The sequence below is a fragment of the Ictalurus furcatus genome, chromosome 25 (genome assembly GCF_023375685.1).
Source record: "Ictalurus furcatus strain D&B chromosome 25, Billie_1.0, whole genome shotgun sequence".
NCBI classification, from domain to species: Eukaryota; Metazoa; Chordata; class Actinopteri; order Siluriformes; family Ictaluridae; genus Ictalurus; species Ictalurus furcatus.
The window spans coordinates 13955657-14022805 of NC_071279.1; the positions used below are offsets into that span (position 1 = coordinate 13955657).

The 67149-nt window shown below is 37.6% G+C and overlaps 2 protein-coding genes across 2 annotated transcripts; one reads left to right on the forward strand and one right to left on the reverse strand.

Annotated features, from left to right (window-relative positions):
- Positions 1–22643: 22643 nt before the first annotated feature.
- On the reverse strand, positions 22644–53623 carry cd109 (CD109 molecule). Its single transcript, XM_053614906.1, has 33 exons — positions 53602–53623; positions 53222–53470; positions 53059–53087; positions 51707–51943; positions 51483–51608; positions 50824–50863; positions 50645–50726; positions 50110–50203; positions 49284–49413; positions 48615–48724; positions 47369–47653; positions 46826–46924; positions 45113–45175; positions 44776–44952; positions 44052–44204; positions 43216–43299; positions 43059–43128; positions 42238–42340; positions 41149–41263; positions 40029–40142; positions 38470–38688; positions 37702–37843; positions 35725–35901; positions 34253–34334; positions 32751–32979; positions 32079–32250; positions 31470–31660; positions 29506–29658; positions 29352–29417; positions 25921–26054; positions 23804–23960; positions 22947–23049; positions 22644–22840 (listed from the first exon to the last, which is right to left on the reverse strand). The coding sequence occupies exons 1-33, from the start codon at positions 53621–53623 to the stop codon at positions 22644–22646; spliced, it is 4404 nt and encodes a 1467-aa protein (XP_053470881.1).
- A 1455-nt stretch (positions 53624–55078) lies between these two features.
- Positions 55079–60697, forward strand: naa20 (N-alpha-acetyltransferase 20, NatB catalytic subunit). Its single transcript, XM_053614647.1, has 6 exons — positions 55079–55201; positions 55960–55984; positions 56087–56177; positions 58623–58758; positions 59140–59285; positions 59418–60697. The coding sequence occupies exons 1-6, from the start codon at positions 55149–55151 to the stop codon at positions 59501–59503; spliced, it is 537 nt and encodes a 178-aa protein (XP_053470622.1). The 5' UTR covers positions 55079–55148; the 3' UTR covers positions 59504–60697.
- The last annotated feature ends 6452 nt before the right edge of the window (positions 60698–67149 follow it).

A 67149-nucleotide genomic window follows, 5' to 3' on the forward strand; every position in this document is an offset into this window, starting at 1 on the left:
AAATCAATAGAAGTTTTCATATTTGGCATCCACATCATCTTCTTCACATCACATAATGGCATTTGGGTCTGTTTGAATCTTTTGGAGGTTTGTAGTGTAGTACAAATCCCATTTTTATTTTTCTCCCTCCACAACAAACATGAGTAACAGGTGGTTGGAGGTGTCTTTAGTTTGATCTTTCCATGAAGCACAAGAAACCAAAGACTAGATGTCGAGCAAAGAAACACGAGAAACAATAGAGTATATATATATATATATATAGACAAACATGACTGAGAGTAATTACAATGAACAGGTATGGGGAAAAATACACACAGGTGCAGAAAATGATTAGGGTGCATGGGAAACTAGGGCAGGATCTGGAGTAAACAGGAAGATTCTCAGCTCATTGACTGGCTCAATAATTTGCTGGTGACTCATAAGCTGTTTTTTGTAGGAAGCACAGAATGGTGTCCGGATAAACAGACAGCTGATGGTGAACATTAAAAGCAGTTTCAGCCACGTTCATCCACAGCATGTCTAAAATTGGTGTGCTCTGCTGTGCAAAGGAAACAATACAACCACAATGAGTCAACTCTGTTTGGTCTGCTCAATCTGTAGGCTCACGCCGCATCTGGGAAAACATGAAGAAACCTCCAGGTCTTGGGCATAACATTAGGCAAGTTCCAGCAGTACCTTACTAAACCATTTACATCACTCACTTGCGCTCTTCTCCCTGTAGGTATAAACCACTTAAACACAATTAAGCCATGGCACGACATGCTTCCACAGACAGGAGGTATGAGAACTGATTTTCACTTAAGGTCCAGAAGTTCACTGAAATAATTAACATACAGAGCTCTTACTTTAATTCCTCCCTCTTTGTGACCCAGAGTTGAAGCGAGTTCATCTCCCATCACTGTCTCCATCCTCATCTCCACTGATCTAGCACTACTTGTGTTGCCAGCAGTATTTGTTGCTAAGTAATTAAAAGATGATGATAGTCTGGCTACACACAGCTGGCCAGCAACCTAGTGAAAGAAAATAGGAGGAGCACAAATCTCATCAGTCACTTCTATCTGCCTAAATTCTCTACAGTGCCTCAGTGAAAGCAAGCCTGGACCTCCTGGTTAGAATCTGATAAAGCAACACAGTTTACATTCTTGCTCTGAGTGTCTTAAAGTGTATGACTCATAAAACACTTTGGGGTTCCAGACATCCATTAATAAATCTATGCAACAACATGCGATATGTAAACAATGACAAAGTCAAAGCACTCTGAGTCTTGCTTGAAAGACACATTAATACGGCATCTATCATTTTTCAACACATCTGCATTAAAAGTCTGATAGCTGTGACTCAGTTGCGAGATCCTCATGTGGAGCTCAGATGTTCACTCTAGAGGCCATCAAAAGGAATTCCCCTAGAACACACAGTCCTGCTGAATCTGGCAACCTCTCCTTTGTGGCATTTCGCAGAAGGGAAGCAGGCAAAAATTTGTTGACAGGAACATGGGGACGAGTGGGTGTCTGATGTTCAGCCTGAAAAGGACATAATGATATTCCAATATTGTTTTGTTCCTGCCAGAGGCAGCTAGATAAAAGTTCATGGTATGTTTATTTAGTTAATGGGTTTTTTTTATGTTTGATGTTAAATTAATACATTTGTATGAATGAAGAAAAGTTTCACTTTTCACAGACAAATTTTTCTCACAATCCAGTTTCAGTTACTTTCTTGGTTAGTTAATTTATTGGGACATCACTGATTCAGCTGCTCAGACCATATAACAAATAAGAGTCTTGTGCTTTTTAACAAAGCCTTCTTTAGAGGTCAATAACTAGTGAACCTTCTTGTTCCCAGAATAGCTTGAGAATACTACAGTGGATATAGCAAGTCTACACACCCTGGATAAAAGTGCAAATTTTTGTGGTGTTTTTTTTTTTTTTTTTTTTTTTACACAACCCTTCCTATTTTCCAGGCTCGGGACTATGTCATGTGCACCCCTCCAGTGGCTGGGGTTGATTGCCTGACCAGGAATCAAACCCAGGCTGCATCGATGAGAGCACCACATGCTAGACACTAGTCCTGTAGGGAACCAGGAGGATTTCGTGATGTAAAAAAATAGGATATAGCAACCAAATAAATGTAAGTAAAAACGAATAGAAAGGTTTTTGGGGATAAAAAAAGGCCTTATAATAACCTTGTTGCACAAGTGTACACGTCTTTTTTATAATGGAGCATGCTCAGAATAAACCAATCACATTCAACCTCATGGTCACGTGTTATCCGACTGCTGAAGCTGTGGTCCACAAAGAGCTTACAAAGCATGGACAGGGTTCCTGGGCTGGTGCATGGTAGTGGCAGAGGATGACGATGAAGACAATTTGCACGATCCAAATTAACAAAGGAATGGTTTCAGAAGCAGAAGATCAACATTTTGGAATAATCCAGTCAGAGCCCACATCTAAATCCTCTCAAAAACCTGTGCAATGACTTGAAGAGGGCTGTGGACAGGAGATGTCCTTGCAATTTGATAGATCTGGAGCATTTCTGAAAAGAAGCGTGGAATAAAATTGCCAAACCAAGATGTGCTAAGTTGGTAGACTCTTATTATAGAATCTTTATTGGAAAATCACATTTTACATATTATAACACCCCATCCAACACCCCCACCATACCTGGTCCCAACAAAATAATCACAGCCAAAACCAAAAGAAAGGGGGAAACAAAAAACAACAACAAACAAACAAAAGTTGGTAGACTCTAACCCAAAAATTTCTGCGTGCTGTGTTCCAAGCAAAAGCTGCATTAACAAAATATTAGTTAAATATTAGTTAGCTTGTGCGACCAGGTTATAGCAGTGTTTTTTTCTTTTTTATTAATCTAAAAACTTTCTATTGGATTTTCACTTGAATTTTGTTGTTTGCTAGATCACATTAAAGGAGAAAAATGATCTGATATGATTTATCTTAGTTTAACTTTTTTTTTTATCACAAACAAATGCATTTTTAACAGGGGTGTGTAGACTTTTTATATCCACTGTATGGAATTGGTACTTGCAGGCATAGTCATAGCAGATAGTATAAAGATGGTGGTGGCCCAAATAGGATTAGATTGTGCCCTAAAATCCACAACACGGAATGCACTCTTTTGCCCAATGCACATCACAACAGAAATGATTATGACCCAGTGCCAATATATTATTTATACTGTAGACTTTAAGGGGAACAGATCTCAGCCCACTCATGTGGAGCGCATTCTGGCTAATTTCATGTATCACAAGAAGGTCAGGTGTGGCCATCTGCCTGCTGTTGATGCATGTTTCTTGTCACTGTTGATATATGCAATTCTATTGCTGGCCCAAAACATTTTCATGGCTCACCTCACTTATATCAGACCTAAACAAACTACTTGCGGGGCCACCAATGAAACTGAAAACCTCTCACTCCATGTGGGCCACATGGGTAACCCGTACACTACTGCTGAGATGGATCCTGTTTAAAAAAAAATGATGTGCCTTAGAGACATATATATACTTTTCAGTACATTTCTCCTCACACTTTCACTCCTTGTTTTTTTCTTTTGCTTTAGACTTAAAACAAATATTCCAGACATACACATGAGATCACACAAATGCACAATTCCTGTCAATTTGCATGTTATCAGGAGGACCTGTCAAGCTCATAAAACCTAATAGAGCAAACACTGCAAGCCAAAACCCTAAACTTTAACTGGACCTATAAATCTCCTGAAGATTTAGTGTTTGCTGCATAAATGGCTGTTCAGTACTTACATGGAACCTTGGACTCCCTACCTTAGCCCATGACCATTTTACCCTTGCAGCATTACATCAATTATACACTGGCTACCTGCATTGACCATTAATTATGTAGTTTAAGTGAACAGAAACAAAACAGTTGAAAACTTGAACAGTTCATCATAGTCAAGAATGTTAGCATGATGTTTCAACACTATGATGAACTGTTCAAGTATATTGACTTAAAGCATCATGGCTTTTACATGCACATAAATCTACTTTGGTCCCCTCAGGACTCTCAATCATTCTGTTCTGTATAGAATATATAGGTTTAAAGCAAATATTCCAGACATTCGGTATATTAGTCTGCCAGCAAAATAACTCAAAACAGCAGATCATTAACTCCCCAGAGAGTAATTAAAGCCATGACTATTTCAAGGTTCCTAAAATAATGATGCAAGGCTGCATAGCTGCCTGCTAAAAAATGTGGTAAATTCAGATTAAATGGTATTTTATTCAGCATAAAAATGATACACTGACATCAGAGAACTGCTGAAAAGGAGGAGAAACTATCTTTATCTTACAAGGAACAGTAGACTACTTTAGTGTTTAGTTTATCATTACATCAACATGCGGCTTCAGTAACAACTTCAGTGGACCTGTGGACAGTATTAGCATAGTATTTTACATCTGGCTAATATTTGTTGTTAATTGTTTATTCACTTTTTATAAGTAAATTTGTCTTAGTGAGTTTTATTCTACTGACAATTTTTCAAAATGAGTGTAGCTCACTCTCAAAAACGCTCCCTCATGAATTCCTTGGATGGTTAACAGTTCTAGCTTTGTAAAGGTTCTAGCTTTATAAACCTTGTCTAAAAGGTAAACCCTCCATTGTCGGGTGTATGGGTTCCCTCAGAGAGACAAACCCAAAGAACCCTTTAGGGTGCTGCACTCTTTAAGAAAAAACGTTTCAATCTGGAAGACTTAAGGTTTTTTCATTTGTCCTTCTTGGGGAAAGATTCTGTGTGAAAAGTGTTTCTATGTCAGAAAAGGTTTCCAAGTAAATCCTTAAGTAAACCCACCTTTAACAAAACTCAACTTAACTAAGATCCCTTGAGGAATCCTTTTGTTTAGAGTGTAGATGGTACTGTCATATCACAGCAAACCAGTGACTACATTTCCCAGGATGCATCACGAACTACAAGCATGGCCGAAGAGGACTACACTTCCCACACACGCACACGTTCACCTTCTCCGGAGTTCTAATCACACACACCTGTTACCAATCTCACACACACACTCACTCCATAGTATATAGAGACTGTTTCAACACAATGACTTTGCGAAGTATTACGCTCAGTTGCCATAGTCTCTGTTGTGTACCAAGCCTTTGTTCCTAGCTTTATCTTTCATGGTTTTAATCGTTAATTGAGTCTTGCCTTAGTTTAGTTTATCCTGTTTGCTGATCGCCTGACCATTTGCCTGTTTTGACCATGCTATTGTTTATGATTTGGATTTGTCTGCCTATATCTCCTATAATAAAACTCTTATCTGCATTTGCATCCATCCTCAACCTCCTTACATGACCTGTACCTTGCAGCTAGATTTTGTATAAAATTATAAACCCACTAATTCGCTCAAGAAACCTTTATTCTGTTTTATACACTTTTCTGCCTGATTTATTTAGCAAAACCTGTTTTGCTTGTATTTATTTAGTCCAGCTCTTAAGATAATTCTTGCAGAACTAATCATTATTACAGGACCACCCAGGCTACTGTAGGAGTCAAGATCACAGAACATGTCAGGGACAAGGAAATGATTAATACATCTAAAATCCAAAGCCTACCTCAGATGAAGCATATCATGGGAAATTATTTCTCATATTTCTCAAGGTCACCTACATACTTGTTGGGCTAGGATTACTGTATATGCTGTCATAATTAAGCACAGATCTGTTAGCATTTAGATGAGCAACTTTGATCTTTATGTGTGGGGGGGGGGGGATCTGGTATATCTTAGAGCAAGGCACAATAAAGTGTATTGAAACCTTCTGTGAATGGCATTACATTGAAGCAGAGCCTGATTATAGTAACCTCATGTGACTCCATGCCTTTTAATGTATGTTTACAGATTTACCTTGTACGTTATGTCTCAAAAATGTTCTGGAAAAATTTGAATGCCTTGTTATACTTACAACAGCAATTGGCTGTTCTATCCCTGTGTCTACTCTCACTCTTGTGAGATCTTTCTCATGAAGAGATTTTTAGTTACTTTTTGAATGAAGTAAAGGTCGTTTTAGAAAAGCAAAGCATAAGATCAACATACTGGATTTCACGGGTGGGCAGCTGTTAATTCCTATGTGTTTATCGTGTTTTGAAGTCTAGTCAATAGTTTTCTGTCTAATAATTAGATGATAGCTAGGGTGGAGGTCAAAGCTTTCTGAAACTTGACTCCTTGTTGTCTCTTTGATCTTTGAGTGGAGTGGAGACAGTGTCTGGACATGTAAAGAATGATAAAATTTTACTTTGTTTTCACCTCTGAGGCAGAACTCATTATCTTCATGATGTAATGAGTATGACATTTAATCTGTCTTTAAGGTCTTACAAAGCAGAAACAGTTGTTGTAGGGTTTTTTTACAAAACAGGCATTTTTTCTGTTATTGGTACAAGAGTATAATGCTGAGGTGTGTGCTGGTTGGAAACTATTATTAGAGCAGATGTGTCACCTGACCTTTATAATCACTTTGGATGATGTCTATCTAGCAAGGGAATATTTTTAAAGCTACATTTTAGTAGAATAACATAATATTTCCTGTATATTCCCTCAACCTTTGAACAGATCACAGATAGAGTGATTGTGCTTATGTAAATAAAATCCCTGTGCGGTATGATGGCCCCAATGTTTTCATGACTTTCCATGATGACTGGGGTAGTCATGCTAGAAACATAAACACCATTACAGGCAGGAGCAAGGACATGTCTGATTCTTTGTTTGAGTTAAACGAGAATTATCCTACAGGCTATGCGAATGAATAGCATTTTGACCTGCTGCCAAATAAGGGGGGAACTGAATGTGCAAATAGTGATATTAAAGGTCATTAAGTAATATTTCATTAATCTCCAAGTGGAAAACACTCATAATCTCACAATCCATGAGAAACTGGGTTGAAGTAAGAGTTACAGCTGTTCTCCACTCCATTGTTCAGCCAAAAGGTAATTAAAATGGAAATACCCAAACAAGCATTATACACCATGAAAAACTGAGCATTTGTTCTGCTCCATTTACATGGATAATAATTCTCATCAATAATGATTTGTTTGTTCTGTATGCTTTCCTTATACAGTGAAATCACTGTCATTTTGAATTGCACAGCAACTTAAATATACTGCAATGGAATCATCAGCAGCATCAAGAAGGACAACAATAAAATGGCAATCTGTAATTAATTGTTTTAAATAAACCTCAGTTTACTGCTTTGGTACGATATTCACTCTGATCCAAATGAATGTCAAATCCTTCAGACCTGAAGAGAAAGAATGAGATTTTTGGTTCAGGAAATAAATCACATCCAGATACAACCAAGTTTTTATTAGTTCATTTGCAACAAATGTTACATGGCTTTTTAAAGTGTTGTATAATCATGTCGGAAATTCTCAATTATTGAGAAAATGTTTTAAAGTAGAATTCATGTGTTCATATTTGAATAATCCTGAAAGAGTTTTAGCAGGTTAGTTAGAAGGGCATCTGTTATGCCATCTTACAACAATACCCCTCTGTTTACTAATGTTCCTCAAACCCCTAATGAGTCATTCCTGTTACTGAAGAAAATTTACATCCATACTGACTAGGACTGAACATGTAGATCTGATGGAGTTTGCATTTTCTCCCTGTGCTTTGGGGATTTTCCTCCCCCAGTCCAAAGACATGCTTTGTAGGCTGATTGGCATTTCCAAATTGTCCGCAGTGTGTGATTGTGCCAGATAGGTTTGCACCCCGTCCAGGATGTCCTCCACCTTGTATCCTGAGTTCCCTGGAATAGGTTCCAGGTTCCTCATGACACTGTATAGGATAAGCAGTATAGAAAATCTATGGGTGGATGGATATCTAAAACATTCTATTAAATGCTGAACAGTTCCCTCCCTACACATGCCCCTGTGACTACAAAGCATGCCTAATCTTCCATCTGCTAAAAGGAAAATTGCCATGTTTTGCCAACTAGCCTCTCTCAATTTAACCTATACTCATCAAAAAAGAAACGTCCCTTTTTCAGGAGACTGTATTTTAAAGATAATTTTGTAAAATCCAAATAAGCTTTACAGATCTTTATTGGAAAGGGTTTAAACGATGTTTTTCCATGTTCATTCAATAAATCATAAACAATTATTGCACCTGCACCTGTGGAACAGTCCTTAAGACATGAAAAGTTTACAGGCGGAAGGCAATTAAGGACACAGTTACAATAACTTAGGACACTAAAGAGACCTTTCTACTGATTCTGAAAAACACCAGAAGAAAGATGCCTAGGTTTCCTGCTGACCTGCGCGAACATGCCATAGACCTGCTGTAGGGAGGAATGAGGAGTGCAGATGTGACCAGAGCAATTCAATTCAGTTTTATTTGTATAGCGCTTTTCACAATGGATATTGTCACAAAGCAGCTTTACAGAAATTTACATATTTCAGATCTAAATTTTAAATTGATAAATTTGTCCCTAATGTGCAAGCCAGAGGTGACAGTGGCAAGGAAAAACTCCCTGAGAGAGCAATAAACTGCAATGTCTGTAATGGAAGATGCCTGAGACAGTGCTACAGGGAGACAGGAAGGACAGCTGATCGTCCTTGCAGTGGCAAACCGCGTGTAACCGCGTGTCTCCCCAGACGTGATCGAGAACTTGCAGATGCCTTGGTGGAAGAGTGGAGTAACAGCTAACAGCAAGAACTGACCAATCTGGTGCAGTCCATGAGGATGAGATGTATTGTAGTACTTAAAGCAGCTGGAGGCCACCAGATGCTGACAGTTCCCCTTTGTTCAGTGACTCATTATTCCATTTCTCTTCGTCAAATTTCTGTGAAATGTGTTCACTTTATGTCTCAGTTGTTGACTCTTTTTATGTTAATACAAATATTTACACGTTAAGAAATTTGCTGGAAATAAAAGCTGTTGAATATGAGCAGATGTTTCTTTTTGACTTCTGCAGAAAAGCAGTCAACGTTTCTGGATAACCCATTTGGCTTTGCCTACCTGAACCTTTTTATGGCTGGTCCTTGGGACATTGGGACATCTTGTACTTGAATGGTGATTTGGACTATGTTGGCATGAAACATAATGATTTCACTAAGAAGATGAAGCCTTTATTTGTCACATACCCATTATAACACAGTGAAATTCTTTTCTTTGCATATCCCAGCTTGTTGGGGAGTTTGGGTTAGAGCGCAGGGACAGTCATGAAGGTTAAGGGCATTGCTCAAGGGCCCCTCAGTGACAGCTTGGCAGTCTGGAGTCTGGCCTTCTGATCAGTAACCCAGAGTCTTAACCATTGAGTCACCACTGCCCTGCCGCTTCACAATAAACTTCTTCGCATGGATCCCTTTAAACTCACTAACTCAGTCATTTTGTATCATCTTAATATAATATAGTGAACATAGTTAATGAATATAAATCTGCTCATAATATTCTAATGAATACTATTCTATTGTTAACTTTAATGAACATACAGTATATAATAGAGGGTAATAATAGAAGGTCCTTAGAGGACCCAAATCCTCTAAGGCATGGGAGCATTTAATATTAAATGTCATGAAGAAATATGTAACTTTTGTTTGTTGATTGTGTAGTACAGAAGCATGATAGTGATGCACGAGCACAAACTTATGTTTGTATCCAAAATGCTCCACTGTGTGCAAGAAGATGGGGAAATTGGTGAGAGTTGCTTAAAAGGTTTAGTTTATTCCAGGTTTATTGTAATTATATGCTGTATTTGCGAGCTTGCAGTGTAAATTCTGTCGTCTATTATAACAGGAGTGATTTATTTGTAACGAGGCCGTGTTGCTCCTCACTCGCAATGTACACTCAGTGATAAACTGTTGTAGAGCAAGTAATAGCTGTAATGTCCAGTTAAAACAGTACGATCAAAGTAAACATAAGTAAAGTAATATGCCTGAAGGCAGTGAGTAACAGAAACTGTAAGGTGCAGTCAAAATGAGTTTTTATTATAAATCTAGGACTGTAGTTTAATTATCAATGCTTTTTTGTGCATCCACATTAAAAAAAAAAAAATCCATTTAATCAGATAATCGAAGAAAAAAAATAATAATCAGCCGATTAATCGATTATGAAAATAATTGTTAGTTCCTAGTACGATTTCATTTTTGCTGTTACCAAATGACCTAAAGTGGATTATTTTGGACTTTTATGTAATCACCAATGATCTTGGGGGGAAAATACACAGAATCTAGGCTGGGGCTATCAGCTATCAGTTGTCATCAGCATTGATGCTGATGCTTAGAAGGTACATACAAGAAACACTCACATGTGTAATGAACGTGAGGTGAATTATTTCACTGACCATTCATTAGATAAAAGTAAATGAAAACTAGTTTGACTAATAATATATAGACTAAGTATACATCCTTTCATATGCTCACTCAAAGTAAAAATTCATTAGTGGGTGCTTTTTGTAAAAACAAAAGGGTTACAGTTTTTCATTTGAACATGTCTGGTATTCAGAGGAAACATGACATGAACCCAGTGGGTCATTACATATTTGAAACACACAAATTATGGCCACAGCTGCTTATCTGCTTTTGTATCATTCTTATTATGACATCAATGAGACCTAGTGATATAACGCATTGCTCAATCCTAATCATTTCAATGCCTATTGATAGATATTAGATTTTAGGCCTCCGATCTTTTATCACAACCAGCTGTCACTGCACACAATACAACGGATCCTAAAAGCTGAAAAACAGATGCCTTTGGATTTAGTTTTAAGAAAGACGTAATGTTCTCTATGGCTTCTGTAACACTGATCATCATTAAAGACATTATGATGTGGAAAATATTTCAGTAGGCTTGGCCTTGATAAATCACCACTCTTTCTTAAATGTAGAAATGCTGCAGCATCTTTTGTGCAGCTTCAAGAAAAAAAAATCATTAGCCATGCATTGCAATTTGAAATGTAACATGAGTGTAGTCTGAACGCTGCTGTTCCTTTAGTTCCAGTAATTACAGTGTCAGTTAAATGAGTGTGAGGGAGAAAGAACGGAAGAGTGAGAAAAAAGCAAGAAAAATAGTTTCCATCATAACAGCTCTTCTGTGGCAACTCAATCACAAATGTGGGATAATGTGGTAATGCTACTGCATCATTTTATCTCAGCTGGTGAACAACTCTCCAAGACAAGATTTTCATGACTCTGATGAGTGGGTTAGTTGTGATAGAAACACAAAACACTACAACGGACCAGGACAAGGTCATCGTTGGTTTTGTGCCCAAGTCAAATGAGAACTTTCCTACAGGCTGTACCGACAAATGACATCATCTTGACTTGTTGCCAAAGAAGGGAGAGCTGACTACTCACTGTTTGAGCAAATATTAAAGATCATAAAAACAATAACTCAATAGTACACAGCTTAAAAAAATTTTTTTATCGCAGTTCATAAGAAGCTGACATGCAGAAAGTTGCAAATGCTATCCCCTGCTTAGCCAAAACAAGTCTTATAAGCCATGAAATATGGGACGCATTTGGTCCGCTTCATTTACGTGCAAAATGATTCTCATCAATAATACGTTGTTCATCCTGAACCTTTGCACACACTTCTTTTGCAGTAAAATGCTGTTATCCTCTGATTGCACAAGAAATTAAACACAGTGGTACAATAGAAACAGCATAAGCATTAAACACTAAATTGAGTGTGGTTGATTATTTTTAATGGAGTACAACCTGCTTTTTTAACAGCATATTCAATTTAATTTAATTTAATTGGTTTGGGAAAAAATATAATTAATAGGATAGAGGATATCATATCATGTGTGCTTTGATTGGTTCATTACATTCGTGAAAACCTTATGAGATTTTTTGCATGATGAGTGCAGCACAATAACAAATGTTTATCATTTATGTTTGATCTTTACATGTGATAATAATATCCAATGATTTGGACAAACAAGCCTATGAATTTGCCTAAATCCTTGATGTCAAAACCTTGATAAATTAGGAAAGATAAATGCTTATATTCAGATGATTCAGAAGGGTTTTCTCAGTCTAATTGGTATCTATTCAGATAGCACAGCTAGTTTAACATATCTGCTTATACAGATGGGTGACATTAACATAAAATAACTCCATAAGGGGTTGGGTTATTAAAACAGCTTTAATGTGCCTTGTTTGGATTCTACAAGTCTCTGCAACTGTACCGGATGGATGAACACCTTTCATACTATATATTTTTCTCTCAGTTGGTGTTCAGAAGATGGTTGTGAGAAGCTGTCCAACACATCACTCCAAAATCTTCCATCTGTGTTCAATTGGGTTGAGATCTGGTGACTGTAAAAGGCTATAGCATATTATTTACACCATTTTCATCCTCATCAAATCATTTAGTGAGCCAATCAATGCCACTGCATTCATTTTTTCTAGCAAACTCCATTGTAGCTGTGCTAGCAAAGTGACATCAGAATACAGTCACACTCACTAATTTCTCATGGAAATATTAAAAATACCAACAAATTAGCACCAGAATCGCTAAGCACATCAACACGTTTACTTAGTTTCATGATGGAGTTTTCCTTTAATTTCTTGCCTGTCTCCTAGTCAATTAAGATGAATCTACTGAGCACATTATTTTTGTCATGCTAGGGATTTGAGGCAGATGCAAATGCAGACTATATGTGAAATGTTTGTTGGATACTTTTATTAAAGCACAACACAAGACTTACATGGACCAAAGACGAGCATAACGCGATACATGGAGACAGAACAAGCCAACGCAAGAAAACAGTGCAGTGCTGAATGTGACTATATATACACAACAGTGCTAATGAGCTGAAACAGGTGAATGAAAATGAAACATGTGACATGGTGCAGTGGCTGTTGGGAAACGTAGTTCCTAGTCCTTTTCCAATACTACATAACACACCCCTTAACGCACAGCTCCCAAAGTGCGTTACCAGTTCATGAGGGGGTCCTGGATCCCCAGACCAGATGTCCCTAAGCATTTCAGAGTTCCATAGTGTGTCCTCCCTTGCGCGGCTGGATAGAGGACGCTTGACGTGTTCGCTGAGGTTCAGATGTAGGTAGGTCTCTTCCACACCATAGAGAGATGACGTGATAGCCCCAGCCTGGCTTGAGTGCGGAGTGTTGGCTACTGCGTAGCCTGCGGGGGGAACAAAGCTCAAGGCGGAGCCATAGGGGGGAGCAACGTTCACCATGAAACTAGAGGGGGGGGCAACACTCTCCGCAAGGTCAGAGGGGGAGCAAAGTTCTCCACAAGGCCAGAGAGAGGAGCAAAATTCTCAGCGAGGCCAGAGTGGGGAGCGTAGTTCTCTGTGAAGCATGAGGGGGGAGCAATGTCCTCCGTGGAGCAGGAAAGGGGAGCAATATTTTGCACAAAGCAAAGAAAAGGAGCAATGTCTGCAGCGGAGCATGGAGGCAGAACAATGTATGTCCTCAGCCGATCAGGATGGCAGAGCAATGTCCTTAAGCCAAGCAGGAAGGTGGAGCGACATCCTCAGTGGAGTGGGAAGGCGGAGCGATATCCAAAGCAGAGCCAGGCATAGTGACATCCGTGGCTGGAGCAGGGAAGTAAAGTGGAGCTCTTGGCCACACTGGGAGGCAGAGCAACGTCTTCAGCTGAACAGGGAGACTGAGTGGCATCCTCAGCTGAACAAGGAGGCTGAGTGGTGTCCTCAGCTGAACAGGGATGCTGAGCGGTGTCCTCAGCCAAGCAGGGAGGCTGAGCAACATTCTTCATTGACTCAGCAGGCTGAACAAGATCCACAGTAGGGGAGGGAGGCAGATCAACGTCCTTAGTGGGGCAGGGAGGGTGGGAGATGGTTTCCGCCTGGCTGGAAACAAATTCTCAAGATATACTCTGAGGGAGTACATCACGTCGAGCCATTCATAATTGAACTTGATCAGGGAGAATTTCCCTTCCTTCTCCCACCTCAGTTTTTCCCTTTCAAAAAGGGCCTTTTGCATGTTGCTGCATCTATTTATTCGGTCTTGCATTCCGTCACGATTTGGGATTTGAGGTGGATGCAAATGCAGACTATAAGTGAACTGTTTAATAACGTGTCCAACAAAGCACAACACAAGACTTACATGGAACCAAAATGAGCATAACGCGATATAGATGGAAACAGAACAAGCAACACAAGACAACAGTGCAGTGCTGAACATGACTATATATACACACCAGTGCTAAAGAGCTAAACATGAAACAGGTGAATGAGACATGTGACATGGTGCAGTGGCTGATGGGAAACATAGCTTCTAGTCCTTTTCCAATATTACATGACAATTTATTATTAGCTTTGATAGAACTCTTGACTTATTGTGGGAGGTGAAGTTCTCAGGCTTAGTCAAGTCAGCAGGAAAACCAAAGAAATACAGTTGCAATCAAAATCATTCAACTGCCAGACTTTCAGCTGTTTGCAATGAACAAATCAAACAAAAGCAATAGTTCAACACAATGAATGCTTCAAGTGGTTTCCCAAAATTCAGCTCAACAAAATGCATAGCTTCTGGCAGCATTCCTGAGGAACCTTAGCCCATTCCTCATGAGCAATGGCCTCCAGTTCAGTAATATTCTTGGGTTTGCATGCTGCAACCGCCTTCTTCAAATCACACCAGACATTTTCTATGGGGTTTAGGTCAAGTGATTGTGATGGCACTGTGGAATCTTCTAGGACTTCTTCTGCAACCAAGCCTTGGTGGAATTTAAGGTATGCTTGGGATCATCGTCCTGTTGGAAGGTCCAATGATGGCCAAGCTTCAGCGTCCTCACAGATGGCATCATGATTTCCCCTACGATTTCCTGATACTTCAATGAATCCATCTTGCCTTCCAAACGCTGCAAGTTTCCAGTGCCAGAGGACACAAAGCAGCCCCAGAGCATCACTGAGCCACCACCATGCTTGACTGTGGACAGAGTGTTCTTTCTTCATTCTTCTTCCTCCAGACATACCACTGATCCATCGTGCTGAAAAGTTCTAGTTTTGTTTCTTCGCTCCACAGAACAGAATCCCAAAACGTCTATGGTTTATTTATATGATTTTGAGCTGACTTTTCTTGTACTTTTGGGTCAGTAGTGGTGTACAACTTGGAGTTCTGTCATGGAAACCTTCTGCATTTACTACACGCCTTACTATGCTCACCAAAACCTTAGTGCCTGTTGCCACCAGGTCTTGTTGCAGGTCTTTTGCAGTCAATCAAGTCAATCAAGCACACCTAGTGCAACTATTGAAGCCCTTGATAGGTTGCATTAGGTGTGCTTGAGACAACACCTGTTTTGCATATTTGTGCTGTTGTGAGGAATTCTATTCAGGGGGTTGAATAATTTTAAAACTGGAGAAATCATTGTAATATATATTATATATAATATAATATATATATATTTGTGCTGTTGTGAAAGATTCTGTTCAGGGGGTTGTCATTATAAGTTGCATTTTCAGTTGAATTTGGGGAAACCACTTGAAGCATTCGTTGTGTTGAACTATTTCAATTGCTTTTGTTTGATTTGTTCATTGCAAACAGCTGAAAGTCTGTACATTTTGACAATTAACCTGATTTGTAATGGGGGTTGAATAATTTTGATTGCAACTGTAAATGCAACACAATACAATGACTCTTAAAGCTGAAAACCAGTCACACTTGGATTAGTTTTAAGGAAGACATGTTTGTTATATCTCCTGTTACACTGATGAGCATTAAAGACTTTGTAATGTGGAAAGCATTTCTGCACACCTGGCCTCTGGCATTGATAAATCACCTCTCTTGCAGAAAAAAAAAAGCTTCCAACCAAATGTAATGTGAGTGTAGTCAGTGCTGTACTGTTCCTTGAGCTCCAACAATTACAGTGTTAGTAGATGAAGGTAAGCAAGAAGGAACGACAGAGTTAGAAAATGAGCAAGAGAAGTTTCCATCATCACAGCGCTTCTGTGGCTACTTAAACCTCTAGAATTACAAATGTGGGAGAATGTGGTAATGCTACTGCAATGGTCTGTCTCAGCCATTTCTCCCCAACTTTCAGCCAGCAGCCATTCATTACATCATACACATCATAATAATATTACAGCAAGGGTTGTGAGGACTGAGACCAGACCTGAAACATTAACCAGGCTGAACCCTGAGGGTTACGGATAGCGCTGGAAAGCTAATCAATCACATATATCATCCACATCCTTGCTGTTTACTGCTGGCTAAGCTAGGAACACCATGATGATTTGGGTTAGTCGGAATATCCCTCTCATATTTGGGGAAGCTCCACATGTCTGTGCATGTTGTTTCCATGATCTTCTTCAGCAAAAATGAGTGCATTCTCAGCCTGGATATATCTCATCCTAGTGCACTGAGGAATGCTTCCACCCACTTCAGCAGCATCTGCTTCTTTTTCATGAGGTTATGAAAAAATCTAGTGCTGTATTATGTGACTTAAATACTTGACTTTTCACATTTTGCTTATATATCATGTTAAAAGGGAATTCCATTCCCAATGACAGTTTACATTTTTTTCACTGGATAAGCAAAATTATCTAAAGGAACAAATCTAAAGGTACTGAAGTCATTTATAGCCTTTGTCGCAACATTGGCTTCAACTTTTAAAAGTGCTTTTGAGAAGAAATGGAGGCTAGTTTGAGGCTAGAATGCTGTTTTAATTAGTAGATCTTCTCAAAAGCAATTAATGTTGTCATTTTAATAGACCCTGTCTATTTAAATATCTAAAGGACTTCATCTCCCCAAGGTTACTTTTTGTCAAACGGGAATGTGAATGAGTATATTTTTTAAATATTAGTTTTCTTTGGCTGTGGCTAAACTTGTGGTCAGACGGCATTGCTGAACCATGAAATCCTCAACTCTAATACTGTCTATAAAATGGTCTTAAGCGGAGACATAACCAGAGGTCATAATGTCTGCTTGGCAATTTGCAGTGTCATGCAAGTTTGGCTTGATCAAGTCTACCACCTAGTGGCAGATCAGTGGCCAAGCTATTGCCAGGGTTCATAATGTTTGAATTAAAGATCAATTCTGAGTTGTGACTCATTTCCTCATTGCCTCTGGTGAGGAATAGAAGGTGTGCTCTTTCTAAAGTTTCCTCATGCCTCCATGAGTTGTCAGAAATTAAGCCAGACTCTGCAGTCCTGAAGCCTTGAAATGTCTAGGTGCAATTTTGCTCCAATCCTGTTCAGCTATGAACTGTTAATAACACTCAGTTTCTGAATTGTGCTTGAATGGTTCTAGAATTGCCAGGAGTCAGATGATGACAAGCCTTGTCCCATTGCTTCCAAACATTTGGTCCGTTTGAATCAGATCCAAGGTCTGTCATAAGATAGTGTTTGGCAGCTGGGTGACGGATAAGATTGTTGTTTTTTTTTCCTGCACTGAAGCTTAGATACTGTGCTTTGTGTATGGTAACTTTAGACTTGATTGCTCTGAATGCTCAGCACACGTTCACATCAGAAATTAGTCAGAGGAGAAGTGATTTGATTTGAGAGAAAGGCTCACGCTATAAGCAGCATGTTTTCCACAGGACTTCATGTTTACGTTCCCATGACTTCGAACTCACTACAGAGGTTAGCTCAGTGTCGTGTTTACGCAAGCTGCTGTGTTTTGATGCAAACATGTTTCCAGGGTGATTTATTAAAAGTTCAAACCCACAGCTCACTTAATAGGAATGTGGCATCTGGGGATCAGTAGATTTTAGTTTAGAAAAGGCTCTCAACTACGCCAGCTAGTGACACAGTGAACCTATTGCTTTCAGACAAGCAATTATTGGATGTTAATCAGCAGTTGAAGACAATGACAGCACCTTCTGCAGCTGCTCTAGACAATTTGATTTAAGTACTACAATGACTTTACGGCTGCCTTCTCTGAATCATGGGCCTCAGACCCTCAGACATGTATTACGTAAGGGAATGTGCTGTTCTAGGAATAATGATTAATGTGGCAAACATGAAGTTGAGTTAGTTACCACCTCAAAGTTTCATCATTTTCCTATAACAGTGTTTTATTCCCCTTTTAAACCACATCAGTTTGCCATCTATTGCAATTTTTTAAATTTATTAAAGAATGTCAAGTCAATGTCAATTTTAAACAGACTTTTCCTCAACGACCTCTCTTTTTCTTCTCTCAATGTTAATCAGTTAATAACGATAAAAATACAGCTTATCACATTATCAAGAAATCATAAAGTCCTCTGTTCTGAAAACTTTTCCATGATGGAAATTTTAATGACCGTTACAAAGTGCTGACACCGGACACTCCTCCCATAAGTGTTAAGTAAATGCCTTCTTACAAAAAACATCAACATATCAATGATTATACATTATTCTTTGTTAAATAACTACACATTTTAAACATCTGTGTATTATTAGCCTGAGATTATGTGAAGTTTTTGTAATACAAGTCCCTGTGAATGAGCTGTTACTATAGAAATGATAATGTATTAGAATATAATAATGTGATATGAATGACAGCTGGCACTACTGTCAGAGCTGCTTTTGTAGAAAAGGAATAAACACTTGAATGTGGTATAAAGTGAGATGATAGACTTTTGTCAGAAAATGTCAAAGTTTAGAGGTTAATTTTACTGACAGACTTGCAGCCTGCAATTTTGTGTATGACATTTTTTTTTTTTGCTCTTCTAACAGACTGATTGGTAAACATTTGTAAATTCAGCTTTATAATTCAGATGTACATATATTTGCATTTGACATTGCGTATGTCAGAACATCCAGATTCAGAACTTTAACTGATTTAATTGAGCAACATGGATGGGTTATTTTCAATATTTCTTGTGTTGGTTGTAAGGACTAAGGGTATTGTATTATGAAATGCAGAGTCCTTATTAAACCAGAAGTTTTGACCACATCAGCTCTATCTTGTCCACCCACACTGGACATTATCACAAAGCAGCTTTACAGATACAGTATAGTCCAAATGTCTAAGTCCAAGTGAGAGCACTAGTGAAAATAGATCTATTTTACATTATTGTCTTTTTAATACAAGAATTTTCAATACCAATGATATTAATGAAATGAAAAGTAGAGTCTTTGAAATTTTTACATGAATTTCAGCATTTCTAAGTATTTGATGCATCTCCTTTTTTGCTCTAAAGACAGTGTACACTTGAGCTGTTATGGCCTCCACAAGTTCATACAAAAACATATGATCCATTTTCGATCAAATCCATCGGAGTGTCATCTGAACACATGCTTCAGCAGAAGAGATTAGGCATGAGGAAAATCTGACTTTTTGTACAAAATACAAAATATATTAAATATTCAAGATATTGAACATTTACTTTCTTTGTTTTAAATATTTCAAAATTCTAAAACCTTCATTTTATTTCCAATTTTTTTTAAGAAAAACAACAACAAATAAACAGATTTTCAGTGAGGTCTCAGACTTTTGTACTCTGCTGAGTTAGATTTAGATTGATCCCTAATGAGCAATCTAATGTTGCCTCACCCTCAGGCACTTGCCACTTGCTTAAGAATTAAACATTGTTGTCTTCATCTGGAAGAGGGCAGAGTTTGCAGTGTACTTTTTGCAGTGTTGAGATTTATGTAGATCAGTGGTCACCAGCCTTCTTTCTTTGAGATCTACCTTCCTGCAGGTTTAATCTCCAACCAGAATCTAACACACCTGTTTTAGTTGCTCAAGAACTTTTTAAGGCGATGATTAGATGGTCAGGTGGGCACCATTATGGTTGGAGCGAAAGTCTTCAGGACGGTAGATCTCCACGAATAAGGTTGGCGACCACTACTGTAGTCCATATGAGCAATATTGCCTTAAAACAAACGAAGAAAAGTTGTATTTATTGTGCAATGTACCTCAAGTTTGAGTAAAGCTTTACTTGTAAAAAAAAAAATGCTAGTTATATTTATTTACATAATGAATCCTTGGTGTCATGCAAACTTTACTTAAAACATCCTTAGTTAAACATACTAAGACTTCATGTATGGAAATTGTTGCCATGCTTTTCTTGAGTAAATCTCACTCCAATAATTTTTCAATTATTGTACCCATCCATCAGCCTGCTAATAGTACATACCAGTCAACTTTCTTTATATTTTACAAGATAAATATGAATACTTTACCTTTCTCAGGATTGTGTATCAATAAGACTGTGTATCACTTTGTCATCTGTGCCTGATCCCATGTTAAGGAAACGAAGGCAGACAGAGGATGTTTAGTTAAGTCAGAACTAGACGAACCTCAATATTAAAAGCACTCCAGGATTTACCTCCTACAACAGTAGTGTCTATGTTACAAGCTTCAGCTCTGTTCCCCTCAATAGGTTCCATGTTTCACATTTCATCATTTCATGTGGTCCCAAAGCCTTGTGGTTATAAGCACACTATTGCAACCACATTGATGACTTAATGGAGCTTAGCAATGTACTGTGGGTTTTGCTGGAATCTTGCATTCATGCATTGTATTGTTTTTTCCCCAAAACCACAAAATGTGATGCTAATGATGTAGCATAGCAGGGCCTATATGTTCGCTAATTTCAGTGCATTTGTTCCAGAGGTTATCTTTGCAAAAAAAAAAAAAGGTCTGTGTTTAATAAAGTTGACAGAGGACTGATGTCTCTTTGCTAATGACTCACAGCACATCTTGTGCATATTATAACACCACGGAATTGCATGACTTTAATCGTGCTTTGGGAACATGTGGATTTAACCAAGAACACAGGTCTGCCTATAAGAGAAACTTGAGAGCTGTTGAAAAATCCTCCTAAGCCTTAAATGGCATGCAGTAAAGTTTAAGTGATTACAGAGTTTGCTTGTGGACATGAGTGTTTATTTGAAAGCATGTATGTGGAACCCGGGAATGTTTTCTTTTAAGCCGAGCTTACACCATCATCCATAAGAGGCTAGTGACCCTCTAGCTAATGGCCTCTTTTGAAGCACTTCAAGCACAGCACCACAAGGAAAGCTATAAAGTCCCATTGCAGACTTACACACTCATGTCTCGTGCATTTTGTGTGACACATCAGCTTGAATCACAATCAAATATATATGTGCAGATTTATGAAGCAAACTAAAATGTCTTGCTAGTCTTTGCCCTTGATTTCTCCTTTCATTCTAGACTGTTCTCTTTCGCAGACTCTGCTATAAACATGTCTCAGCCAGGCTGGACATTAAAGTGATTCATTCCCAGTCAGGGAGTCACCATGTGGAGCAAATCTTTTGATATTTGTGTTCACAGCATCTTTAGAGCAGCATCTCAAAAGAGCTAGGAGACATTGAGCTGAAGAATCATACAACTTTATATAATCAGAGGTTGTCAAATCATACATTTATTCCTTAGCCCAGTGGTTTTCCTTGGGGGCTGCCAGGGGGCACCCGGGGGGCCTCAACAATTTGGTGTGAAAAATAAATACATGATTTTTTTACATGTTTTTTTTTTTCAGACAACCACACACACAATCAATTCCTAATGTGATGTAAGATGTAATTATTAGTAATAAAAAAGGGGGATATATTCAGTCTGTATTTTTAATGTGTTTTAAAAACATCTTGCAAAAGGGGGGCCTCGGTCAAATGTTAATGCCATTTGGGGGGCCTTGCCCTGGAAAAGTTTGGGAACCCCTCCCTTAGCCCACCACCCAAGTAAATGCTTCTAAGCCACTGTGCACCCAAATATAGACCTTAAACAGAATTTAATGTGCATGTGAACATAACCAACGACTGTTACTTACAGCAGGGGTTTTTTTTTTCAGAATTATATTTTACTAGACTTTATTTTGCCCTGTTTCGTTAGTATTTCAACATACCTGGATGTACTTGATTCTGAAACGATCTCCTGTCATCCATGCACTCTATTTAATCTACATACTGTCAGCCAGATCACGCCTAAACCAATATGTGTAGTGCAGTAGGTGGTGGGATTCAGAATGAATAGCGTATGCTGTAGTTACAGCAATGAGCTTTATGGAGCACTGTGACGTGCATTACATTTAAACACACCAACATAGCAAATAAAAAGTCAGTTAGGTGTCTTTTTCTTTCTTTATCTATTTGTTGAAACAATGTCTTCTTGGCAACTATAAATAAATAAAATAAAAAAACTATATCATTTTTTATTCTTTTTCCTGGGTGCCTGGCTTACTACTTTGTCTACTCCTGTAACTATTACTTACATAAACATTAGCATAGAATTTAGAAATAACGTCACATATTCAGACAACAGTCCTTTATTATGATGTGTATTATTGTAAATAATTACAGTTTGTAGATGATTACAGTTTATCCCACAGAATACTAATTTCTGATTGGCTGTCAAAATTTGTATTATAATTCTTAATCAGTGCTCCTCATACTTGCATACTTTGAGTATAAATAGCAGTTTAGGCTAGGTGAATACTCCTCATACGCTTCATTACCCCCAACTATTACATTTAAATCATGGTAAGTAAGTTTGTATAGGTGAGAGTTTAGAAATATGACGATAGCAATAACGTACTGTGTTTTGATGTTCTTCATGAATTATTTTTGCTATTAGAAGGCTTCATTTAAAAAATCAAAAGTTTACAGTTAATTTACATGGTTATCTTCAGCGACTACAGAAATTCTGCATCAAAGTACTCACTCAGTTCAAACTAACCTTATAACACAGTCCTGAATTGTTATTTCATTGTAGATATATAAATACAAAACGAGATTTCAGCCAGCTCTTATCTAGAAGCAGCGTGAGAAGGTGATGAGGAGCAGCAAAGCCAGGCTCTGAACCAAACCCTGGTGATAGTGTGAGGAAATGGTGGCATCAAACACTGAGATCACCAAATGTTCACACTGAGAGCAGTCTTCTCCACAGAAAGAACAAAACGACATGTCTCTTCTGGTCTCAGATGTGTATGTCCCCACCGCCCTCCTCCCTGCCAAGTGAAAGGAAATGTGAGGATGCAAAGAGATGCTACAGACACTCAAATCTAAGGTAAGCATACTAGTGCCAGTGGTTTTCTAAACGGAAAGAAATCTTACTTGGCTCATAGTAGTCATAAATAGTGACCACTGCATCATGAACACCAGTCACTTTAAACTCCAGTGTGGTTGGGACCTCAATACAGGTTTCAGCTTTGGTTACCTGAGGAGAGGGACAGAGGAAGGAGCTTGAATCTGCTGTACACAGTGAACATGAAGGGGAATTTTTTTTAGGTTTATTAAGTTGTTGAGGTGTTACGGCTAATCCATTCCAAAATTATTTAGAAGTTTTTTTTGTTTTTTCACAGAAAAGTGTGGAAAATCTATCTCTATTTACTTAGCTATACCATAGCACTGTTGAATTCTCAAATGTGATTACAAATATTATATATATATATATATATATATATATATATATATATATATATATATATATATATATATATATATATATATATATATATATAATGTGTGTGTATATATATGTATATATATATAATGTATATATATATGTATATGTATGTATGTATATGTGTGTGTGTGTGTGTGTGTATGTAACAGCACCACTGACAGTTGTGCAACGTGTAATTCAAAACAGAGGTTTATCTTCATTTTATGGCTATAATATACCCGGAGGAAAAACCTGCAGCATGGGGAGAACATACAAACTCTGCACCCACAGGGCCATGGTGGGAATTGAACCCCCAACCCTGGAGGTGTATGGTGAACATGCTAACCACTAAGCCACCGTGTGCCCGCTTTGCTGTAGATGTGAAGTAAAAAAATGAACCTGGCATTTAATTGCATTAACATCACATACGTCATTGTGTGGAGTCTTCAGATGGAGGTCAGTTATCAGTTCTTTAAGCAGTTACATACTATCTGAAAATGAAAACAAAATGCCATCAGAAGCTCACAGAGTCTAAGTACAGGATGACTTTTCCTGGGGACGTCTCCACTCTTCTAACCAGCTCGTTGATTGGAATGCCTCTTTGAGCCAAACTGAAGCCAGTGAGTAGACCAATGTCTAGAATTGCCATTCCTGTCTGATTCAGCTCCTGGTTCTCACACAGCCTGAAAATAATTGAAAAAAATGGACTTTGAAATGCACTTGAACATCTTAAAATGGTCTGTGATTTTTGTCCTTTAAAAAAATCTTAGTCTTACAATAAAAAGAATCCAGATGGAACTCGCAGAAGGCCAGAAACGCATTCTAGCTTTTCTTTTCTTTTTTTTTTCCAAGACCCATTTCCTTATTATTTTTCTATGTATTTTTTTATTTATTTATTTTTAGATGATCAAAGCTGTTTTCTAGAGATCACATAGTAAATTATTAGGCTTGTTGCTCGATGGAGATCATTTCAAAATGTAGCAGCATTTAAATGCTAACAGAGGGAAAACAGCTGTTAAAAAATCCTTGTTAGATGAAATATGTGAATGTTTCAGATTAAACCACAGCTATGCTAACTTTAACTCCATAACAAGGGTTCCTAAATTTGGGGTTGTAACCTCACGTTGGGTTTCTTTCATTTACAAATGGGCTCGTAAGAAAATCTCCCCTTTTGTTTTTTTTTTTGTTTTTTCCAATTTATTTTACAAATTATTATGAGAAATATCGCTCTAACTATGAAGTCAGATTTTATGTGCTACTATTTAAAATGACAAGTGTGCAAACTATTTTTAATTTTTTCACTCTCCTGATGCACTGTACCAAGTAGGAATTCAGCAATAGTTACGGACATGTTTCCCTGACCATCTACATCTGCTAAACAAACTACTAAACTATCTCAATTCACATACTTCTGTACTATGTTAGACTGTTTACAGTTAGTGTTTGAATTAAAAAAAAAAATCTCAAGTAGTCCTCAAACCTATAGAAAGGTTTGTGTACCAGTCTTCTGGATTTTCTAGAGTAGTAAATACTTTGAATGTAAAGTCAGCATTTTAGATTTGAGACACAGCTCATGACAATAATTAAGAAATTATTATTATTTTTTTTTGTTTGTTTGTTTGTTTTTTACAGAGCTTGTCAGTGTGTTTAAAGTCATAGAAAAGTTTGGGAACCCCTGCTCTATAGCTACTCCTTTAGTTTTACATATCACCCAATGGTCCTGAGGCGATCTCAGAATTAAAATGGTTCACAATAAACCATTTAGGAAAACATTTCTAATTTCAATGTAGGCAGAAAGAAAAAGAATCAAATTAAAGCAGTTGGTTTCTCTGGAATTGCTAAGGCATGGGTCTTGCTGATACTAAAAGAGTTCTCTGAAAGCCACTTTATCTATATGGCAAATTAAGGATTCTTTCATGATACAAATCTTAATTTCATAATTATATCACACACATCTGGAAAGAAAAAAAAACATTCACAGAAAACAAAGTGTGCCAGTATTCCAGTATGCCAACTTGCAAACAATGTAAGAGATTTTAAAATGGGTTAATACTGTATCACAATTCAGACCACCTTTTGTAGCTGTGTATATGAACTAAATCATTACCAGACCTGAAGACCTCATGGTCTTTGATACACGGTACTATGCAAATTCTTTCACTGGACAGTTTCACTGGCACGCTTCTCCACCTACGATACACTGTAGCTCTAACAACTTAAATGGCTCACAAGGCCAAGGTGTTTTCAAAGGTCAAAGTTCTTCTAAATATAGAGTGTGCAAAGTGAAAACTGTAAATGTGTCATTATAAAGAGCTGTGAAGTGTCAAATCTGACATCAATTGATTTGGTGTTCTTAGATACATTGTTGTGCAGTTTTATGAAGGGGAAAAAAAGAGTCAGCTGGTAGCTTGTTCTGAGCACACAAAGTGCTCAAGATTTCATCTTAAACCTGGTCTATCAGTTAATGTTACATACAAAATTTCCTCTTTAACATTTAATTTCATTTATTTTATATATATATATATAAGCCATTTTGATATATATATATATATATTATAAGCCATTTTGATAGAACCCTGTAAGTTTGAAGAACTTTGCACGTTTTTGAGAGACAACATTCAGGCATTTGTTGAGGTCTCTTACCGGAAACATATATAAATGTTCACACTGTACATGTCGTAGTCCATAACCTGTATGTGCAAGTCAAAGGCCTCACACGTGTCAGCACGACGTCTGCGTGACAGCTCTTGAGTCTCTACATTGTAGAATGTCGTAAGCTGTAGAGTCAGCGATGGAAAGAACAAACAAATTAACCATGAATAATTCCCTTGAAATCCAGAAATCTCTGAACATCATCTTGCAGCAAGCTGAGTATGTTAAATTAATCATTTCTTCTGACTAAATAAACAATTTCTTCTGACTTCTTTCCCACTGGAATTCTAGCCTACTGGTCAATGCTTCCATGTGTTTGGACTTTTTCCCTAAAAGCTAGTAAAGCAACTCAAGATGTTGTCATTATGTCATTGGAGAGACTTAACTGGAGTCATGGGTATTTATAGTTACTCATGGGTGTGAGTGAGATTCTGCACACAAACAGCATTGGAACATTTTTCCAGTTACACTCTTTTTTTTTTTTTTTTTTTTTTTTTTACTCTCGCAGTTCCAGTGAACACATTCTTACAGTGTATCACTCACTGCCGCTATTTTCAGGTGTAACACCTTGTAAACTGGATTCTCGGAGGCTTTGTCACAATCCCCAGAGGTGATCTCAAACTGCTTGAGCATGAAGTCATTCTGCCTTAAAGACACAACTGAAATTCCAGTGTCAAGGACACTCAAGTTCTCCACAGAAGATGCCAGCATAATCGATTGCATTATGGGAACATATGTGACTTTGATCTGTTAATGCTGGCAGAAACTAAAGTGGCAAAACAGGATAAAATCCATTAGTGCAAGGAACAAATATACAAAACAGTCTGAAATGGTCACAACACACCTTGAATTTGGGATTAGCAAACTTCCTGCTAATATATACTCAGCCAAAAAGAAACTTCCTCTCATATTCAACTGGTTTTATTTCCAGCAAATTTCTTAACATGTGTAAATGTTTGTATTAACATAAAAAACTTGAACAACTGAGACAAAAACTGAACAAGTTTCACAGACATTTGACGAACAGAAATGGAATAATGAGTCCCTGAACAAAGGGGGGGGGGGGGGGGGGGGGTCAATATTAAAAGTAACCCTCAGTATCTGGTGTCCTCCAGCTGCTTTAAGTACTACATTGCATCCTCATGGACTGCACCAGATGTGTCAGTTCTTGCTGTGAGATGTTACTCCACTCTTTGCAAGTTCTCGATCAAGTCTGGGGGAACACACGGTTACATGTAATATTCCACTGCAAGGACGATCAGCTGTAATTCCTGTCTCCATGTAGCACTGTCTTAGGCGTCTTTTACAGACATTGCAGTTTATTGCTCTGGTCACATCTGCAGTCCTCATGCCTCCCTGCAGCAGGACTATGGCATGTTCACGCAGGTGAGCAGGAACCCTAGAAATCTTTCTTCTGGTGTTTTTCAGAGACAGTAGAAAGGTCTCTTTAGTGTCCTAACTTATTGTAACTGTGACCTTAATTGCCTACCGCCTATAAACTGTTCGTGTCTTAAGGACTGTTCCACAGGTGTATGTGCAATTATTGTTTATGGTTCATTGAACAAGCATGAAAAACATTGGTTAAACCCTTTCCAATAAAGATCTATAAAGCTTATTTTGATTTTACAAAAATTATCTTTAAAATTATTGCCTGAAAAAGGGACGTTTCTTTTTTTGCTGAATATATTTTATTTTATATTTAAAATGCAATTGATATAATCTTGTAAAACCTTTTATAAGTGCAACAAATTTGATCAACTAGCCCTATAAGAACAAGTAGCTTGTACGGCTTGTACGGTCGATTTGGCACATACACAGATTAAAAATGTTATGCAGTTAGTGATGTAGTGAAGTTTTCTGCAAGGAGATGTTTATTTAGCATTTTGGAAGGAGTCTCAGTGGTCACTGTTTTGTAACAGTCAGGGGTAAAGAGGAGGACTTTCTGGTTTCTGATTTCTTGGTAGCATTTTCTGTTTTATTCACATCAAGAGAGACAAAAGAAAGGCTGGTGAGGGAACTAGGGACGTCACGAGAACTGATACTTCGGTACCAAGTCGGTACCAACGTTCTTAAAAAGTGACGGTACTTGTTTTTCTGGAGTAGCGTTAGAACCGATTCTAATGGAGGTACCGAGATTGCAATTCTTCCAGACCTAATGGGGGCAGCAAATACACGCAAGTGTTTTAGTCGGTCCACAAGTGGTGAAGAAGAACGCCTACAAGCACACAGGATAAACTACAGAAGATTAACTCCATCGTGACTCGTTGAGAGGAAATGTGGTATAGAATATGGAAATACTTCACATTCGAGGTGGATGGCAACAAACATAATTGATGCTCTGAAGCCAGTGTGCAACCGATGCTATCGTTCATTTCAATCAAAGCGAGGAAACACCTGGAATTTGGTGAAGCACTTGAAAGACGATCCTATATTATGTTTATTTGAGGCAGCTGGCAACCAGCCGTGTACCCGTGAAACCAGCTAACGTTATGCTCCATGTAATGTTTGCTATAGCCAGTTACTTGTTAACGACGCTAACACATTGCAGTGTTATAAACTACCTCCTAATGGGCCACCATGCATCGCCATTCAGCCCGTGTCCTGTCAGCTAAATGTAGCCTAATGTCACTAATAATTATTCAAATGTTCATGCTTTTAATAAATCTTTTTGGCCTGCCAAATCAGGCCAAAAAAAATATCAGTGAATTTAAACTATTGGTTGCATTCAGAGTATAATGTGTGTGTGTGTGTGTCTGTGTGCGTGTGCACGCGCATTTAGGAGTGCTGCACCTACACTGTAGCCTCCACTCATTGTCAGACAGTGTTTGATAACTAAAATCTATCTATCTCTCTCTCTCTCTCTCTCTCTCTATCTCTCTCTCTCTCTCTCTCTCTCTCTCTCTCTCAGGCAGAGGAGGATTTCCTCCAGGAGAGTTTTTAATTTAATTTTTTTAAAATTTGGTATCGACTATCATGTACTTTTGGTGGTATCCATGCCGACTACTAGATATTTGGTATCGTGACATCCCTAGAGGGAACAACTGTTTATAACTGCCAAAACATAAGTGATAACAGGACCTAACTAGTTTCATAGACATTCCACAACATTAAATGTTACTACAAATACATTTAATTTGTAATGTCTCATTTTTGAGCATTTTAGTGATTTAGAGGTAACAGGATTTCTACTTTGTGTCAGGCCATATTGCAGTACCCTGATGTTGAACAGCACACCCAAAGCATTATGATCATTTATACAATGAAACAACACACAATGTATAATTTTTTTTTTGTAAGTATACTTATGGTATAGTTTCTGTAGAGTCCATATGATATCATAATATCACAATATTTACATCAGAATTTACTTTTTTCTCTTTGCTTTTTTTTTTCCCCCAAAAAACTTAAAGGAGATACTGAACCTGGAACAGTGCAAATCCTCTTCCCACAGCTGATACTTGGAGCTGAAGATCCTTTTCAGCTTCAATCTGTTGAAATAAAATCTGAATAACTCTCCACATCATCACAGCATGTCTACAGAGTGTATAGTTTTGAGTGGTGTGTATAGATTGTAACCTTTTGGCTCTGGTAGAGCAGGTAGTTCGTTCGGTCTATGATGAACTTAGCCACTGAAGCCGTCTGTGTCGTCACTGTGATGTTGAGGTTGATCTGCTCTGTGCTGCTCAGTGAGGCAAAGGCCGATAGAGCCTGCAGAGCAATCACCGTGTCCTGAACACAGAAGAGCATACAGGCTAACAGTCATAAAAATGACCTGATTTCTCATTATACAGTTTATTAGGTACACCTCCCATTAATGTGCATTTTGCATTTATAGATTTGTAAAGTGAATAACTATGGACAGGCTATTATTAGTGTTAAATGCCTACCAAATACATATATCTGGCAAGTTCATAATGCTGATTGCCAGCTATATAATGCTGCATTCAAAGGAGGCCTGAGTACTACAGTATGTTTACAAAAAGATTTCACATGAATGGCCCACTCTCAACTCTTCAACAGTATTCTTTGTGCGGACAGCTCAGATGTGACACAACACTGATGTTTCCGGAGTCCATTAAAGTTTCATTAGTGGTCAGTGTTAAACCTGGCTTACACTGTACAATTTTTGGTAAGATTTAGACATGTTTTTTTTCTCTCCGATTTTCTCCCTAATTTATTCATGGCCCAAACATCAGGCAACTCTCACACAACACACAACAGCTATCAACCAGGGAGGGCAAAGGCTATTGTGTTCTTCCCCCGTGGTACGTGAAGCCCACCAACTGCATTTTTTCAAACTGCTGCACATCCAATATCAGGGGGTTGCATTACACACTCGGAGTAAAGCACTACCCCCTCCCCTCCTTTGCATGCATGAGCTCACTCTTACCCATGATTGGCTAGTGTCACTCTGATTGATAGGGGAGAGAGTGTATGCCATCCCTCTCTCCCCTAGAGCACAGCCAGTTTTGCTCTCTTGGGTTCCACGCCACTGATGACTGCGGCTTCAGCGCTATTCTTACCCCTTAAATGCTTGATTTAGACATGGTTTTGTTGTCTATTTTTTGGAATCATGGGGGGGGGGGGAATCCTGTGTGAATTTGATTAACGATCCAGGGGTTATTCCTATCTTACATCTAGTGTTCCCAAGACAGACTCCTGATCCACTGCAGCCATGATGTGAACATGACTTAATGGATGGTTCTGCATTTTGGCTTTTGCTTCATTATTTACAAATTGTGCCAATAACAAATTGTTCCAACTGAAATATGTTTAAAAAATGAATCAAATTCATTATGACTGCATACTAATTCATAATAAATAGTACAAAGCACTATAAACAGTTCAATTCAGCGGTCACTATTTTTCTTACAACTTTGTTCACAAAATCACTGTAATATTTCCTTTAAATTCAGGCTAGAATCATAATAGAACAGCACTTAATAAAAGCTGCAGTGAGTGAATGTAATAAAACAGAGATTCGACCCATAGCATTGCCAATTAAAATGAACCATGGAGGGGTAATGAAGTAATCAGAGCTTCAATAGCAGGACTCATTCTTATGTAAAGCTATATAACTGAAAGACAGCAATTTACTGAACCACAGGATGGTATATTTTATGTTTTTATTTTAAGTACACTTTTTTGTATTTGCAGCTATCTATACTAGACACCAGCTTCTCTTATTACTCCTGCAATGTATAATGCACTTACTTTTTAAATTTTACCATTAGTTTACTTGTTTAACCTAATATACAACATACTAGAGATTAGTCTCGCAAGCCAGAATTCCAGCTTCACTAGAGGGTCTAGTATGTGCATAAATAAATGCAGCTTAGAACTGCCTACAGCAAAACACAAGACTATCTCTGTTACTCACAACTTAATGCTTCATGCATAACTTTTTAAGTTTTAAAGGAAAGGTATTTGTGGAAAATTTTTACTGCAGTGAATTAACTGATCGACACAGAGGCCACACCACCTTCACTGACAGAGAGAGAGAGAGAGAGAGAGAGAGAGAGAGAGAGAGAGTTAGTTGCCTGCGTGGAGCCGTATCCACCGAGGTGGTTCCTCTGCTTGCTGAGCCACTTCATGAGGGTGAGGGCGTGTTCCACCCTGCCCAGCATGTACAGAGAAAGCAGAGCATAGGACGCCATCTCGATATCAGCTGAGCGCGGCTGCCACGATTCTGACACGTCACTTCCTCCGGTGCTCCACATAGGAACGCCATCTAAACAAAGAGTTGATAAACAGAGCCCAGGTGCCTTCTTTGAGTTTTGTAGAATACGTTGCCCTAAACCCCTGCATCACATCTGCCAGTTTTATAACCCAAAACACAGCAAGACAGCTGGGTAAAGAAAGTTAACCAGCATATGTTTTTCATTTCAGTTAAAGCAAAACAGAGTTCAGCACAAGTTACGTACACATTATATCAAAGTTTAAAAAAAACTTTTTTTTAAAGTTTAAAAAAAATTATTTTTCCAGCGCAGTCATACATAATGTGTAGTTGACTTTAGAATTGGCTTTATCTAGTCATAAAAAACGACTGCTTTTCTTTATTGTCTTTCTCACTGTTTTTTCCACCACCCGGACCAGTGGGTGCACCGTAGCAATACATATGTTTGTTTGTTTTTTAGGATTTTACCCACCATGCATCTGGGCTCTGTTCATCAGCTCAGTGAGAGCGGTGTCGGCTGATGGACTTTTAGCTAGAGACAGTGCGTAAGTCACCAGACACAGGCTGTAGTTACTGGAGATGCCTTGGCTCAGTTTGGAGGTCAGATAGCTCATGGCATCAGATACCTCACTGCCATAGATATGCTAAGAATAAAAACATGGTGATTAATGGAATATTTTCCTCCACAGTGTATTAGAGGTTCTAAAAACTTTTTTGCATACAGGGACCCCTTTAACTGTAAAATTGGATTATAATCCATCTAGACACATTGTGTAAATGTGTACAATAATATCTTGATTATTTATTGAAGCTGGAGAGCTTTTGTTCTTGAGCTTTCCATCATCCAAGTTGGCTTTATTTGTTGGCATACTTGATGTTTCAATTATTGAGGTTTAGATTAAGCCAATTTAATTCAAGTTAAACATGATGATGGTGATGATAATCATTATTATTATTATTACCTTATAAAACATTGTGAAACATAGCCTAGGGGTCCATGATTTTTTAATTTGTTATAATAAAATCAATGTATTTTACTGACTGTTAAATATAAAAAACTATGAAACAGCACTGAGTATAGACTGCTACATGGACAATTTTCCCACTTTGTCTAGAAGGGTCCAACCCAACCCAGTGTACTTACCTTATACTCCACGTCCTCGAGAAGAGCCAGGAGGACGTAAGCAGTGAGGGACACTGGGCTGTCCAATCCTCCTTGCAGCTCTGTGTGTATAACCCGTCCAGGCTCTGCAAAGGAACCATCAGCCCTCTGCTGGGCCCGCAGCCAGTTCGTCGTCCTGAGCAGGATCGCTGTGTCGATGAAGATGAACTGCTGAGCCTGGAGGAAACACCTCAACACAAATGCTGATAACCTAGCAGCAGAAGAAAGGAAAATAACAGCATGTAGTACACTCACCATCTACTTTAATAGGAACGCCTTTTATATAAATGCATAAAATCATGCTGGACAGTTGAAGACGAAAAAAAAAAAATAATTTTTTTTTTTTTTCTAATCTTCAACTGTCCAGTTTGGGTGAATCTATGCCTGTGATAGCTTAGAATTCCTGTTATTGCATGACAGGAGTGGAACCTGATGTGGTCATCTGTTGTTGTAGCCCATCCACCTTAAGTATTGTGCATGCTGAGATGTTTTTCTGCTCACCAATGTTGTAAAGCGTGATTATTTGAGTTACTGTATCCTTCCTGGCAGCTCGAACCAATCTGGCCATTTTTCACTGACCTTTCTTATCAACAAGGCGTTTCTACCCACAGAACTGTCGCTCACTCAATGTTTTTTTTGTTTTTCACATCACTCTGTGTAAACTCTAGAAAATGTTTTGCGTGAAAGTCCCAGTAAATCAGCAGTTTCTGAAATACTCAAACAAGCCCATCTGCCACCAACAACCGTCACACAATTAAAGTCACATTTCACAGAGATCACACTTTTTCCCGATTCTGTTTTTTGATGTGAACATTAACTGAAGCTCTTGACCTGTATCTGAATGATTTTATGCATTGTGCTGCTGCCAGATGATTGGCTGATTGGATAACTGCATAAATGAGCAGGTGTACAGGTGTTTCTATTAGTGGACGGTGAGTGTATATTTGATTCATTTGATAATTATTGTTTGAGAACAGCATATTATCAAAATGCAAGACAGTTTGAGTTTGCAAACTTCTGATAAGAAAATGATAATGTAGCTGAACATCTCTTACAAATAGTGTTAACAGTTGTCGTTGTTTGAGGAGTAGCACCAAAGTTAGCACACTTCTCTAGCCGTGTTTCTAATTTCAACTTAATCCTTATCCACAACTCACTGCAAAGACTATTATGAGTGTTCTGTATCATCCTAGACACCTGTGCTCCACCGGTTTTTGTGCCACCATCTTTTCAGACGTATTATTATAAACTGACAAAACTCTAGTAGACTGAAGTGAGTCCAGTGATGTGAAGTGTAGTGAATTGAGTGTTTTGTCTTTGTATTTTTGGGGTGTTTTGACTTTATAGCAATTAAAGATGAGATTTTGTTTTAATACAAACTTCTATTAAACTCATACTAAATATAAATAAATAATTCTTTTCTGTTCCCTGGGCTACAATTTTTATACCCAAGTGTGATTAGAGGTAAATGAATGGCTTCTCACCACGTACTGCCGGAAGGGTCACTGTCTCCAAAAGCGCTGAAAGAGCCATCCATCCTCTGATACGACAACTCACGCTCATAACCTATGCATAGACAGACAGAAATGCTCATTACCCATTCACTGTCAGAAAATTTGTATTCATAACCTATTCATGCACAAACACTTCAAGTACAAAACACCCTTGTGTAACATACAAGCTCCTGTGTAAACAGATTTGCATGCTGATTGTCCAGCCACTGCAGGCTACAGTACCACTTAGGATAAATAAAATTCTTGACAGATTCTTCAGTCAGATTATAACCGAGTAGCGTCAAGTTGCTCGCAAAAAAGGGGTCTATTGCATGCATAGTGCTAGCAGAAGAGTTATATAACAATATATAATCAGCTTATTTTACCAGTTTTGTGACTGGTTCCACATATCCACCTGCTTCTGATTCTGTAAAGGCCATGTGGATGCTAATTAGTCTGCCTACTAATCTGCAAAAGCTGATGTGTGTGGTGCAGCAGGTGGATGGATTGAAAACTATTTGGGGTGTTTCTTTAAATATAAATAGCAAATAAAAACGTCTGGGTTTCGCATGCAACCCTGCTCCCTGAGAAGGGAACAAGACGTTGCGTTAGCATAAGGCTATGGAGAGCGCCCTCATAGTGTTATGCTAACGCAACGATGAGTTCCAGTTGAAAGCGACCTTTAGTTTTGCAAAACTCAACATTGAGTAGTGTTTTTTCTTTCCAGTTGTTGAATGAGAGAAGAATAAAACACTGATGACTTGTAGCCTACTGAGCTTATTTGTCCACCAGGCAACTATTAATTAAAAAAAAAAAAAAAGAAATGATATGAAAAAAATTAATAAATAAACTTGTAACTGGAATGTAATGCTACATTCTTATGAAACTAAACCAAAATACATTGGTAAATATTTCAACACATGAAGTGTCTTTGTTTTTATTACAGTTTGATCACTGATACTGCTACAAACCAAACATGAGACAGAACAGCAATCAAATCAAAGGAAAGATATTAATGTAAATTTAAACGAGTGTTTCATTACAGGCAGACACAGTTGTAGGGTAAAGACATTAAGCCCATAGATAAAAGACTCATACAGTGCTAACATTAACTGTAAAACAAAATGTGTGCCTAAAGTGCCTACTTAGAATGATGGATAGAAGATTTTGGCCCTGATTAGATTAGATCTAGATTTCACCAAAAATAGTCATTTATAAGATTTTTCAATTCACTAAACATTTAATAACAAACATTGCTCCAATTCATTATTCCTGTTTCCTTGGTTTGGATTGGATTTTCCCATTTTAGATAATATATAAACATGCATTTAAACATGCATGCTGTAATAGGATGTTCAAAATCCTTTGATTTTCTCACTCACTCACTCTCAGTACCACTTTCTCCTTTATACTGTAGTGTTTGAATACAATATTGAACTGCAAATTACAGTAAATGAAAATACCTTGTGTCATGTAGCTCAGAGCTTTAGTACGTGTTTCCTCATCAGTGTGGCCCAAGCTGCTCAGATACTGCAGCACGTAAACATTCGGTGCAAAGTGGATCATGTTCTGCTCACCACAGCCATACGGCATCTGAATCAGAGAGTCCAGACCGCTGATGGATGGCCCCAAAATGTCACCTTTTACACACACACACACACACACACACACACACAGAGTGCATAGTGAAATATATATGTCGAACAAATTTAAACTCCTAAAAAGTCTAAAACAATCTACTTTTTTGTTTGTATATTTACAATCAGCAACACCTACAACAGAAACATGTTCAGAAGGTTATGAGCGTTGCATTGTGTCAGAAGGACAGACATTTCACAGCATCACCTGCCGAGGGCCAGAAACACCCTCACACAGCTGCTAGCCCTAAAAAAATATATAGATAAATAAATAAATAAATAAAAACCCTCACTAGACTGAAGAAGAGCTAAAAAATAAATAAATAAATAAATAAATAAAAACACCCTACTGCCCTCTGTGCCTCAAAATATTATTAGCCACATAATCTGAGTTAACAGACTTACATTCCTCACTCTCAATACTACATACCACTTTAGTTACTGATTAATTCATATTATTTACTGAACAATAAACTTTTATAGGAATCATAAAAGCCAGAACTATAAGGGGTTAAAAAGCATCAGCACTATGTAAAGTGTTGGCAAGGGGGCCCTTCAAGGTCTCTGATTATCAGTAAAGCTGGGTTATACTTGAAACTTGACCACAGCTCCTCTTCATATAGTGAAATTTTGATATTTTCTACCATCACATGTGATTTCTTTAAGACTATTTGGAAAGCACTGCCTACCAAAAAAAAAGTGCTGGTGGACAGCACTCCACTGATGTACAGTTTCACTGGGATTCTATGACAGATTCAAGTACACAGTGATTTAATGGGAGCAAAGATTAATGCTCATTGTAAACATGCTTTTAATACCCAGCTGCATGGCTTCACAGAGAGGGAATGGGGTGTGTGGGATGTTTGGTTTTGCATTAAAATAAAATATCTATACATATTCTTCACTTGTCCCACTTGGACACACGGCTTCCCAATATGACGACTGGAAGATCTCTCAAAGTGGTGGAAATGGTAATGGGCATGACTGACATATTATAACTGATATGAGATATGATAACTGAAACATATCAGTGCCAGTCAGATTCATAGCAGTATATATATATATATATATATATATATATATATATATATATATATATATATATATATATATATATATATATATATATTTGTGAAAACTACAGAATTTCCTGAACTGGAAAAATGTTATCTTTTAAATGCATCTCAATCACAAGTAATGTTCTAGCATTTTAAAGCCAAAATGAAAGAAAATTGCAGTGCAGCAGCATCATTGCCATTTTAACAGCCGTTATCTCACCACAAACAGGACTGATTATGTTCATTTTGCTATGGCACACAGCTGTCCAACAACATGATCAAAATATGACATTCACTGTGTGAGGAAATTCTGCAATTTTTAGATGTTTTTAGATGGACTGACTATCACTGCATTTATTAAACTGCCTACAATTACCCAAATGCACCTTTTGCAGGAAGGTAATCTAAGCAAGATTAAAAGTAAATCAAAAATGGTAACCTTGCTTTGGTAAAATATGTTGATGGTTTAAAAGTTAGACAAAAAAAAAGCCAATTTTGGCAGCAACTCTATTGCTCTGTTTCATCTTGCTCTCAGCTGCAAGCAACAAAAAAAAGATAGATAAATAAATAAAATGCAAAACAAAAATTGAAAACAAAGGCCAATTTACGAATTTTTGCTTCACACTCACTCAACCTCTGGTGTGCACTTTTATTTTGTATGTAAACTGTTTTTGAGTTTGCCAGTAAAATCACAACAAGGATGAGCACCTCATCAGGAAGAACAGAGTTCATGGAGCCGACATACCGACCGCAGTGACCTGGGCTCTCAGACTGCCTGGAACAGCTGCTGAAGGGAAATGAAACTCCACTTCTCTGAATAGAGATGTCTTCATTGGGTCGAACTCCAGAAAGAGTGTCTGAGTGAACGACTGCTCGCTCCCCTCTGGCTGAAAACACACAAGCATAAACAATTCCATTAAGCCTTTACCAAGCTTGTGTTCATCGCACAGACTGCTTTGGTTTGTACGCATACCAAGAGATTTAGATATGCAGTAAATCTTTATGGTGAGGCTTCAGACCGGTTTCATGTGGCTAGATACAAAGCCTGCAAGTTTATTGAAGAGACATGCGAAACCCAGGGAGAATAAAGTGAAGAACTTTTCTTCATTTGCAAATTGAATAACATGTTTTTTTTCACAGCATATCAGAGAGATCCTGCATATTTATTTAGATTCATTTACTATAGTACTATATGTTGGAGATTATACTGTAATATACAAGTATATTTTCCATTTCTGTTTTTCTTTGTAGATCATCTGGGTCTATAGTTGGATCCATAGTTCCATAGTTCCATAGTTTATGATTTCTATTATTTTGCGTATTCTTCTACAAATCATCTGGGCAGAGCAAGGTAATCAGATGATAGTAAGTGATCCTGGTATGATTTCAAATGAAAAGTGTGTCACTGAACAGCTAATGTTAGCTAGCTAGCTAGCCGTTTAGTTTTGTTTGTTTTTTTTAACTGTGAGTGACCAATATACATTGATTACAAATGATTGTAGAGGGGAGTCACCTTAACCAAGATTGTCTGAGAGACCGAATCTGAGGTGTAGAGGCTCATAGCTTTGACAGAGATGGGCATCTGACCGAGCTGGGTGGCTGTGATGGCGAACAACACCATGGTGCTCTTCTGCCTCCATACGGACACATGACGCGTGGCTGCTAAAAGAGACTCATCACCAGCTGAGGTCACAAACTCAAACATACTGCTCTCATTCACTGTCACAAGTACCTGAAAAAAGGGGGAAACATGGAGAAATAGACAAAGAGATAATATAATAAAAGACATAAGAATATGCGTTTCATCTACCATTTTTCATAAGGCTATGATGTAACGCTGCATTTGACTCGAGCTGTTCAACTCGACCTCCAACTAGGACAAACTACAGAAATGCACCCTTAACTTGGAATACCCACTCAGTAGGTCTCCTCAATCCCAAGGTCAAGATATTACATCAAGTCAACATGGCCGCTCACATCGTCTACATTAACAATAAAACATCTGTTCAACAATACTGTCAACAATAAAATATGACTTCATTACTTTAAATGATTTTATAGTAGTATTTACTTTAGCGCAGTCAACATAGACACATTAGTTAGTTAAATCTATAACACTGATGATACAGTTTGTTGCTTTGGGAAAGTAAATACAACATAAAACCATAATGTTACCTGGCTGACTTGTTGCTAACGCCTTCATAAAAGGCACCATTTTTTTTTCAGCTTGAATGTGCAGTGATTGAAAATTACTTCCACGTTCAGACTTTCTACAACAGAGTTAATCAAACGTAGCATAAGATTTAAGGAGGGACCTGAGAGGATACAAAACTGCTTTTAGGATATGAAAGACACTGGAAGCTGTTATGAAGACAAAGGATGGACATACAGCCCTTAGAAAGCATATCACATTGAGAAAAGGAGATGCAAACATTCAAGTTTTTATTTTCACAAACAATATCTTAGCATAACCTAGTTGATCATTTTTGCTACTTAGGGTTGGGGTTAGGGGTTAGTTTTAGGGTTAAAGTTCTAGGGTTAGGGCTTGAGGTTAAGGTTATGACATCAGCTCTGACAATAGTTTATCTGCAAGGTTTATATTAATGTACTCATTCAGATACATTATCCTTTCTATAGTAACAACACACAGGGACTTGTATGGAGGATGATCCACATAAATGGATTAAAATGTGTAATTGCTGTGGTATGAGAGGAATAAAACAATTCAGGACATGCTGTAATGAGAAAATACAGCAATTTAAGAAAATAAATCAATTTATTTGGGTGGTAACAGGAACTCCATTGTTACCACTGTTACTGTTTTATTCCTTACACAATTAGCATGTTATATTAATGCTGGACACAACAGGCAGGTTATTTATTTCTTAACCTTTGTACAACCAGGTAGAAAAAAAAAATACAGAAAGCTCAGAAAAAGTATGTTTCACCAGCCTGGACCACAAGTTCTTTGCGAATTGAGTGAATTCATATGAATTGATAATCATAAAACCCAGCCACAGTGATATATTACAGTGATATTTCTTTGGCTGATGAGGAAGAGAGAAAGCCCACCTCCAGGTCCAGATCCATGTAGTTGAAAAGGCTGACCTCCAGCAGCAGCAGCTCACCTCGGACAAGATACGGCGGGAGATTCAACGACACAAAGAAGTCTTTAGATACACGCAGCTGTGAGAGAGAATTAGGTCAAGTACAATCACATTCAAAATTGCCAAAAGTTACACAAACGGATGTAGAGTGGCATCCAAATAATAGACGCTAAGAACAAGACAGCGACTGCACTTATATTTTATAATTTGATGATAATGCTGTTTATAAACTCTATTAAGGGTGTAAATAAATGTCAATCTTTTGAAAGTGTGAATTTAAAATGTTTCCAATCATCAGAATAAGAACAGTTATGAGTGGTTTGTCAATGTGCAGATTAGGAAATCTAGAAAATACATATTTTTGTCCAAGTTGCAATAATTGTAAATAGAAAATAATAGAATTTAGACATTTATGATGAACAGTGATCAAGGAATTCATGATGCACTATATGACCATTTATAACAATGACTGCAGTGAATTAAAAACATTTATTATAATGTATATTATTTACATATCCATCTATCTCTCTCTCATGAGAGAGAGAGAGAGAGAGAGAGAGAGAGAGAGAGAGAGAGAGATTATATACATTTAATATTCACATCAAACAGTAGAATAGGGGAAAAAATATGATTCCAGTGACTTTGAGGCATGGTTGTTACTGCTAAACCGAAACTAGACAAAGATTAGAAAATGTTTTTCAAACTTTTGTCCAGTTTCGGTGAGCCTTTGCCCAGTGTAACAGCAGATTCTTGGCTGACAGGAGTAAAACCCAATCTGATTTTCTGCTTTTGCAGCTCATCCACCTCAAGGGTCGTTGTGTCAAGCTTTCTGAGACCGTGGTTGTTTGAATTACTGTACCTGGCAGCTTGAACCAATCTGGCCATTCTCACCTGACCCTTCTCATCAACAAAGGGTTTCTTCTTGCTGAACTGCTGCTTACTGGATGCTTTTTCTTTTTGTACCATTCTGTGTAAACTCTAGGAAATCAGCAGTTTCTAGCAACCATCCTATATTCAAAGTCACTGAATTTACACTTACAGTTACAAGTAACTGTAAAATGAATGAGATTATATCAGCGCATTACCTCTGCAGGAGGGCTGAGCCCCAAACCCAGATTTTCTGATATCACAAAGGCTGTGGCCACCCAAGAGGTCATGCTGTCTGGTACAGTGAATGTGAAAGCTGCTGTTGTAGATTCACTGGAACACAAAATACACTATGTTGTGATCTGTGTATATGTGTATTTTTAAGTGCATTTAAAACATGACTTAATTTTTTCTTGTTGTACTATCACCTCTCTAACAGCACTTGGTGAAAAATCGCATACATTTCAAATGTGATTATGCAATTGCACATCTACAAACATGACATCATGTGAACAATATTGGAGTATTTGGCAAAATAAACTAATCATGTGAGGAAAATGATGTCTGATATGAAAATGAAAGCAGGTGTCCTGAAGTGAAAACGGACATTTTAAATAAATTTCTCATGAAAATATTCAATTTACATGTGAAAATAGCTAGTTACAGTCATGTAGCCTGTATTTCCTTTAATAAGAATGCAATAAAGCGAATATAAGATTCTTAAGCCTATTTCAAGTCATTTTTCCTCACTAAAATAATTGAAATAATCTTGATCTATTGGCAGATAAGTTGGCAAATTTTTAGCATTTATTTCTAGGAAGAAGCAAAATTATCTGGCAAAAGAATAAGAAAATTTGAAGTTTTAAATTAATTTTTAAAAAAGAGATAGAAAAAGGTTTAATAATCTTATATTTGGTTTAATGTAGTCATCTAATATAAAATACCACATACATTTGACAATATTCAAGATATTTTCACTTGGTAATATGACATTGTGTGCAGTAAAAGAACATGCATGCATACAATGAATTCAAATCGAAAGAGATGGTTCATTTCATCTCTGTCCAGTATTTTTTGTTGCTAAGGAAACTCATTGCAATGAGACAAATGAGACAAAAGTACAACACAGTACTTCACCATCGCTTCGTTCCTAAAATGCATCAATTGTTTGTAATGTCACAACACAGGTTGAAATGTTAATGTTAGACAAAAAGCTCAAAAGGACAGGAATGCTAGACAGAGAGACTCAGTGATCCCGAGTGAGAATTTGAAAGGAACGGGAAGACAAGAACATTTCATTCTTCTACCCCATGGTGGTGTCGAGCCACAGCCAGGTCTCAGGGAAATTCCTACGCTGACGAGGTTCCGGGTCTACTTGCTCTGAAGTCAGCGGCATTGGAAATCCCTCTCCTAGTGTGGAAGATATCAGGGTCAGGTCAATTATCAAATATTTCTCCTGACAGGTATACTCTGTTTTTAAATTTCTAAACTGACTCTTCACATGTTTGTTGTTAGATTTGTGTGAATTACTATCTAGAAATGATTTGAGTTATTCTGTCTTGAAGGCTCTCCATTTGTAAACAATCCTTCTGAGTGTAGAATGGTGAATTTCAAATGGTTTGGAGATGGCCTTATAACCCTTCCTGTGTTGATGAATGGTAACAATTGCTGATGACCTTTCTTCTTGGCATGATGTAGACACACTTGAGTGCTCCAGAATTCCAAACTGAAAAAAAGTTTGGCTTTTATAGAGGTAGTCGCACTTCCTGATGACGTTTCATTAGTAACACATGGCTGCTAATTACTCTCTTAATGATTCTGGAAATAGGAAGGGTGTACTTATTTTTTTCCCCACCTTGGTTTACTTTGACTACATGGTGAAATCTATTTTTTCTGTGTTTTTTTTTGTTTTGTTTTGTTTTTTTAAGTTGCTGATTCATGTTTGATTAATAAAATCAAACTCTATTAAGAACACTGTCCTCTAGGCCTACTGGCAGCATTGTCCTTCAACAAATTCCATTCAAGGCTGACCATTGTCTTTCATTTTTTATGTGTAGATTCTGTATGATTTTGTCTCATGCATTTTATTACTGAAATCATTAGATTTCATCACAATTACTAGACTTACGAAAATCAGGCCTGGTGTAGCTGTTTTCTGCGTTTAGGCTTGCGTCAGTGAGGACTGTGATGCCACTCACCTAGAGAGGAAAAGCCACACTGCAAGCTCACTTCAAAAATAATGAAAATGTGAGTTACAACCATGAGACTTCATAAGGTTTTGCTACCATGAACACAGAATATGGGTTGCTAATTTCCATTCCATGCATCAGAGTCTCATCCGTAGTGTAAGTCGCCAGTTCCTCCATCACCTGGAAGAGAGACAAGGCCATTCAAATAATCTGTGCTAGTAGATTCAAATCATGATGTGAAACAAGTTGGTATAAATGGGCTAACAGGGCAAGAAAAATACACAATTGTCATTCAATTAGAAGCGAAGCTGGGCTGACTGTAGATTCATGCAGCTCTATTTTTCTTTCAGTGTTTTTTTTTTTCACTGGCACAGCCATAACGTAATCAGCAACAATTTAGAGGGGCACGTGAAATACAGTCAGGGGTGTAATGAAATTTAGTCCATCATCCTTGTAACCAAAATACCACTGGCGTTTGGAGGAGAAACTGAGCGTAAATAGACTCAGCACATATTGTTCAATCAAAGTACAATAATACAGAGAAAGACAGACGACAGAACTTCTCTGTTTTTATAATGTTTGGTCTTCAATGGGAAACATGGCGTGAGTATTACAGACTTGAAAAACAGACCTGTGAAAAGTGAAACACTAAACTGAGACATGGGTGCATGCTGGGCATTGGGTTACATAGGAGTTATTGTGGATTTGATCTATTATTACAAAGACAATGTGAGAACATAAAACAAAATTGAAGCCAGAGAATGGGATCACCCCATGGGTGTGGATTTACTGTTGTCCTCACAAGAGGATAATATCCCGAATAAGGTAAAGCAATAATTCTGAGAAAACACCCACTACCATTGTCTTTGCAATGGATCACCTTCGGTGTCATGTACAGTGAATGTGTATTCAGTATCATGTGAATGCAGTACCCTCTTTTCTGTGAAATCGTTGCTTCGGTCTGAGTCCTGGCTCGCTTTGTCTACTACCAGGATTCCCACCAGTGATCTGGGCTCAGCTACAGAGATGGACAGAGACACATTCTCCGCTGGCTCTGCTTGTTCTTTTGCCCAACTTACAAACACCTGCAGTCAAAAGTGCTTATTAATTCTCAACTATCAGTGTGAACATCAAAACAAGTGTAATAGAACAGAAATCAGGCTTTATGGGCAAAGATTGCTACTTTAACTCCATTGACTTTCTGGTCAACCAACTTACAAAGCATCTTGATATCTCCAAACTCCTGCTTGCTCTGCCTCGCTTACTCACTGCAGGTATTGTAGCACATTGATGCAAGATACTATCATGCAGTCTAAATGGTGAATTTTTCTGTTAGGAGATTTCTTTTTTAGCATTTAGCATTTTTTGGAAGGAGTCTCCAGTGCCATTGCTCTGAAACATTCAGAGGTAAAGCTGCAATTTCACGTTTTCTGATACAGAAGCTATAACAGCACATTGTTTTATTCCCCTTATACCACTGCTATTTGCCAGCCATTATTATTAAAAGGTTGTTTCTGATACTGGAAACTCCTTCCAAAAAATATTTCCAAAATATAAGAAAACGTCACTGCATTTGTTCATCTGTTTGATATTAATATTAGATTATGTGGAGCATCTTCTGTACAAGTTCTTGTGAACGAAAATGTATGAATTTACATTGTTACGCAGGATTTTTGTGAAGGAAACATCCAAAACATCATTGATGATCTCTCCATCAGGGCGGATGCAGTACACCAGCACTTTCGCCAGGGGAACCCACGATGCATCGGGAGACAGGGAGAAGTACGAGGAAGCCAAAGTCCCAGCAACCACCACCTGGCCTCGTGATATTACCTACACGCACACATAAATACATACACACACATACATAAATACACACACATAAAACCTATGTTGCTTACTGTATTTAGAAGGCAAAATAAAAACCATTCTGTCTACTGACAATTTGGATTTTATTTAACTGAAGCATATTTTCTCCTGAAATAAATCTTACCATGTAGTGGAATTCAGTTAAGGGGAAATTACTGTCCACGGTCATGTAGAAGGATTGCCCAATCTGAAAATGTCACAGAAAACGTTATCCTGTATCTCACACAAATTGCAGTCCAGGATTATTTTTCACCCATCTAGAGAATGGACCAGTGATTGCATAAGCACAACATTATTCTAAATGATTAACATTTCTGAATTAGAAAAGATCCTCTAACCCTCTGATCATTCTCAATATATTTTTAACAACCTTTCCCCCTCTGCTTTAATTACACACTGGCTTGTACACATGTAAAATGCTTTGTCATCCAGCACCATCAGCTTTCAACACTAAAGACAGAAATAGTTTTTTTGTTGTTGTTGTTGTTGTTGACCTACACAAATAAGGTAATGGGTACAAAAAAGAAAAGCAAAAACACTGTTACCCATTAACATCCATCCAGCCATTTTCTATACCGCATACCATACAGGGTTGTGGGGAACCTGGAGCCTATCCCAGGGAGCATGGGGCACAAGGCGGGAGATACCCTGGACAGGGTGCCAATCCATCTCAGGGCACAATCACATACACACACCCATTCAAACACTATGGACATTTTGGACATGCCAATCAAATCATACATGTCTTTTGACTGGGGGAGGGAACTGGAGTCCCCGGAGGAAACCCTGGAGGTGTGAGGCAAACGTGCTAACCACTAAGCCACCGTGCCCCCTACCATTAACATTTTTACCCCCCCCCCCCCCCCCCCAAAAAAAAAAAAAACAAGTTGAAAAAACAAACAAACAAACAAAAATAATATTAAGCCATTCCTGAGAGCAACCCAAAAAATGCAGCAAATGAACTTCACCAACAATTTGATTCATCACTTGGGAACCACTTACTGCTGCTGAGGATGGCCCCATATCAATATCAATCTTTTTTTGCCAATGGCCTGGCTAGTGGAACAGGGCCAAGATACTTTATCCCAAAACTGGGTTTCCTTCAGCAGGAGGCTAAAATCCTGGCTGTAAGTCTCTCAAGTGGTGCAACATCCCATAGTCAAGAGATAGCTAGTTCAAATCTCAATGATAGCACACACATCGGTGGCTAGAAGCTAAGGGAGCAAAATATGGGTGGCAGGGATAAGATACTCTCACTCCCCTGTCCATCACAGCAACACTAGCCAGTAGTGGGCGTATGTGTTTGTGGAAGAGGGAAAATAGCCAAATGTGTTTTGATGCTTTGTGTTGCAGCAGTTCAAAAAATATGCAGCGACTGACTCCACATATCTCAAAGGAAGCAGGTGTTAGTCCTCACTCTCCCCACCTGGAAGCTGACATATGAGAGGAAAGAGCTGGCGTGACCAAAATTAGGGAGAGAAAGGGGGGAAATGGCTGTATATTTATATTCCAACAAGATGTTGACCCCAGACCCACAAAATCAGGACACTAAATCAAAGTTTTTAAATGATATCTGAGTTTCAACCCCACTAAATACCTGTGGTATGATTTGAAAAGGTCAGTCCATGTGTGAAAACTGAAGAAATGTTAAAGGAGCAACTGTATAAAGGTGTTTGATCATTGTTATGAAGGATGCCAGGAATTCTGACGGTTTGGTCAAGCTTACAATCTTAAAATGACAAAATACTTTTAGCATATTGACAGCACTTGCAGGACAAACTGTTAATCATAAAAATATATAATGCGTGAGAAAAACATGAATGAGAATCAGCCTTACCTGTGCAGAATCTGTGCTTCTTAGCTGTATGTAAGATCTAGAAGGAGAGGAGTATCTTCTGTACAGCTCCAGACGCTTATGAATGTCTTCATATCGGGCCTAAAGCATACAGCAGATGGCAGCATGGCACAATCTCCTGACAATAACTGACATTCTCTATAAGGACCTCTTCATTAGCATTAGCATGGGAATACATACTTAAAACTAAATTCCTGCATGTTTATGGGATGCTGTATAATGTAAATAACATCTTATAGGCATACAGCAAAAAAAATTAATAAAAAAAAAACAGTGTGTGACTTTCTGACTTCATATAATTGTCCACAATATTTGAACTTATTTAACATCTTCCCCTCCCACCTCTTAATCTGCTTTTAAAGCCATGAGTTAGTTTCAAACTATAATGATTTGTATTAACCTAACCTGAAGCATGTGCTGACAATCTGACAATGTATTATGAAAAGCCCATTGAAAAGATTCAGTGAGAAAGTAGAAGGTGGAGATGTCGTGCAGGTGTCAGGAATCACACTTGTATCTCATTACCTCTATTGTTAGCATAGCCACGTTTTCAGAGAGCTCAACCTGGAAGGGGATGACTCCATCAGCAGGGACAGGAAGGTGTAAGATCTTCACTGAATTATTTCCATTAGGATGAAGGAACGACGAGGGTGTAAACTCCAAATATGAGGAATTCTGGGTTTGGGAATTTGCTGCTTTTCCCCATCCAAACATCCAGGGACTGAGAGGTTGCTGACTCACAGTGAGAGTTACACTCTGACTTCGGTCCTCTGCTGTCAGAAGATGGCTGTTATAGGTGGACAATTTTAGCTGCAACATTGAAACATAATTAAAGACACTCAAATTAACCTTTATGTTCTGTTCAGGTCCAAATTACCAAAAATAGTTGGGTTTTTTTTTTCTGAAAGTGTAAAATACAAATCCAGCATAAACGTTTGCACTCAGATCAACTTCTGTAAAATATTTAAGAAATTTGAGAATAATAGAAAAATTTAAAAAGTCAGGTTTATCCTGAGAAAAATATAAAGGATAAAAAAAACAAGTAAGGATAAGGATAAAGAAGAATAAAAACAACAGTTAATAGAATAAGAAAGTTAAAAATGAAATGTATTAAATCTGGAATCTGGATGATGTGTGTACATGAATTACTGTAACATAATAATAATAATAATAATAATAATAATAATAATAATAATAAACTATGATGTTAAGTCAAAATTCTCTTTGTCAAAAACTAAATCTGTTACACTATCACACTTTGTTTGTTGTTTGTTTGTTGGACATATGATGCGTTCTGAGATGCTTTTCTGCTCTCCTTTGTTGTAAAGAGTGCTTATTTGAGTTCCCGTAGCCTTGCTCTCAGCTGCAACTAGTACAGAAGTGTTTCTATTCAAGTCTTTCTGCTCATAGATTTTTTTGCCTTCTTTCGCCCCACACCATTCTGTGTACTGCGTGAAAATCCCAGGATATTGGCAGTTTCTAAAATACTCAAATTTGTCACTAACAATCATGCCATGGTTAAAGTCGCTGAGATCACATTTTCCCCCATGTTTGACGTGAACATTAACTGAAGCTGCATGATTTCATGCATTGTGCTGGCTGATTGGATATTTTCATGAATGAGCAGGTATACCGATGTTCCTCTTAAAGGGGCCATTTTATATTTTAACTTTATGAATTAAAGTTTAATTACAGATTTGTATGCACATGATATCAAGCTAAAATAATGAGTTTCATTTAAAATGATCTGTTGGCTTTATCTTGCACTCACCTGCGCAGAGAAGTTCAGAGACGGCTTTATGGTGGATGGATACTGCTGAAACTCCAGATTATATCTATACATCGCAACAGAAACCCGAACAGAGCTGTTGTATGTGACATCTATAGAAAAAAATTATATATATTAGCCCAAAGCCCTTCACAGCCAAGTGAAAGACATGCAGTTTTAGAAAAATTATGGGGAATGAATAGGTTATGGTCTTTGTAAAGCCAGACTTTGTGGCATAATTAAACATATAAATACAGATTTATGATACAACTAGCCACAGTAATAAATACTAAAATCTGTATATGGATCAATAAATCAGATAATGTTAATACTTACATATAAGTAAATGCTTTGCTATTATTAATATTATTCTGTAATCACTGGTTTTAAAATGCTATAATTTCTTAATGAAATGAAATGAAGCACAAAGAACAGTAAAATAAATCTGAGTTATGAAACAAGAAAGAGGAAGCAATATTATATGTTAACAAATTCAATTAATGTATTAGAAAATGCTGCTGTTATTTTGCAATTTACTGGTTTGTATTTTATAATAATCATATTAATTCATGTAATTACTTATAAGAAAGTGCCCTATTTTTACATGTAATGTTGCAACAAGTGTAATTCTATATCAAATATTACACTTTAAGTGTAAATAATAATAATTACCAGTCAGCAGCTCTGTGACCTGCACGTTAATGTCAACGTAGTCACTTGTGTCAAATTCTTCAGAATATATGTATTCAACTGACTTATACAGCGAAGGAACGTCAAAGCTTAATTCAGCTTTCCCATCAATCTGTAAGATAGGAGGTAACATCACAATATCACAAATTTGCTTAATTAGTGACCTAGTAATATGGAAATTGTGTAACAAATTGAAAACTGATTTTTTTTATTTTGAGAATTTTTTTAATTCTATAACTTTGTTTATTCCCAGATTTTCAATGTGGTCTGGCACTTTTGGACCCAACTGTATATACAGTATATTATAACGTACTGTGTGCAAGCCTTAGACACCCTAATTCTTAAATGTTTATTTTATGAATTCTGCATTATCGGGTCTGTAAAAAAAATAAATAAAAATAAAAATAAAACAGAGGTAAAGAATGAAGGCTTTTGCACAGTACTGTATAATATAATATACTGTATATACAATGAGGTCCAAAAGTCTGAGAAACAAGTGTGAAATAAAAGCAACTATGACAGTCAAAGTCAGACAGATTCTCCAAGATGCTCAAAAACACTTACTAGCTAATTTCCTTATAAAACTGCACCTGATATACTGTACAAGTGTACCTGATATACTGATGCATTTTTAAAGACAAACTGTTATGCCCAATACTGACTTTGCAATTTATTCCTTTTTTTAATTTCTTTTTTTTTTTTTTTTTTTTGGAGTTAGGTTTTTATCTTATACAGCATTTCTTTACATTTTCCTAAGACTTTCGTGCAGCACTGTACATCAAACAGTGTATTTGAAACAGATGCCTACCATTTTCCAATCTTCATAAGATGTTGCCATGCCGCGGAAGCCATGAACATATACTACTGACATTTTCCCAGCGACTGGCTTTCCATAAAGATATCTGCAATAAAATAAAAAAAGAAAGAAAAGAAACATGCTTGACTTCTTAGTTTTGTTCTGAACTTTTGGCATGACAGTGAACACTCATTCAAGGTTCTTAGCCTGGAAAATCTGTTAAAGTAGGGAATTTAAAATTTCCAGAATTATGATACCAGAGGAAATCTGAGAGCATTTCAGAAAAAAAAAAATAGGAGCAGTCAATGTATTTATGAGTATATTTTGGGAGGAAACCTACACACCAACACATGCAGAACAGGGTTAATTGCACACAGACAATAACCCGAGCTCTTGATCAAACCCAGAACCTCGATCTGAGAGGTGGCAACGGTACCTGCTGCACCACCATGCCCAACTCTCTCTTTTCTTATAAAACACTTCATGACATTTGAAAAAGCCTGGAAACATTTTGAAAATTTCTGATAGTGATGAATGAGGGACTCACTCTGCAGTAACAGTGTATGTCAGGTTTTCTTCATAGTAAAGAACATCAGGAACATCGAGCAGGACCTCAAATTTAGGCAACACTTCAGCCACACAAACCAACACAAAATCAGCACACAGGGTATTTTCAGTGCACTATATTTGCATTTTCATAATCAATTCATTATCATAAAATCTCACCGTAATGACTGACAGTGAAGACTTTTTCCTGACTGACTTCCTAGAAACAAAAGCAGAAAAGAAAAATGTTTTCCCCCTCTTATTACTGTGTTGACAGATATACAGAATTTCAATACAATTAATTAGTTACAGACAAACATTTCAGCCAAATGAACCGATTTGCACTGGAGTTAGAAGGCGAATGTAGCTAACAAGTAATAGAAACTTACAGTCTCCAGTTTAGCATTGTACGAACCATCAAAATCATCACACAATCACCTCAGAAGAAACAATTCTGTCTTCCAACTTTCTACATGAGTCTGATGCTTAGACAAAAGGACACCAAAATACTTTCTGGCTAATCCTGGCTAATCCTGACTAGTCTTAACAGACTATAAATAAAAATAATAAAATAATTCATTTGTTTATACTGATTGAAAATGTCTGATAAGTCGATTTTGGCAGTGTACTGTGAGAAATTGGTAGCTGCATATAAATTTCCCTTACTTGGTAGCCTTATAGCTACATATGATTCATATGAGCTGAAAAAAAAATGTGTACACTCCTTTCTTTTTTTTTGGCACCACTCTACCATGAAACAAAAGCTTAATAAAGTAACAGATTAAAAAGCTAAGCAGATTAATTAGAAGAAATCCATGTCTGCCACTAAATCAACTCACATTCACTGTAGCTATGATTTTCCACGTCCCGAGAGGAGGGTTCTGAGAGAGCTGAAACTCTTCAGCCGTCTCTCCAAGTGAAGTGTCTACAGCCAGCCACTGATGGATCAGATTCTCCCGTGGGTCCTGATTCAAGAACGAGATTAGATTAATCTCTTTTCTGGTGTACACTTGGATCCGAGATATTACCATACATCCTCAACACCTGAGTCGCTCCTACTCACCATTATGATGATGTCTATCTGTTTGTTGTATGGTTTGCCATCAGGGGTTATGACCAGAGCCCGGATTTTTACAGCTTGGCCTGGTTTGTATTTGGGTTTGTCAGTCTGTAGGAGGATAGACACACTCCTGGGGCTGTACTGCAGCACGGTAGAATTAGAGAAGACCAAAGTCTGTTCAATATAACCATTTACAATCAGCTTATAGGGGTACCAGTAGCTGGAATTATTCTCAGGGATCTAGACAGAGAGAGAGAGCATTGCATTAAGTAATGAATAAAACATAACAGGTCATGCTATTGTAGGAAAATAATCAATTATGGTGGTGTGAGCTGATGCACACAGCCTTTGCCACCCAGAAGTTAAATATTTTTCATTAATGGCCTGCAGTTTTTATTTATCTTCTACTACAGCAAACTATCAAATGCACCTTGTTACCAAGAAACCAGAAAAATGCAAAAAAAAATAATAATAATAATAAAATAAATTTAAAAATCTCCTGACACTGAAGACTCCTTCCAGAAATGTCATTTCCAAAATAAATGTCTATTTCAAGAACACTTCACTATATTAATGATTAAACATTGTTAATGGATTATTATTATTATTATTATTATTATTACTACTACTTTTATTATTATTAGCCTTATGGTACGTATATGGAGGAGCTGTTAGTATAGAAATAATAACATGTTAATATGCTACAAGAGCATTAATATAAACCATCTGTGTTTCTGCATGATACAGCAAATTAATCCACATTATCTGACCAATCAGATTTGAGGATTTACCAGTGCTGTGGTATAAGTATACATTATTACAGTTATTATACTGTAAGAAGGCTGCTGCTGACCTTTAGTCTTCGGTTTTGGGGAACCATGCTGCTGAATCTGACTGAACAGAGATGTGTAATTCTATATTATTAGCATAAAAATGAAAGAAAAATAATGGGCCTAAACCTTGTGGGACACCATTCAGCATTTTCCCAGTTGGACTGACAAACTGGAAACAGTCTAGTCTATTTTTTTTCTCTTTAAATAAAGAGAAATGTAATTTTTCCTAAATATTCTGGATGTTTCTGAGCAAGGCTGCTAATATTTCAGTTTTTTTATTTCACAGCACTGATATCACTGATTATAGTGGTTCTTTTTTAAATACATAACACCTATTCCACCTGTGTTTTAGAGCTATAATTCTGTTTTGCATCATCGTTATTTTAATACAAGCTTCAATAACACCAACTCCTCGACATGGATCAATCAAGTATCTGACCTTTTTTCTTTTGATTTTTAATAAAATGTCAGCTCAGATAGGCTTATCTAGAAATAAAAATAGAAAATAAAAATCATACTCACAGGAGGCAGCACTTGCAGTTTCGTGGATCCTTAGAACAAAATGCAAAGAAAGAGGTTATTATTATTATTATTATTATTATTATTATTATCATCATTATTATAAACAGACTGCCTTTGGAAACGTTGCAAATTGTTCCTACTTTTCTTCTTTTAAGTTATTTACCTCCTTGGATGGTGCTCTGAGCTCGGCCCAGGCTGTCGTTCCTTTGGATTATCTCAGAGATAACTAAAACTGATGATTTGGTAAGGATGGTGATGGATATAGTGGTTGGAACACCGGAACGTACCACTCTGGAGACTGAGATCAGATAGGAAGGGCTCTGAAGTGGAGCTGGACTGGGAATTACAGAAACACAACAAGGATAAAATGATGACAACCAAACAAAAGCTTTAAACCATTTTTGCACATCAGCTTAAACCATTGTCCATTATAAGGTGATTAAATACAAAGAACTCGACATAAAATGAAGCCTGGATTGAAGCTACAAATGAGAGAAAAGTTACTTTATTTATTAACCAAAACAGAATCAAATATTTGAATACCTCCCTGGGTTTTGTGCACCATCAAAAACTGTGAAAAATCCAATCATTATGAAAATGCGAAGCTGCTCCATTTGTCTCCACAAGTCTTAAGCTCATGGGAACTCTCTGTGGTTATGAAGGATTCAGGAAGTATTCTTGTTTAAATAAAGGATTGGAACCTGATCTTTGCTACCCAGAAGATAAAGGGCTGTCCATTTAAACAACAAGTCAAGTCAAGTGGCTTTTATTGTCATTTCAACCATATACAGCTGGTACAGTACACAGTGAAATGAAACAGCGTTCCTCCAGTACCATGGTGCTACATAAAACAGCACACTAACCACATAAGACGACACAGAACAAAAATATAGTCTACACAATCTACATAAAGTGCACATGCAAACGTGTGCAAACACCACAAGACAGTACAGTAGCTACTAAAACAGGACAACGGGCACAGTAAGTGACAGTGTAGCGCCGACCAGTACACAGTTCTAGTGTGGAAGTGTCAGATATAATAGGCAGTGCAAAAATGCTGTGAAGGCAAAAATAACCATATATGGGCATTGCGGTAGCAGCCAAGTAAAGAGTATAGTGGTGACAAGAAATTAAATATGGGTTTTATAAGCACATTAGCAGCAAAAATACAGGTAGTCAGTACAGAAATGGTGATGATAATTACAAAGTATTTATTTATTTATTTGTTTGTTTGTTTGAGCAGCATCAACATAAAATGGTGGCTGTGGTGTGTCTCAGCACAAAAACAACTCAATCAGCACGAATGTGTCATTTGTTTTTTCCTGGCTGCAGTCTAATTTTCATATACCTATAACATATACCTATACTTTTACATATACCTATAATGAATTAAAGCACATATTTTCCAACAACTACTTCTGTACATCTTTTTTTTCTCCAAGATGCAAATATATGTTTAATATAAAAATAAGGCACTAATCTCCCTAGTCCATCCACCCATCCATCTTCAACCGCTTACTCCTTTTCAGGGTCACGGGGAACCTGGAGCCTATCCCAGGGAGCATCAGGCACAAGGCGGGGTACACCATGGACAGGGTGCCAGTCCATCGCAGGGCACAAGTATTTTTTTTAATCACATTTCAGTACTTGTCTGTTTGAGTTGTAGAAGAGTAATTATTAATAATCACACTATTATTTGGTGTCACCCAGATGAGGATGGGTTCTCTTTTGAGTCTGGTTCCTCTCCAGGTTTCTCCCTCATGTTGTCTCAGGGAGTTTTTCTTTGCCATTGACATAGCTGGATTTATGTCAAACTGCTTCGTGATAGTCTTCATTGTTAAAAAGCACTATACACAACAACAACAACAACAACAACAACAACAACAACAAGAACAACAACAACAACAACAATAATAATAATAATAATAATAATAATAATAATAATAATAATAAAAGTATTTTTCACATTTTTTCCCAGATGGCGCTCTTTCGCAAACCACTTCCTTTTGTGTGACGTAGACAAGAGGTCAGGGGTCAACTCGCCTCTGCGATTTATTTATATCTTCCCCCTCCAGTTTTTAAGGACAAACATGACCACGTTACGTGCTTTTAATTGCGACGACCTTTTCAAATTTAATAACATGTGAGTAGGATTTTATTTTATTTATTTATGGCGTTGAGTCAGATATGTGGCGTTGTTACAACTAGCGCGGTTAATGCTAACTCTAACTTGCTATGGCTGAATCCCAAAAGGTTTAGTAATTCACATGTAAGTGCACTATTTAGGCTGTATAATAATGGATTATACATATTGCACATTTGTTGTGTTCCAGTGGGAGTTATTTAGGATCCAGAAACAGCGATGCTTATGAATGTAAATAGCCACGCTGCCTTTTACCTTTAGCAACTACCTTTAGTAGCTCCCTTCTACCTTTACTACAATAAGCAGATTATTGAACAGCAGCGCCGAAGTGTGAAATGAGTGAAATGAAAGACTTCCTGTTTTTGTTAAATAAAGGTTATATTTCGCGTACATCCCAAATGTATTCATATTAGGTATTTCGGTGTCCTACATAGGAGTAAATAAATAATGATTCATGCACCCTATTTAGTGCACTACATGTCCATTTAAATACCCACCAAGGAATGTCTATGTATGAATGAACGCTGCATGCATAATAATAATAATACTAAATATACCCTGTGTGTGTGTGTGTGTGTGTGTGTGTGTATATATATATATATATATATATATATATATATATATATACACACACACGTAATTGATTAACGTGTGTGTTATTCAATTACAATGCATGCAAAACAAGTACACCCTGTATATCCTGTGTGTGTGTTTAGCCATTTGGGATTGATCTGATATTTCCTTTGCTGTTCTTGCAGAAATTTGGACCCTTTAACCGAGACCGTATCCTTTTCACTCCTAAATCTTCACTGCTGAGTGATCATGATGACGTGTACATGATGTGAGCATCTGTCCAGTCTCCTTCCTTAACCGTGTGCTTTACAGTATGGCATTCCCTTTTACTTGCAGTATCTGGCACACTGGCCGGAGTATTTCATCGTGGCAGAGGCACCAGGTGGCGAGCTGATGGGCTACAGTGAGACACTTCTTATGCGTTTTAAAGATGAACTGGAGGAAACGGCTTAAGAGTTAACAGTTAAACAGTACTGTTGTGGTTGGATATGATTATCGCGTAAATTACTTAAGTAGTGTTGCTGGATGTTTACAGTTAAACATAGCTATAAACGGGTAAAAGTGCAATGTCTTGGACGTTAATAAATAACAACTTGTAAATTTTAACATCTTACAATACTGAAGATTCAATACAAAATTTTAACAGCAAGTCCGGTGCTTCCAGTCAGTTTCTAATTGGTATAGAAATACAGATGTTGCTTACAATATTTCAGAAAAGTGTATTCTGTCATAATTTATGATGTTACATCTTCATGTGCCCCAGCCCTAATATAAGTCCAACCTCCATATCAGTGTAGTAGGATGAGCACATGACCTGTTCGATCCGAATAATGTATTCCTATTCAAATTCAGTCCTGTGTGTCTGAACTAATAGGAAGTGCCTATTTAATTGACCTACACAAATACACATCTTTAATGCAAGCTCGTTTCTTTCACCTTTATTCTAAACTTTTTGTAGTGTCAGTGTAAGTTGCGCGCATTAGTAGGTGCCTGAATGTTTGTGAACCCTTTAGAATTTTCTATATATCTGTATAAATATAACCTAAAACTTCATCAGATTTTCACACAAATCCTAAAAGTAGACAAAGAGAACCCAGTTAAACAAACGAGACAAAAGTATTACACTTGGTCACGTTTATTGAGGAAAATTAGCCGATATAACATATTTGTGAGTGGCAAAAGTATGTGAACCTCTAGGATTAGCAGTTAATTTGAAGGTGGAATTAGAGTCAGGAGTTTTCAGTTAATGGGATGACGATCAGGTGTGAGTGAGTGCTCTGTTTTATTTAAAGACCATTGTTACCCTCCCCAGGAGTGATCGACCATTAGAGATCACTCCAATAGCAAGACATGTAATAGTCCACAAGGTCACAAAGGAACCCAGAGTAACTTCTAAGCCACTAAAGGCCTCTCTCACATAATGTTCATGAGTCCACCAACAGGAGAACACTAAACAACAATGGTGTGCATGGCAGGGTTGCAAGGAGAAAGTCACTGCTCTCCAAAAAGAACATTGCTGCCCTTCTGCAGTTTGCTAAAGGTCATGTGGATGAGCCAGAAGTCTAATGGTAAAATATTTTGTGGATGCATGAGACCAAAATATACTTTTAGGTTAAAATACGAAGTGTTCTGTTTGGAGAAAGGAAACCACTGCATTTCAGCATAAGAATTCAGCATCTATGAAACATGGTCGTGGTAGTATCGTGCTTTGGTCCTGTTTTGCTGCATCTGCATCATTGTCATCATTGATGGTACAATGAATTCTAAAGGAAAATGTCAGGACATCTATCCATGAACTGAATCTCAAGAGAAAATGGGTCATGCCGGAAGAAAATGACCCTAAGCACACGTCATTCTAGGGGATCACACCAGATACTGAAAGCAAAGGTTCACATACTTTTGCCGCTCACAGATGTGTAATATTGGATCATTTTCCTCAATAAATAAACGACCAAGTATAATATTTTTGTCTCATTTGTTTAATTGGGTTGTCTTTATCTACTTTATCTAACATACACAAGAAGTTACTTAAAAACCCCAGAACAGTGACGCTTTTCTGACACGTCCTTTTAAACATCATGTATATATTTTTTTTTCTGTTTTTAATACTGTTTGGTTCCGGTTAGATTTAGATTCAGAACCACAGAAAACAGTTCTTCCTCGAGTATCTGGAGTTCCTGGAGTATTATTTCAATTTGTACAATATTATTTTGCTTATTTGTTGGAGCCATAGAGTTTTTTTTTTGTTTGTTTGTTTGTTTGTTTGTTTTTATTCCTGAACTTTCCACCAACAGGACATATTTGTCATGTATCAACGGGGGAACTCTGGACTTAATTTCCCAGCAGCCACTGCACCATACTCATCAGTGTCACATGACCATCTGCACCTGATTTACGTTTCAGTTAAAGAGCACACTAGTGTATATGGAATTGTTTACACTGCTTTCTTTGTCTCACATAACTGTCTATCCTTGCTAGTGTCTGCGCATCGATGTTTAGTTTTGCCACGGTATTTAGCCTCGTGTTATGGTGTTTTTGTGTCTGTTTGTTTATTAAATGTTTGAAATCTGCGATTGCTTCCGCATCCAACTTTGTAACGTGACAACATTAGGTCCAAGTTGATGTTATTTACAGACTGACTTGTTTTTGAGTTACTAATGTTTTGATTAAACCCATTCTCAAGTCAAGTGACCATTCAAACAGTCTAATAACTATAAGAACTCGATTGATATAACAGCTTTAGTAATGGCTGTGATTTTTACCTTTGTAACAGAATGGTGAATAATCACAGACCTCACTCTGAGAACCACTGCTTTAAATGATTGGCCTTTTCCTTGTGTCTCTGCAGTCATGGGGAAGGCCGAGGGCTCTGTGGCGCGGGAGGAGTGGCACGGCCACGTCACGGCTCTGTCGGTGGCTCCTGAGTTCAGACGGCTGGGTTTGGCTGCCAAACTCATGGACATGCTGGAGGAGATCTCCGAAAGGTGCGGTTCTTAGTTGGGATTTGGGGGTATAGTTTTACAGACGTCTTGTAATCTTGGTGTAATTGAGAACTCAGGACACTTCCCATCCCTGCCAACAGAGGTCACAGTCGCCAGCTGTGGTTTTACAGTGGGGAAAAAGGCACATCAGGATGTGCTCTTATTGGAAAAAATAATACTAATGTTTGTGATAGGGTACGAGCCAGTTCAGACTAATTTGTTGGAACCTTTTTTTTCCTGGGATTCACGAAAATAGCATATTTTGATTATAATTCAGCACACATATTCAATACATATGCAGTATATTCAAAGAAATTGGTGAAGCCTGCATGGCTTTTCTCGGTGATAATAGATGACAGATCTGTGCGTGTTTCTCTCTTGCAGGAAAGGAGGTTTCTTTGTTGACCTTTTTGTCCGCGTCTCCAACCAAGTGGCAGTGAACATGTACAAACAGCTGGGCTACAGCGTCTACAGAACCGTGATCGAATATTACTCAGCCAGCAACGGAGAACCGGACGAAGATGCCTACGGTAAAATCCTGCTTTTTTATAATCGCACCTTATAAGCAGCTTACTGTTCTAATGACATCTGATATATTTTAATCAGTGGTCCCTTGGTAAATGATAAACTTCATCACTGTGACTGCTTTCATTTCTACACAGATATGAGGAAAGCGTTATCGAGAGACACTGAAAAGAAGTCCATCGTTCCACTGCCGCATCCTGTCAGACCAGAAGACATAGAATAACACTGAACAGTGGCTCTCTGACTTACCCCATATTGGGAAAATAATGATGCAAGACCTGTCAAGTTTAGTTTACTTCTTCTCCAATTGCAAATTCCTTGTCAGAGGGTCACTGCTTTGTAAATGTTATTTATAAAAAGCTTTACTTGCTCCACTGTTTCTGCACCATTTTGTCCAAAAATGAAATAAAACACAATTTACCCTTCTTCTGAATGTCAGTCAGATCATTTGGCTGAGCAGAAGTTGACAAATCAATTTGTGGGTGGAATAATTAGCATGCGTCATCTTTTCAGAATCAGGAACACACAGCTACATGGAAACACTGACAAATGAATTCCAGCATATAACTGTATACAGTGCCCTCCAATAATATTGGCACCTTTGGTAAATATGAGTAATGAAGGCTGTGAAAAATTGTCTTTATTGTTTAACATTTCGACCTTTTGTTAAAAAAATTCACAAAAATACTCTGCTCACAACACAGGTTTATCAAAATAAAAGTATTTCTTAAATATAGGTGTGCCACAATTATTGGCACCCTTTTAGTCAATAATTTGAACTACCTCCATTTGCTAAGATAACAGCTCTGAGTCTTCTCCTATAATGTCTGATGAGGTTGGAATTTACACGGCAAGGGATCTGAGTCCATTCCTCCATATATAATCTCCAGATCCTTCAAATTTTTAGATTTTTTTTTTAACAAAAGATCAAAAGGTTAAACAAAGAATTTTTCACAGCTTTTTTTGCTCATATTTACCAAGGGTGCCAATAATATTGGAGGGCACTGTTAAGCCTGCTTAATACTTTCAGTCACTTCACAGTTAAAGATTAATATCTTTTGTGAATCTCATAGCTGAAACATTGGCCAATGTATTTTTTTTGCTGATGGCGCAAACTCAATGTTTTACATTCCAGTGTGTGTTTATAAAAAGAAATGTCGGTTTTGAAACCCATGCACTGGTGTTGGCCGAAAAATTATTCTACGTAATGATTTTGGGTGTTTTGAATGTGTGTGTTAATTTAGACACTCAGTTTGCATAATGCTAATCTGGCACTTCCTATACTTCGGAGATATGTTAGTCTCGGAGCTCCTGCTCTTGGCTAATTTAGGCAGTATAGATAGTACGTTGGTCCATCCAACGTATGTTACGCTCGCTCGTAGCTATTTAAACAATGCAGTTTTTAAAAAATGACATCTTACCTTGCATTTTCGTAATTTCATAATTAACTCTGAGTAGCTTGTGAAAAGCTCAGTCCTGTGTGTACACTATTCCTGTCTGACTTCCATAAATTATTTTATGTAATTATTTTGGATGTATTGAATGTGTGTGTTGATTTAGACACATTAGCATAATGCTAATGTAACCCAGAGTTAAAATAGGCAATAAGTAAAATAAATAAATAAATAAGTCATGAGTGAAATAAATATGCAATAAATGTTATGTACAAGTGATTTTTTGTGTATCTTTTTTTTGTGTATCATTTTTGTATCATTTTGTGATAAATATGTGGAAGCGCTTTATATTGAAAAGATCGTTTGTGAACTAAAAAGGAGTTTTTTTGGAAACCTTTAATCATCCAATACGAGGGCACATTGTTACTGGGACATTAGCCTGTAAGGTTGAGTGTTACTACATCCCAGCCAATAGAATGGTTAGGCCCGCCTCTCAGCCATTCACGCTAGCGAGGGAGATGGGAAGTGATGCAGTAGTAACTGAATCGTCGTCGCGGTATATTGATACAGATAGTTTCTGTTACGGGTGTAACCCTACTGAAAAAAACAGCTAAAGACAGCCTAGGCTGGTTGGCTGTTCTTTGCTGGTTTTATGCTGGATGTAGCTGGTTTAAGCTCTTCTCCCAGCCTGGCCAAGTTGGTGTTCAGTGATCTAAATAAATACCCTAGAATGGCCGTACGGGTCGCCACGCGGGATTCCTGGCCGCCATCTTGAGACATGGAGGTTTATTCTGCAGAATTTTATTCCCATTCATTCTAATCAAGCAGTCTCTTGACCATCAAATTTATATGTACATATCATAAATTTTAATAATATATGCATAAATAAATCAGTATTTATACATACTGTTATTCATGTGCATATTTTTAAATTATCCATTACTGATATGACTTGTAATAAAAAGATGTTTGCATGACAATGTATAACATTTGAAAATGGAGGGGAAAAAATGATTACAGGATGTCTGTATACACTTCAAGGACCTCAGCAAACAGACTAACTTATGTAATACAAGCCATCAGGGTTGGTTAATAAGCAATAGATTCAAAAACTTTCAGACAAAAAGTGACTTTACAGACTACCTTTAGCTATTGTATTAATCACAATTTTATTTTCATGTTCATATTAAATGAAATCAAGCTGTATTGTGATATTCGTCTGATCAGTACTCGCATGCAAAAATGGATGTAAATCCCATCATTTAAATTAGTGTATATACAGTTCACCGTCCTAGTGTTCACCTAGTAGTGTTCACGAGTGATGGCTTATCCGCATTAGCTGAAATACTAAGCAAAAAAGGATATATCTCTCAAAAATGCAGCGGGCTTTTTACTCCTCCTAACGCAGCTCAAAATTGATGTAAGAGTGCCAGGCCTGGTCCTCCGGCATCCACTTCATCCAGTGCTTAAACACCTGCATGCAGCCTGCTTTGTTCTCCTCCATTTGGGTGTATTTGTACCTGTGAACACATCCATTCCAGCAACAGTTAAATCAAATTAAACAGAGATGACCACCAAGCAGTGAATTTCAATTACAGGAAGTGAAAGGTAAATATTACCAGAGCTGGCTGGCTCCAGGCTTGATTCTTATGGTTCGGTCGAGGATTTTATGGGCGTGGTTGGTTGGTTGGTTAATTGGTTAATTAGCATTTCTGCATATTTCAGCCACAGTCTCGCATGCCGCGTGTCCACATTCACCGCTCGCTCGTACACAGAATGAGCTCTTTAAACAAGGCAGTAAAAAACAAAACAAAAAACATATACAGTCAAACCTTGGCTTGCGAGCATAATTCGTTCCGGAAACGTCTTCGTAATCCAAAGCACTCGAATATCAAAGCGAATTTCCCCATAAGAAATAATGGAAACTCAGATGATTCGTTCCAAAATCTCAAAATATTCATATTCATAATAATGATTAACACAAAATACCATTTTTATATTTTTATTATTTAAATTAAATTTTAAGTAATCGAATTTATTCATTATTGTGTAGGACGACTGAAAGGAAATTCTCTTTTATCATGTACTCTTTATATTATGAACTGCTATCAAATACCTATAATGAATGTATTCATTTAATTACCTTGTATTCATTTAATTACCTCTTTGAATAAGCTGATCAACTGCTATCCTTGATTATATTATTATGTATTTTCGTGTCAACATGACAATCATGACTATGTGCTGTGTGTTTTGTCTAAATCTGTTTGACACCTGGACCAGTAGAAACCATCCACGCACTGCTGTTATCAATGTGAACAATGTGTGTAAATACTCCTGTTTTGAATGAATAAAACGGAAGTCTCTGTGAACACTCATATCTGTCAGTGTGTGTGTTCATTTCGGACTCTCCAGGCGCCTGAACTCTGCAGCAAACCACACTTTCTAGCTCATAGCAGCACAGAACTAAAAGTTAATAGAAGTTAATGGTAAAACAGGCTGGAAGGCATGACGGACGATCTGACGGGCATAATGCATAATCTGAAGATTCCTGTAACGTGCAAATCTAACAATTTGGTGTCGGAAGTGCGATTATTCCGGACCAGGTGAGTGTTTTTTTTTTCTTTCCTCCCTGGTGCGGTGTAATTTCGTACCCATAATTATAATTATAAGAGAAGTGAGTGATTACCTGCATAAGGCATAATCTGAGTTTCCTGTAACGTGGAAATCTAACGACTTTCACTGTTACTAATGGAATCACTGCTATCTGTTGGCTCGCCGGAATCTTTTTCTTTTTGTACGACGTTAACAAGGAACCTATCCAGTAACACTTGCTTTTGCCTCCTTTTAAGGATTTCGCGGAAATGTGACATTGCATTGTCGTTAAACAGATAATAGGTCCTCCATTGCTCTTCACCTGAATAAAGTAGTATGAGGAGCTGTATCTTGGAGGTGGTTCTGAAGTCATGAGTGCCACCCTGCAGGTGGAGCATGAGACTTTCAGCAGTGCTAAACTAACTAACCACCCAACCTCCAATGTATACAAGGATGTTGGCCAGGGTTAAGTAATGTCTTATATTATAATATAATAATATATAAGTTTGCTAGTTAAGTTTTTAACAGACATAGTTTCAAATATTGAACTTTTTTAAGTAAAGTTGAATATGGCAATCCTAGGTAATAGTATGTGTAATTATTGAAACTAGTTCTGCAGTGTTTCATTACCTGATTAGAAAAGTGCTGGATCCTGCCTGTACCAGGTCTGTGTCACCAAAGGACGTGCAGTTCCCTGATGATCCTGCGGCGAGGGCCCCACATCTTGTGATCAGACGTTTAAATGTGGCTTTGAAATGTGCAGCAGTGGGATTGTTACACCAGCCTCCTAGAAATTATGATTCAGGTTATAGGTTCATGTATTATATGTTTGTTAAATATATATCTGTATTTTTCTACATTTTTTAATTTGAAAATCATTATGTATGATGTACATAACCAATTATCACCAATTATTTGTAAAAGTTAAATTCAGGATATTTTCAAGTACTGTTAATAAATTAGACTATATCACCTCTTATAACAGTGTCTCTAGATTGTAAATGTTTATTGTTATCAATGACACTTATCATTACAGTTTTAGTATCTTATGGCTATACTTGCATTATTATACTGCAGATATCTTCCTTTGTGTTATATATATATATATATATATATATATATATATATATATATATATATATATATATATATATATATATATATACACACACACACAAACACACACACACACACACACACACCATTCATCAATATAGCAACTTAAATCAAAGATCAAATGTTAAAATAACAATTGAAATTATAAATCTAAATTCCAAATTCAACATTAAACAAATAAACTTGGAATACATGAAATTATAATGATTTGCTTACCACGACGTCGTACCGCATTGAAAAATAATTCAGTGTGATCTTGGCTAAATTTGTACATAAGGATATATCTCAAGGTTCCTGTCTGTAACAGATCTCGTATCAGGCCCAGAAGTACCTCAATTCCTAAAAATATAATAAAAGTTTTCCATGTTTACAAACATAAGTCTATAATAAAAGATTCTAAATAATGAAAGTTCAGCAAGAATTTTTAGAATATTAGTAGTATTTTTAGAAACTGATATAAATACAAATACACCACCAAAAGATTTGGGACACAGTGTAAAATGTAAATAAAAACAATAATTTGCTAATCTCATTTCCCAAATGGGGCACACGGTGGTTTAGGGTTGGATGTTTGATTCCCATCGCGGCTCTGTGTGTGCGGAGTTTGCATGTTCTCCCTATGCTGCGGGGGTTTCCTCTGGGTACTCCGGTTTCCCCGCCCAGTCCAAAGACATGCATGGTAGGCATGTCCGAAGTGTCCTTAGTGTATGAATGGGTGTGTGAATTTGTAAGTGATAGGCTGCGACCTATCCCAGGGAGCTATCCCAGATAAATAAGGTAAACTAATTAAAAAGAGTATCTTAGAGAGGCAGGGTCTTAATTAATATTATTATTATATTAAGCGTTAGAGAACATAACACACGCTGCGACTGTGCAGCTCAACACCCCGAGCAGTGATGTTCTAGCTCTGTGCGTTAGCGGGTGTTTTTCCCCTACCACTGGTCATCAGCGCCCTCTAACGGTATAAGTACGAAGTATTCTTTCTGTCTTTCGTCACGACTAATATTTCAACTGTAATTGTTCAATAACTATAACAGCAAAAATTACAGCCCTCCAGTCTTACTGATGACTGTCAATACCAATAGCCAAAATAATATGGGGGGGGGGGGGGGGTCTTCTTATTAACAGTTTCTGGGGGGTGTCTTCTTATTAACAGTTTCCTCACATATGGTTTGCCTTTCTAACTAGTTTTACTAACAAAACAGACACATTAATAATATGAATTATTTGTCTTTTCATTTTCAAGTCTGCTTCAGTAACTGGTTCAAACCCAAGGAACCTGAAAAAAGCGAGAGAGAGTGAAAGAGAAGAGGGAGAAGCTAGTGGGGTATTACATCTCCCCCAAAAAAAACAAGACATTATAAAAAAAGAAAGGAAATATGATGTGTAATGTGTCTGTAAGTCTGTTTATTGTCATTGTTCATCGTTACAATTTAAATACAATTACAATTGTTGAAATAGTTTTAATTATGCCAGTTAATTATTTTGTACATAGTTTTTAGAGCAAACATCAGGGTTGCATGTTTTTTGTTCTTTTTGAAGAGGCTGCAAGAACAAATAAAGAACATATTGTTTGAAAGGTTGCTTGTGCTCCTGAACATTATTTAAAGTATACTTCGCAACACCAAGTGACAGGAAAAATAAAAGACATCATGTGATCAGTTAATCAAACAGACTGTCAATCAGATCAATCAGTGATTCTTTAGCATTTTTTTTTTTAAATACAATGAACTAGTCTATATGTTACCCAGCCAACATCAGCAGTTAAGTCTGGTTAGCTATGACCAGCTAAGACCAGCCTGACCAACACTGACCATCTAAAAACAGCCTGACCAACACTGACCATCTAAGCCCAACCTGAACAACACTGACCATCTAAGACCAGCCTGAACAACACTGACCATCTAAGACCAGCCTGACCATCTAAGCCCAGCCTGACCAACTCTGACGATCTAAGACCAGCCTGACCAACACTGACCATCTAAGCCCAGCCTGAACAACACTGACCATCTAAGCCCAGCCTGACCAGCACTGACCATCTAAGCCCAGCCTAACCAACACTGACCATCTAAGACCAGCCTGACCATCTAAGCCCAGCCTGACCAACTCTGACGATCTAAGACCAGCCTGACCAACACTGACCATCTAAGCCCAGCCTGAACAACACTGACCATCTAAGCCCAGCCTGACCATCTAAGCCCAGCCTGACCAACACTGACCAGCTAAGACCAGCCTGACCATCTAAGCCCAGCCTGGTCAACACTGACCATCTAAGACCAGCCTGACCTTATCTAAGCCCAGCCTGACCAACATTGACCATCTATGCCCAGCCTGACCAACTCTGACAATCTAAGACCAGCCTGACCAACACTGACCAGCTAAGCCCAGCCTGATGAACACTAAACATCTAACACCAGCCTGACCATCTAAGCCCAGCCTGACCAACACTGACCATCTAAGACCAGCCTGACCAACACTGACCATCTAAGACCAGCCTGAAATACACTGACCAGCTAAGACCAGCCTGACCAACACTGACGATCTAAGACCAGCCTGAACAACACTGACCATCTAAGAGCAGCCTGACCATCTAAGCCCAGCCTGACCAACACTGACCATCTAAGACCAGCCTGACCAACACTGACCATCTAAGACCAGCCTGACCAACACTGACCAACTAAGACCAGCCTGACCAGCTAAAAAAAAGTGGCCAAAACCCCTCTAAAACCAGCCTGCTTTACCAGCTATGACCAGGCTGGGAAAC

Bases quoted from the DNA above. Each gene is read 5' to 3' on its own strand.
- cd109 (XM_053614906.1), bottom strand. From the start codon at position 53,623: ATGGTGCACAAAACCCAGGGAG. The intron at 37,844-38,469 runs GTGACTCCCCTC...GTGTGTTTTCAG, and splicing joins CTCAGACAATCTTGGTTAAG to CCAGAGGGGAGCGAGCAGTC. The intron at 23,961-25,920 runs GTAAGAGACCTC...AATTATTTTCAG, and splicing joins AACATTTATATATGTTTCCG to GCTGTGTGAGAACCAGGAGC.
- naa20 (XM_053614647.1), top strand. From the start codon at position 55,149: ATGACCACGTTACGTGCTTTTAATTGCGACGACCTTTTCAAATTTAAT. The intron at 55,985-56,086 runs GTATCCTTTTCA...TGTGCTTTACAG, and splicing joins TGGACCCTTTAACCGAGACC to TATGGCATTCCCTTTTACTT. The intron at 56,178-58,622 runs GTGAGACACTTC...GTGTCTCTGCAG, and splicing joins TGGCGAGCTGATGGGCTACA to TCATGGGGAAGGCCGAGGGC.